General features: G+C 36.6%; 5 protein-coding genes across 8 annotated transcripts; all 5 read right to left on the reverse strand.

Moving 5' to 3' along the window:
• Positions 1-4,980: 4,980 nt before the first annotated feature.
• On the reverse strand, positions 4,981-6,351 carry LOC107505722 (hemoglobin subunit beta). The gene is made up of 3 exons (XM_016136008.2): positions 6,192-6,351; positions 5,839-6,061; positions 4,981-5,227 (listed from the first exon to the last, which is right to left on the reverse strand). The coding sequence occupies exons 1-3, from the start codon at positions 6,281-6,283 to the stop codon at positions 5,099-5,101; spliced, it is 444 nt and encodes a 147-aa protein (XP_015991494.1). The 5' UTR covers positions 6,284-6,351; the 3' UTR covers positions 4,981-5,098.
• A 5,621-nt stretch (positions 6,352-11,972) lies between these two features.
• On the reverse strand, positions 11,973-13,629 carry LOC107505723 (hemoglobin subunit beta). The gene is made up of 3 exons (XM_016136009.2): positions 13,467-13,629; positions 13,114-13,336; positions 11,973-12,228 (listed from the first exon to the last, which is right to left on the reverse strand). The coding sequence occupies exons 1-3, from the start codon at positions 13,556-13,558 to the stop codon at positions 12,100-12,102; spliced, it is 444 nt and encodes a 147-aa protein (XP_015991495.1). The 5' UTR covers positions 13,559-13,629; the 3' UTR covers positions 11,973-12,099.
• Positions 13,630-18,190: 4,561 nt separating this feature from the next.
• Positions 18,191-19,759, reverse strand: LOC107505717 (hemoglobin subunit epsilon-2). Its single transcript, XM_016136000.2, has 3 exons — positions 19,636-19,759; positions 19,292-19,514; positions 18,191-18,412 (listed from the first exon to the last, which is right to left on the reverse strand). Exons 1-3 carry the CDS (start codon positions 19,725-19,727, stop codon positions 18,284-18,286), a joined length of 444 nt encoding a protein of 147 aa, XP_015991486.1. The 5' UTR covers positions 19,728-19,759; the 3' UTR covers positions 18,191-18,283.
• A 4,989-nt stretch (positions 19,760-24,748) lies between these two features.
• On the reverse strand, positions 24,749-43,058 carry HBE1 (hemoglobin subunit epsilon 1). 4 transcript variants are annotated; one of them, XM_016136001.2, is made up of 5 exons: positions 43,014-43,058; positions 42,092-42,174; positions 26,151-26,259; positions 25,806-26,028; positions 24,749-24,979 (listed from the first exon to the last, which is right to left on the reverse strand). In XM_016136001.2, exons 3-5 carry the CDS (start codon positions 26,240-26,242, stop codon positions 24,851-24,853), a joined length of 444 nt encoding a protein of 147 aa, XP_015991487.1. In that variant the 5' UTR covers positions 26,243-26,259; positions 42,092-42,174; positions 43,014-43,058; the 3' UTR covers positions 24,749-24,850. The 4 variants fall into 4 exon arrangements, with proteins under 4 accessions (XP_015991487.1, XP_015991488.1, XP_015991489.1 ...); XM_016136002.2 differs by having other exon boundaries at positions 26,151-26,299; XM_016136003.2 differs by lacking the exons at positions 42,092-42,174; positions 43,014-43,058 and adding an exon at positions 33,674-33,812.
• Positions 43,059-52,542: 9,484 nt separating this feature from the next.
• LOC107505714 (olfactory receptor 51B4) lies at positions 52,543-53,478 on the reverse strand. The gene has a single exon (XM_016135997.2). The coding sequence runs from the start codon at positions 53,476-53,478 to the stop codon at positions 52,543-52,545; it is 936 nt and encodes a 311-aa protein (XP_015991483.2).
• Between the last annotated feature and the right edge of the window lie 17,951 nt (positions 53,479-71,429).

Genomic DNA, 71,429 nt, shown 5'->3' on the forward strand with positions numbered 1-71,429 from the left:
TTCCTTCTTATGGGTTGTAACTGCTTTTAAAGGAGTAGTGTACAATGACATGATAGTCTGCCTATAGCAAAAGCAAAAAGAAGAGAACCTATATATCCCTAAATTTACTGTGGGTACTTTAGTCTGTTTTCCACCCAAGCTGGAGAGTAGCCTTACAGGCCTTATAATGAAGTCTGGTGAACTCCTACAAGGCTATTGATTCTCACTGGCTCTCCAGCTCACTACACTGACAACAGCCCCAGGGCTTCATTCATGGAGAACAGATTTCTTAATCCATAAAGTTGGCTTTGTGGAATCTATGGTCAACTATCTCTACCTAGTTTCTCAAAAGGCTACAACATGCTAGATGTTACTTTTCACACCTGCAAGAGGTCTATATTCTCCATGCGAGGACCTGAGCTGATGACTCTGAATTGGCCTTTCCCTCCCAGGAAGAGTTTTAGTTACATTGTAAATTAGTTCCCCCAGATAGAGGCCTAAACTGTTATCTATGTCTATGATTTTTGTTTGTTCGTTTTATATATTCTTGCCTTCAGTTTTATATCTCACGTACAAGTGAAGTCCTAATGTTCTCATTATTTTCTGTCTGACATTTTGCTCAGCATGGTTATATCAAGATCCATCCATGTTGTTTACATGTCAGTATTTCATCTTTTCTTATGGCTGAATAATATTTAATGGTTACCAGAGTGAAAGGGGTGGAGAGAAGAGGTTGATAAGGGTAAAGGGGGTCAAGTATTTGGTGACGGAAGGAAATTTAATTTTGAGTGATGAACACACAATGCAACATACATATGATGTACTATTAAATTGTGTACTTGAAAACTATATAATTTTATTAACCAGTGTCATCACAATAAGTTAAATAAGTAAACAAACAAATAAACAAACAAATAAGATCTGGCGGAAAAAATCAACAAACAAATCAATGGAACATACTGACTAGACCCACGTATCTATGAGACCCTGAGTTGCAGCAAGGGTAACATCACAAAACAAAAAAAAATAGATTGGTGATATTTTGAAAAGTCATTCAGTACTTGAAATAAAGCAAAACCGTATTTCTATCACCCTCCATACGCGACACAGAATCTTAAATAGAATATATATTTAAAAATTAAAGTAAGTTAACAACAAAATGGGAAAAAAATGTTTGTTTAAATATTAGAGAAAGAAATCTTCAATCAGTTCTCCAGATACAAGGTATGAGAAGAAGATTAAACATTTTGGCTCAATGAAAGATACCACAGTCAGAGTTAACACAGAGATAATAATGTAGAAAAGCATTTTTAATATTTAAAGTCAGTTAAAAAGAAATCTGGAAATTTATCAAATGATAGGGCAATAATTAAAAATTGAACAAGGTATATGAATAGGTAATTCACACAAAGTGAAGACTGAATTGCCCAGAAGAGAATTAAATGATTCTTAAAAGAAGTAGTAATTAGATAAATTTTAATTTTAAAAAGAGATGATATCTCTTCATGCTCATAACGACAAAACATTTGACAGTTGAATAAAATCAATTGTTGAATAGGAAATTATAATAGGAACATAAACTGTATGTGAAGTTCATGAAAACTGCCAATTTTTACACATTAAATATTAATAAATATTATGAGCAAGTAATGCCACCTGTGTTTATATAACCCAGGCTATTTGGTTTCCTATAAAGGCATGCATTTAAAGATGTTAATTTTATTGAAATGAAATGTTCATGTTGGTGAAAATGGGAGACAACCACACTGTCCATCACAAGAGGAATGGCAAAGTAAAATGTAATAAATATTATTTTTGTAGTTGTGAGAAACAATCAACTGGTTTTTCATGTAACATTAAGAAAAGCAAACAAAAATGAGACTTTCTAGAAAAATACAATTTGTGTAAATAAAGTACATATAATCGTTGTGCATTTTATAAGAGTACATAAACATTGTTTAAGGATAACAATGTAAAGATGAAGGAGAAAGGAGAAAACTTTTTATGGAGTGGTGTTGAAAATTGTCTATAAAGTAAAAAGTATACTGAACCCAACTCTGTGCTTGAATTTCAAAATCATCATCATCATGATCATCACAGAAACAAAAACTAAAAGGAAGTAGTAATCCAAACAATCTTTCTGTTTGAATATGGGAGAACAAAAAAGATAACCCTCTTGTTTGCCAATATCTGAATAAGGTGGAAAATCTATCAAATTTATAAAAAGGAAAAACTGTTCACCAAAGCAATTATAAAGTCTGTCCTACTTTCTTTGTTGATTTCATACACCTCTAAATACTGCTTTATTATTTGCTAGTTCTAACTGAGGTTTTCTTACCTATTACCCTATGCACTCTATTGACAAGCACGTACTATATGCCAGGTTGTCAGTTATCAATGGATTGTCTCTCAGTTCCCAATCTACTCTTAATTGCCTATTCTGTAATAATGGAGGTAGACTCTTAACAATTTTCCTTTCTGGATTGCACAATGTTAAGTTTTGTCAGTAGAGTGTGCTGGAGAGGCATTAGAGGAGGAAGGGGATTTTCTTCCTAGTTCTGGTGTGATCCTCTAGTCAAGGTCCTGCAATAATCACTGTCTACTGCATTAGACTATGGCAAGGTGCTCAGCTTCTGCTGTGACATCTCTAGCAGCACACATGGCTTTTCAGCAGGGTGTTTCAGTGCAACACCTCCTGTAAATGGCTTTCTCCTATACTCCCTTGTGTGGTTTAGTAGTAGAGTGTGTCCTTCTTACATTTTCCCATGAATCGCTTCTCTTTGTGCACACTCAGTCCATTTCATAGGTAGAGCTGAGGTTCAGTTCCTTCGTATAGGTGGCTTCTGCTGGCACCCCAGGTAGCAGATTCTCAATAAATGCTGCCGATATGACACCTCCCATTCTATTGTTTCCCAAGTATCTCCTTTTAGAGAGCTTTGGAGCCTCAAGAGTTGTTTAATATTCTATTGAGTCTTGGGTATGTTCTCTCTTAAGAAGTTTGAATATCAACTCCAGGAGAAAAACCTCTCCCAGATTGTTCTTTAACTAATTGCTCTGTCTCAGAACTAGGAGCAGTAACTACTCCTTATGTCTTCTATTCTTAAATCTTTAGAGGCTTCTTCACTCCTTATTGACTTGTCTTCCATTTCTCCATTCTCTAGTTATTGTTAACAATTATTTATAATTAAATTTCTTTTTTTGAATTGCTATGTGGTTTCACACACATTCCTATCCAGGAAGTGATTGATACATTAATTGGATCCTGACTAATACACTTGGCTGAGGCTGTTTGATGATGAACAAATCACACTGATTCCTGAATATAAGTTGGGGTGGGGGGGTGCATGGATAGTACCAGCCAAGGAATATTATTTCTGGCTATAATTTCTCTCTTTAAGACATCTCTTTCAGAAATCATCACTAATATTATTAATAACAACACTCTGCCCTTATTTTTCATAATAATTATAACAAAAATACTATTTAAATTACATTTGCTATGCTATGTGTTAGGCATTGTGAAGGGTCAGATGTTGCAATAAAAGTTTTTGTTCACTTTATCTCATCTAATCCTTACAGTCACACCATAAGAATGATATATGTAATTTGGGGTATTTTGCAGGTAAGAAACATGAGGTTCAGGAAACAAAAGTGATTTCCATAAGGTCAGAGCTCATAAGCGGTAATGTTTTCAATTCAGCCTGTCTGACTTCAACCCTGATGTTCTAAACTGCCATAGTATCCCACCTTACTTATCAGTTCTCAGTATAACATCTCTTATGCATAATGGCTAAACTGTATTCTTTCGTTTATGGATTTTTAATTTTAGAAATATCCCCCAATGTGTTTACCAAAGTCCATAATTATATTCTATCCATCCTTTCCTATCTTATCCCCTTGCAAGCAATTTTGCTTCAATTGTCTTTCCTAGTTATTTGATATTCTCAGAGTACCAAACACATTACTGTATTTGTCAGTGATTTGGCATATGCGCATCTCCCTTTCCATTTTTTTTCTCTTTCTGACAAATATCTACTCATCCTTATCATCCATTTCACACTGAAGTCTACATCCTCTTATCTCAAAAAGCCTTGCACTCACTCATTTATAGTCTGTTAGATGCCTTTCTTTCAGAATCTTCTTAACTAGATTCAGAATTGGGGTACAGGAGAAAACAAGAATCACTCTAAGTTTATATTTTATCCAGAATCTAGCATCCACATCAGTGGCTATTGAATGAAGAAATAAAATTAGGATGTGAGGCTAATGGTGACCCTATGCTAATGAGTATGCTAATAACACAGGCAAAGAGTTCATCCGTTAGGATAAGGAAGAAAACAGAATATGAATGCAAAACAGTTTGAGAACAGGATTTTTTTGGCATAAACCTATAACAGTATTTTGAGATAGCAGTAAATATCAAGCCTCAAAAAGCCCCACAGTCTTATAATTACTGCAATATTAGCTTCCCCCTCCTAAACACAGACTGTAAAAGGCTCAAGAGAAGAGACAGAGAAACTGCCTTCTCCTGCTCTTCAAGTGGATTGCTGTAAGATGATGAAGGGAACTAGCATAAGAGTGATTTGAGAGGAAGGGTGATGGGGATAGCAAAACACATAAGTAAAATCTTACAGGAACAGAGGTGTCTTAAGGCTGAAGAACTTAAAGGATTTAGGGCAGTGAGTTTCTAGGCAACTGAAGAGGGAGAAGACATTTATAAAGGTAAATAAAATAATTGATTTAAAGAGAACAAAGCAAAAATCTAACCCCCAAATCAAGCTTCGACTGGACTCCTTTTTGTGAGGAAAATGAAGAATAGGCAGAAGGGTCTGTTTTCTATGTATATTAACTATTTACTACCTCTCTTTTCATGGAGTCTAAGATATAGAGATATTTGCCTAAAGTCTGACCTAGCTCCTCATTTTTTTTTGTCTTAACAGCCTTGTCTACTTATCTGCTCATATGAGTTAGAGACACAGAAATAAATTTAAAACACCAGTGCAATGAAAATAAACACTTTTTATTAGGCAGGAATCAGGTGCTCAAAGCCCTTCATGAAATTCTGATGTCTCGTTGTTGGGCTCTGAGGTAAAAGAGACCTTTTCCTGGAAAGCAGAGTTCAGTGGTACTTGTGAGCCAGGGCAGTGGCCACGCCAGCCACCACCTTCTGATAGGCAGCCTGCACCTGCGGGGTGAATTCCTTGCCAAAGTGGCGAGCCAGCACACACACCAGAACGTTGCCCAGGAGCTGTGGGGAAGAGACAAGAGACATGGTCATGGTGAGCAAATGGACCCAGCTTGGACTCAGTATTCCAGCTTCATCCCAAGCTGTGTCCCTAGAACTTAAGCTGAAAATGGATCCTAGATGTTAATGATGCAAATTCACCCATATCAGCCTGAATTTTTACTTAGTAATGTTGCTTACTTTCTACCTTAACTCAGAACTTACATTATCACTGTTATTCTTTAGGAACCATGCCAGGAAGGAGAAACACATTTTATCCTCCTTGCTTTGAAAGGAAGAGATAAGAAGAAAGAAAGTATTAGATAATTTTTAAGTGAATTAAAAGAAAAATTTTTTAAATTAAACACCCAAAAAGTTTGCTTAAAAATAAAGAGAAGAGATTGCAGAGAACAAAATAGAAAAACAGGAATGAGTAAGAGGAAACAATGGCTGTGAGCAGAGAGGGCAAAAAAAACCAAATGGTCCTGCAGAGTCCATAGTGATACAATCAGAATACCTCTTGGACATTATAAACTGCATCCTCTGCATCCTAGCATTTATACCCTCTCCCCATGATGTAAGCCTGACCATAAAATAGATGAAAAAGGAGACCTTCGACGGTCCCAGAGACTCACCCTGAAGTTCTCAGGATCCACGTGCAGCTTGTCGCAGTGCAGCTCACTCAGCTTAGCAAAGGTGCCCTTGAGGCTATCAAGATGCTGCAGACCCTCGCTGAAGGAGTCTAGCACTTTCTTGCCATGGGCCTTCACCTTAGGATTGGACATAACAGCAGAAGCAGAAGACAGGTCCCCAAAGGAGTCAAAGAACCTCTGAGTCCAGGGGTAGACCACCAGCAGCCTAAGGGGTGAACACAGGACAGAGGACACACGATGTCAGTGCCTGTCAGAAACCCAGAACACTGCGCTATCTCCACACTCCCAGCTTCCATTTGCTCTCCTTACATTTGCCTTATAACCTGGATACCAACCTGCCCAGGGCCTCACCGCCAACTTCCTCCACCTTCACCTTCCCCCACAGGGCGGTGACGGCGGCCTTCTCTTCACCACTCAGATGCACCATGGTGTTGGTTTGTGTGGTTGCTAGTGAACAGGGTTGTGTCAGAAGCAAACGTAAGCAGCAGCTTGTCCTGCTCTTCCTTTTATGCCAGCCCTGGCCCCTGATGTCCCTGCTCCTGTGAGCAGATTGGCCCAGGCTGGGGTGTGGTTCTGCAGGGTGAGGCCTAAATGATGACAGTCATACCTGTCCCCGGCAGTACTGGCACTAGCTTATGAGTCTGACTTCAGACCCTCAGCCCTCTCTCTAGGTGTCTGCAGGTCCTATCGCAGTAATACAAATTGCTACTTAAAATCATTCTTAAAAAATTAACTTATATGTTTTTTTAGAATCACAACCTGGTAGTCTGTTAGAGATTGCCTCTTCAATTTTCTTATTCCACAGATGAAGACTGCAAGGTCCAGATGGTGGAAGGAATGTGCCCCACTGTGATTCTACTTAAGAGTGTAGGGTAGATCTCCTCCTGTGTCTCCAGATTACACAAACTATTTACCAGGACAGAGTGGATGAAACTTCTACCCAAGGCTCAAAGTTTATCTTCCTTTTCTTGGTTTGGATTAAATTCTTCTGGTAAGAAAATAGGTACTCATTCATTTGTTTTTCTTAATTTAGTCCCATAACCAAATAAATAATAATTGAAAAAATAGAATAGATATAAATCAATAATGTGCTGTAAAATAGTTACACTGTTAGGTTTTGGGATTCCACAGATGGAAACATAGAGATTTTTCAATGTTGTGAGATTTACAAATAAGTGAAAAACCAATTACAACCCAAAATCATTAGTAACACTGAGGGAAGTAATATTTTCAAAGACTCACCAGGATCATACAATTTATTTTTTTCCTGGACCGGGAAAGTGTCAGGAAAAATGAGAAATTTCTCTGCGACTTAAAAGAAGGGGTAGGAAAGTAGAAAGGCATTCCAGCCTTGGTTCATATTATATTTTTTCCCATAGGCCACTAAGAATGCTGTGTGCATAATCATTTCTTTGATTCAAATTCATCACCCATAATCCTACTTTCTCTGTATATTTTGTTTGTTTAAAGCTTATTTTACAATAATGTACTCTTTTCTCCCTATTGATTTCCAATATCCACTCACCCCACCTCCTGTTGAGCTCCTTTTCCCTATATAAAAGCCTGTTGACTTCCCAGGCCAGGAAAATTATCTGAAGTGTGGAATTCTGCCCCTTACTATTAAGTGATATAATGAAGATCAAAACAACAAGTATGTCTGAGCTCAGCATAAAACCTCCAAGTCCCCTGAGAGCCTGCTAGTTATTTTCCCTAATTTTCATCATCTCTATTTTCTGCATCTTTTCCCTTCCTGAATTTCCATTTTCTTTCAGTAAGGAAAGGACCATACATTTTTTACTTTTATGTTTTTTCTACCTTAGAATCTTCTCCTAATTCTGGTGCCTTGATGTCTAGAATCATCCTTCTCTCTCTTTTGCCATCACTGGTAACAAATATGTAACAGAAATCTCTCATTCTTTCAGCTCTGATACTATAGCTCCAACTTAAATATATATATGTATATAATATATTTATATTATATATTTTAGGTGAACCAGAAGAAAAGGGCTTGTCAATTTCTAGTTGTTCCAATTAATTTAATAAAAATCCCACTTCCATTCCTTCATTCTCCAAAATACTTTCTCCAGCATTGTTAGATAAATAAAGATTCCTCAGCCCTTTTACCTGTCTCAAGCCCCAGCAAATACTTGTGAACAAATTCACTCTGATTATTCTCAAATGCATAGGAAAGGCTTGGTTCGTGTCTGGCTCTCTGGAGGCTAGGTCAGAATTACATGCCCATGAAAGACTATAGGTATAAAAGGGAGATAATTTAAACATTTTCTATTAATATGCATCTTCTCTAAAACCCCAGAGCAAAGAAGGTCCCACTATTGCTCTAATCCTGGGAAAAGATTCCATATGTTGACTTTTGGGAAAAGAGATCTTTCGAGTGTTTTAAATGTTAAAAACAATAATAACAACAGCAGAACACCATTTGCTTTTACCTTTTGATTTTGAGTTTTGTTTTATTACATTTAAATCCCCTTTAGCTTTATCATTGTTTTACATTCAGATTGTTTTCAATATCCTATTTCACACCCTGATATCAGAGGTCAGGCATATCTATGTGAAAGGAGGTCTTCTAAGGAAAGTTTGGACACACCTTTTGCAGGAACTCTGTGTCATGGAAAATTTACAGGACTTACTAAATAACAGTATAGAATATGTTTGTATTTTCCTGTAAAGAGCCACATTGGTAAGGCTATAGCTTTGCCACCTTGATCAATAGAAATTAGTCCCTCCTTAAAGACTTCCTCTACCATTTCCTGTTCTCATAAAAGGTTCCCCTAAGTTCTTCTATTGTGTCTTCTTCCTTAAATCTTCTTTGGCCATGAATGATCTATGGCCACTCTTTTATACTGTCTGCAGTCACAGGTACCTTCATTCTGGTTTCAGGACAGAAGTCGCTGCGCTCTCTCATAGCTGCTGCTTAGTATGACTGAAGAGTGAAACAGACTTTTCCTTCTGTTATTCATAACCCTGCAGGGATAAGGTTGCAAGTTGTAATAAGACATCAAAAGCTCAGATATACCAGACAAAAATAAGAAAAAATGAATAGTGATGAAAGTAGTTATGTTCAGAGCCTCGGGTTCAAATCCAGGTCAGCATTGAAAGGTTCTGGAAAGCTGCTTAGGCCCATCTTCACCATTGTGAGCTTGCTTCTACCACAGGATGTCTGTTTTACTTTGATTCCAGCCCTACTGAGCACTAAACACACACACACACACACACAGTCCCAATGAGAGAGACAGTCTTCTTTCTTTACTCCTAATTCCTAATGTTCTATAGCAGAAATAGCTTAGTCTGAGTATAAATAAGAAGATAAGTATTACCTTCCTTTAAAGAGAATCATAGCATTCACCCAGAGATGTGTGGTTTTGTCATTTGTTTAAAAAAATTACACTCAACTAGAACACTTTCAAACATGCCCTAGTGTTCAGTTTTAAATTCCCCAAGAAAATCATTTCAGCAATATAAGCTGTATTTTTCTTGGTGGAACAATTATCTTTAATTCTTCTCTCCCAAATGTATAACTCTTAGTCTCCTCAGATTAGTATCTTTTCAAAAATTAAATTAGGTTAATAAAATTAAATAAAATAAAAATGTTCTAAAAAGAACAGAACTCATAGAAACAAAGAGCATAAACACAGGATGGCTTAGGAATCGATAGTCTGGCTCATTTTTTTTAAGCCATATATCTCTCTATAAAGCAATAAAATCAACATAGTTATAACGTAGATAAAGTCTATTCTAAGTGTTACAGAACAATTAATGTTTCTGTTTATAACTTCCATATTACCCCAATACTTCCATTGTTGGGCTCAGATTTCACTAGAAATTAGTTTTTGTGCACCTCACTAAGTGGGCCATAATGTTGATTTGTGAAGAGCAAATGAGAAGTCTTTCCCAACTTAAAATTGAAACTGTACATGTTTAGAGGCAGAATCTTGGCTTCAGTCTGAGCACTCTTTACAAATATGTAAAGCATTAATTCATAAGTCCAAACCTCCAGGGAACTGCTCTGAGGCTCAAGAGATGGATAATTTGGACTATTATGCTAAATTCTCTTGACTTTAAATTGAGTTGTTTTATTTTGAAATATTTATAGAACCTAACTCACAGTATTATTTTGTTCCTTTCTCTTTCTCTCTCCTTCTCTCCTCCTCTCCTGTCCTCTCCTCTCCCCTTTTCTCTCTTCCTCTCTCTCTCTCTCTTTCTCTCACTCTCTCTCCCTCCCTCTGCCTTCTCTTTCTTTACATTTTTCTTCTTCTCATATACTTACCCCATTTTTATTCAAATATATTGAACATAGTCTATACAGCAACATGATAGGAAGGAAATAGAAATAATCATTGAGTAAATTATCAAATAAAATAAAATCTTAAAGAATTTATTCTACTCCTAGACTTTTACAGAAGCTCTGCTCTAACAAAGAATGAAAATATAATAACAACATGCCAAGTCTCTTTCCATCTCTCTATATCCTCACTCTCAATGTGCAGACAGCAATGCCTGATATACAGTGATTGTTTGTGCTTACTAGAAGACCATCTGGGGATATTCTCCTGAAGTCTTCAGTATTGGAGTTAGACAAGAATCTTGACAAGAATCTAACTTCTTGTCTAGATTCATTGACCAGTTCCAAAGTTGAAGGAACAAAGGAGAATACAGAAAGCCTCACATATTTTTATTTTTATTTATTATCATTTGGAAGAAAGGAGGATACTTTGTTTCTCCTTTTCCAAACTATGAAACCCAGTTTCTCTTACCCTCTTTCAAATTTTCTGAAAGTCTCTTTTTCTTTATCAATTCTTATGAGACTATTTCTGTAGTCATAAGTGTAAAAGTAATCTCCCTAACATTTCCCTGAGGGCTCTCTGCTTCTGGGATATGAGCTTGTGGTTCTTACACATCCTATTTAAAATAATAAGTTTTCAGTGCCTGCTATGTATAATGACCTGAGAAGAAAACAAATGAATGTAAAAAGCCTCTGCCCTCAGGCAATTCAAAATATAGCAGAGAAACCATAAATTATAATATTGTCTATACACTGGCATAACAGGCAAAGTTATTATAAAAGCACTTTTATACCGAAAAAAGCAACGAGTTCTATTTCAGGTGGTTAAGTCTAAAATTAATTAACAGTCACATGATACAAATTTAAAGAAATGCATTTAAGTTAGAAGCTTCTAGAAATTCTTCAAAGATATTTTACTACCAGTGATCAGAAAATAAATATCTGATTGATGCTTTACTTTTGTATGTGCTTCCTCATTATATATTGTAGCATTAACACTCAAGGAATTCTATGCAATGATCTAGTGTTCAGATTGTCTTCTGCTCCCAGAATTTCTAAACAAGGAATGATTGATTATCCATTTATTCACTTATTTCATTTAATAAGCATCTGTTTACTTCCTATATAAGAACTTAAGGCATAATAGTCATGCACGATATTACAAAATAGGCAGAAATTTTATACTTTATGGATTATGAATGCAATGGATAAGAAGAAATGTGAAGGGGGGTCATTTTCATAGGCAATATTGGAAAATTCGTTGAAGCCAGGATGGAAAAAGTCACAAGTGATATTCAAGCATTAAACTTTGCTTAAAGGAGAAGTGGGGGCAGGAACTAGTTTTGGATCTGTTTTGGGACAAGTGAAAAAAGGAGGTTATTCATTCGAGCAGAAACACATTATGGAGTATACAGCATTGTGGGCTACAATGTGCAGGCAAAGGGAGTAGAAAAATAGTAAACATAATAGTTTCTTGAACAATAGTTATGTCTCTAAATGAGCACATTGCATTTTAACTAATCATAGAAAATGGATCAAAACACTTGCCTGAAGGCTATATCTTAGATTTGAGGTCCCCCATAGAACCCCTGTAATGGCAGTATTGCCTCCATACTTCAAACCTTCTTGAAAATTCCTACGCTTTGGTGGTAGAATTGTCATCCATTAGTGACTGTGTATGATCTCCCCTTTTTTTCTCATTTCTCTTGATCTCTTTGTATAAGACACAAGAACTCCCTATGCGCAGATCCTCAGGGAGTGTCCCATACCCCCAGAAAAATAAAATAAAGTAAAATAAGTGAAATGAATCAAAAAGTTGAGCTGAAAGTTCTTTATTAGGCAGAAGCCATACTCTTGAGGATAGCCATTATTTCTCCAAGTTCGGAAGATGAAATCTAGAGGAAAAGAGCCTTCCGATGGTAGCCAGGAAACAGATCAGGATCTCAATGGTACTTGTGAGCCAGGGCAGTGGCCACGCCAGCCACCACCTTCTGATAGGCAGCCTGCACCTGAGGGGTGAATTCCTTGCCAAAGTGGCGAGCCAGCACACACACCAGAACGTTGCCCAGGAGCTGTGGGGAAGAGACAAGAGACATGGTCATGGTGAGCAGCAGACCTAGCTTAGATTCGGAATATTCTGGCCTCATCCCAAGCTATGCCCTTGAAACTTGAGCAGTTGCCAGGAGCTGCAGGGAAGAGGTAGATAAACATATTACATGATTAACAGAGAAATCAAGCTTTTCTTCTAAGAAAGTGGGTTAATGATCTCTTTTTTTTCTGCTCATACTTGAGCTCAAATTAATTCTCAAGTTATTCCCACCAGCATAAATGAGTATATGTATATATGTCCATATAATACAAATGCATATAGATAAATATATACTATATATTTTGTCATATACATTATATATACTAATTATTGGTTAATTAATGATAACCAATTATTTTAACAATTATTGCTGCCCTACTTCCTACTTCTGGTCTTTTTATGCTCAGATATTCACTTTCCTTTTCTTTAAGTCTGGACTCTATGCAGTTCTGATTTTTTTTTCAGTTTTGAAATTATTTATAGCCTCTAGAATAATATATTGTGCCTCTCCTCTTTGAGGTGCATTTTCAATTCCTATACGGAGAAATTTTCCAAGTGCAGAAGTAGCAGGTGAGAGCTGATATGTGTAATTTGGGTACAGAGTAGGGAAAAGGAAATTGTGGGGTAAAAGAGAGAGAAAAGATGAGACATTAAATAAACAGCTAGTTTTAAAAAGTAAGGTTATGAGAAAGAAAACAATATGGAATATTGAAAGAAAAAATAGAAAGCTATACATTTGAAAAGAATGTATGTATGATGTATATAGTAAAGTAAAAGGAACATGGAGGAAGAACATGCAGGTAAAAAAAAAAACAGAGTGAAAGACTAGAAAGTAAAGAGAAAAAGCAGAACCATCTCCTAGACTCACCCTGAAGTTCTCAGGATCCACGTGCAGCTTGTCACAGTGCAGCTCACTCAGCTTAGCAAAGGTGCCCTTGAGGCTATCAAGATGCTGCAGACCCTCGCTGAAGGAGTCTAGCACTTTCTTGCCATGGGCCTTCACCTTAGGATTGGACATAACAGCAGAAGCAGAAGACAGGTCCCCAAAGGAGTCAAAGAACCTCTGAGTCCAGGGGTAGACCACCAGCAGCCTAAGGGGTGAACACAGGACAGAGGACACACGATGTCAGTGCCTGTCAGAAACCCGGAACACTGCGCTATCTCCACACTCCCAGCTTCCATTTGCTCTCCTTACATTTGCCTTATAACCTGGATACCAACCTGCCCAGGGCCTCACCGCCAACTTCCTCCACCTTCACCTTCCCCCACAGGGCGGTGACGGCGGCCTTCTCTTCACCACTCAGATGCACCATGGTGTTGGGTTGTGTGGTTGCTAGTGAACAGGGTTGTGTCAGAAGCAAACGTAAGCAGCAGCTTGTCCTGCTCTTCCTTTTATGCCCAGTCCTGGCCTTTGCCCTTCTTGTTTCTATGAGCAGATTGGCTCAGAGCATTTCAGAAGTTCATTGGTTTGTGAGAAAGTAAGACACGCCCTCATTTTTAGTTCCCTTCAACTGGCCTTCAGATTGGCTATTCTAGGTCTTGTGTACCTTGACTCAGAAACCACTGTCCCTCTATTTATCTCCTTACATCATCTCCTTCAGCACTTACTTCTATAAATGTAGTACTAATCTCATTTATGCATAAATGCTTTAATCTGATATGATGACAGGTATCTTAGAATTTAACTCATCCAATTTTGTAGATAAAAAAACTAAATTCTAGAATGCAGAATTTTTATCAAGTAGACTCCATATGGAGCTTCTCTTTGTCTCTAGAGATATTTGTAAGTGGTTGGAATAGACAAATATTTTGCCATCATTTTAACTTACCTTTTTCCTGCCTCTTGAGTAAATATTTCCTGTTACAAAACTCTTTTTCCATTTTTTTGTTGAAATAAATTTTTGTTAAAATACTGAAAAATATTATCTCTCTATGAGCTACTGAAGTAGGTTCAAGAACATGAATTAGAATGGGAACAATTTAATGAAAGATAAAAATACCTGATACTGATATCAGAATTGTTTAAAACGATGAACTGACTAAAGAAAATGTAGAGAAATTGAAAAGAAAGATTTACCTAATTCAGCTAGATTGTCTGAGTTTCAGGGAAAATTCAAGTGTAGACATTTTTTCAACTGTGTTCTTGGAAAAAAGTAAAGTTAAGAACCAGAAATGAAGATTCAAAGGAAATTTTACTCTTTTCTCAATTTAAATAATACTACAATTATATAAAAATACATAGCCATTAGCTTCGCTAGAAGGAAAGAAGGAAAGGAGGGAGAGAGGGAAAAGGGAGGGAGACAGGCAATTAAAGAGGGAGAAAAGGAGAGAAGTAGTGAGGGAGGGAAAAATGAATGGGAGAAACTCTCAGAAAGACAGAATGGAATGAAAGAAATGGAGGAGGAAAAAGAATATAAAGAAAATGAGAGGAGAAATTGAGAATTCCAAAATTTGCTAAGGATATAGATTAACAAAAACTTTTATACTCTGTCAGTGAGTGTAAAATTGCTTTGGGAAATATTTGATACTATCTACTAAAGCAGAATATATGTAAAACCTATGATCTAGTGATTATACATCTAGATATACAAAAATGCATGCTTGTGTGTGTCCAAAGTTGTTACTAGGAATGCTTGTAACATCAATACGCATAAGAACCTCAAGCTAGTAGCAACCTAAATGCTCCTCATTTAATGGAATAAATACATAATGGTTAGTAAAATAATAAAATATTACACAGAAAAGAACTCACTATTGCTTCACATCCAGCAATATGGATGAATGGTATGACATAATGGTACCAGAGAGTGGAGTCCTCTCCTGGTGCATTGTCCAGGTTCTTGATGTCTCCAACGAAGAACTGAGCAAGACACTGAAATATAATAAAAAAGAAAAGTTTTATTAGAAAGGAAAGTACACTTCCAGATGTGGAAGCAAGCCTCAGCAAGAGAGTATGGCTCAAAAGGCCTGGTAACAAAGACTTCAGGGTTTTATCCCTTTTTTGCTGTGGGTGGTTACTTTTCTTAGAAGAGTGGGCTTCCTTGATTAACAACTAGGATTGACAGGACTCAGTGATTCATCATTTTGCTTTCTGCGCATGTTTGTTCCCAGAATTCAGTCCGTTATAATGATATTAATGAACTTCTGGGCACATGCATCATATTATAATGATGTTATAATGAGACTCAGGTGAGTTGAAGGTCGTTGAAGTTTTCATTGTGCAGGTGCAAATGACTGGCTTAAACTGGTACCTAAATCTCTGCCTACTGGTTTCTTTGTGTGAGTTAAAAAAAATGCCTTCTTGGTTTGCTTAATTGTGGGAGGATTAGGGCAGACCCCTTCTAAGATAGAATGACATTAATGTCTTTGCAGGCAGACCCAGAAACCCTCTAACTAACTTTTCTAGTATGGATGTTAAAGGACGGAAGGTCTCTTTTTCCATATCTGCTTCCTGCTGAGAATGGCCATAGTCCCTGGCTACATGGAGCTCTTTCCCTTTCTGCCTCAGTCAGGGTGAGGTCTTGGGTTTCCTGCTAAAGTGCCACCTCAGTCCCTAGACAAGGAAAAGAAAATACAGACTTGTTATTTAAATCATACATCTATCAATCGCTATTATTGATTTGCCTATTAAGTGAGTAAAGGGAAAGAGGCTTGGTTAATACGTTTCTAAAAGAGTAAAAAGAAAGACCTTTGGCTTAAAATTTTCTCCCCACTCAGACTCTAAGGGCCCTGCCTGGCTAAACACCATTTCTGCTTAACAATAGGCTGATGACCCTTATCAATAGCCAGAGGATGAGTCTCCAGGGCAATTATCAAGATTTTAGAGAGAGGGCATTTTTCCAGATAAAAGAGGGAAGAAAACTTAACTAGGTTTACTAAAAAGATTAACTCTTCAAGAGATATCTCATTTCATTTCCTGCTAAAAGATTAAGAATTTTACAAGTGATGTCTAGTCTTAAAAATATTGATTAAAAGTATCTACAGACAATAATTCTAAGTACATGGTTTATATATGAAAAGATGGGCAGTATGACTAATTCAGATCACAAGGGGGTGAATAATATACAATAGAAAGGTACAAAAGAGGCATGAATGATCTTTAAACTCTGGTACAGATTAATTTTTTTAAACCTGAAAGCCAACAAAAACTATTGAAAATTTCAAGGAAGTGGGTAACATGATTTGATTTGTGTTTTTCAAGAAGTATTCTGGCTTCAGGGTAGGGGTGGATTTAGGGATAGAGAAAATGAGAGACAAATAGGATGATATTATAGTAGTGTTGAACTAAAAATCTCACCTTTATTTTCAGGCTTAAGCAATGAATGGTGTGTTAAATCACTGTCATGGAGAACAGAAGAGGGGTAAATTAGCAGGACTATGTTAGGAGAAGATAAGGAGTTCAATCTTGGACACATTGTATTTGATGCACTCTTGAGCAATCCAAATACGATATTAAGCAAATAGATTTATGGGTCTGAGGTTCAGAAAGAATACAATCAGGTCAAAAATACACAATGAAACAGGGCACAGAGAAACAGGTCATAGGGCATTGCATTAACCATTACCACTACCTTTTTAAAAATGACAGACAATAGACTTTACAAATATCTCATCGAAACTTTGGAACTTGTGAAGTACAAATCATTATCTCATTTTACAAACGAGAAAATTAATTCTGAAAAAAAAAAGGGAAACTAAACTTTGCAAGGTGTTGGAGATGTAATTTGATAGTTGTTCATTAATCCCAAAGCCCTGGCTTTTCACCTCTATGCTAGGAACCTGGTGCAGGAATTTAAAGTAATTGCTACAAAAGCGGCTGTGGTCATTGCCAGCTCTAAACAAGAGACTTATAGGTATTTTCTGTTTTCTCAATAGATTTCCTTGTTTTCATTCACCAGACCTGAAAATTAGCTATCTGTGATCTCCATTCTCTATTTTACCATGTACCAAGTCCTTCAGAATATTTGCCACAATGGCCTCTTAATTGTTTTTTTTTAGTTTCATTGTTCCTGTCAAGTTTAGTTCCTTCCTTACCAGTTCACTATATTCTCACCAAACTCCTCTAGCTATACCCAAGTTAGACCCTGCCTTTTTAGTGCTATACCAACACATGAATCAATTTTCCTAAAATTTCCTATTTATTATGTCCCCCTCACATCTAAGAAACTTCTCTGGTTCTTTTTGCTTCTAACGATAGCATGATAGCATCTTTTCCTGCTTTTTTTAGTCTCTCTAGCAGCTTCTCTAATTTTATACCACTCACTGCTTTTAAAGGGCCAATTTCTCTTCTGTTTCTGCTTCCAAGATTTGTCATTTTTCCATATAAATGAACTTTCCTTTCTATCAAAGGCTTAATGGAATTAGAAATATGTTTTATTTCACAGAGCTAGCAGATGAAACAGTTTTAAAGCAAGGCAGCCACTTCATATGCTTTAGTGATGGTTCCTACAAAAATACTATTGAAGACACTAGGAAAAATTTTAGCCCCAATTTCACTGTATTATAGCTGATAGAAATATGTTTCGTATTTTTAACAGACGTAAACTATAAGCCCCCAAGATCTCTATCCCGAGTTTATACAAATAAGAGTGTGTACAGGATGCATACTGTGAATCCTAATATGCCCTCCACTCATGATCAACAATCTTATTACATGTCTGAAGAGTATCTCTATTGCCTCCTTTTTCTAAAGACATTGCCCAACTCAGGAATCTACTTCCTCTTTCTAGGAGTAACTACCCCATTGAAAACACTCTTATTTGTAGAATCTCAGTAGAGTCTCTTTTCTATCCTCCCCAAACTCCCAATCTCTCCAAAACTTCCCTTCCTGTAGGAGTGCTTTTATTTTTTTTTTAAGCTGAATCAACATAAAAGGTAAAGAGAGATAGAAAAGACAAAGACATTTCTTATATTTTTTATTTCATTTTTATCATATAGCAGTTAATTCTAGAGTCAAGGCATTGCCCGTTAGTTCCCAGGAGATGAACTCTCCGAACACAGGGCCCCCTCTGGTAGGTACCAACAGTCAGACAGGCAACTCAGTGGTACTTGTAGGCCAGAGCATTAGCCACAGCAGCTGTCAGCTTCTGCCATGCAGCCTGCATCTGTGGGGTAAACTCTCTGCTGAACTGGGTTGCCAAGACAATCAATATCATGTTGCCAAGGAGCTGGGGAGAGAGTGGGGACAAAAAGAAAATAGTACATAGTAAGGAGAAATCCTCAAGCTGGCCTTGCAACAACAGATACAACTCAAGTTTCCTCCCTGATAAGTCTAAGCACCTTTCAGGGTTATGGTTTCAAAAAAGTATATCATTATGGGCTTGACATTGGCTTCAATGTGACTCCCAGCCATGTGCTTCTCATTGGGTTGTATTCTTCTCCCATTTGTCCTGACAACTCATGCTCCCAGAACATGGCTATAAATTGCTTCTCTCCTTTAGAACTCTTTGTCTTTTTTAAAAGTAGGATTATAATACTGCAAGGGACCACAATATGTACAGTCTAAGTCTCCATATATTTCATATATTCAAATTGTTTGGACACTCATATCACAAACAATCCCGTGCCTTATAAACAAGAACATTTCCTCACTACTAATGATGGGAATGGGCCTCAAGCATCATTTAAAAAGAGTACTCACTTTTTGCCCTGCTTAGTCCTGGTTCTAACCTCAAGAACCATGTAAATATATATATTCATTTTTATAGAAATTTTCAGTTAACAAAGGCAAGATGTTTTCTCTATGGCTAAATTTTTATTGTCTAGCCAAAAACATTTCACTCAATTTTGGCCAGTGCTCTTCATAACATGTATTGTTTCAGTAATATCAGATGGCCAGTTGTCTCCACTGGTCATAGCTATTACTCTACTTGGTTTTACCTATGATGTTTGAAACAACCTAACTGCCAAAATCTAGCTCTGTCCTGAAGTATTACTTCCCAAAAATATTTATATAGAATAAGGCTTCAGTGCCAGTGTTTCTTAACATATAGATGACACAAATATCTAGATTAAATGCAGAAAACTCAAGCATGCCCAGAACTCACTTTGAAGTTCTCAGGATCCACATGCAGCCTGTCACAGTGCAGCTCACTTAGGTGAGAAAAAGTAGCCTTGAGGTCATCCATATGCTTAATAGCATTTCCAAAGGAGGTCAGCACCTTCTTGCCATGAACCTTGACCTTGGGGTTACCCATTATTGCAGTTTCAGAAGATAAGTTGCCAAAATTGTCAAAGAACCTCTGGGTCCATGGGTAGACAACCAGGAGCCTATGGGATAAACATAGTCACAGACCAGATGAGAAGACAGAGTATGTAAAAAAACAGACCAATCACTCTTTCAGGAATACGTTCTGCCTTTCTGACCCCTGCCCTAGCCACCAATGCCTACCTTCCCAGGATCTCGCCTCCAGCTACCTCCACATTCACCTTGGCCCACAGGCTAGCAATAGCAGCCTTCTCCTCAGCAGTAAAATTCACCATGGCGTCTGGGAGCTTTCTGATGATCACGGATGAGCCAGAAGCTAGTCTGTGCTACCGCTTCTCTATGTGGCCTTTTATTCCTCATTTTTGGCTTCTAGGCCCCTGCTTCTTCCAATGAAATAAGACTATTGGTCAATGGTGTTTTGTCACCACCAGGGGTGGGGTTTGGACAAGGAAACGGTCAGCAAGATGGACATTTGTGTTACTGATAGTGTTAGGCAGTTCTATCAGGGAGGTTCTGCTGTTCTCTCTCCTCCTGTGTACTTTGCAATTCATATGTCAAGCTCCCCACCACCACTATCCCTGGTGACCTATGGGCTGACCATGAGGCACATACACACGCTCACAGCTCAACATATAATCCCTGGGGTTTTCATACACTTAATAGCATGTGGATCAAATATAACTAAAGACAATTACAGAAGAATTCTTAGCAGAACGTCATCATCATCACCATCATCACCATCAATCATCATCAGTACTACTACTACTATTGCTTTTACTATTATTTAAAAAAATAGACTTGTTCCTTGTTGGGTCCACTTTTCAACTAGTTTTAGTCCAAGAATTAACACCAGGAAGCACCTCCTTTACTTTCTCTTGTTTATTTGTGAAACAACTTTAAAGGGGCAGAGATTCTTTTTTCCTTAACTAGTAGTCCAGACTCATACCTAGGACAGCGTTGCACTTTAGGTAACTTTATTTCTAATTCACTTCAGTTTTTGACAGGACACACTTTTAATGTAACAGAGGTAGGATTCTTATTAATTTTTTTCCTTGTTGAGAGTGATGTATAATCTCAGATATTATCTGATCAGAAGTCCTAAACCTTTAGAAAGCTGGTTTGATTATTTGTCCATAAGACCTGTTGATCAAATAAAAATGCAGATTATGAAGTTACCTGTGGGTCCATCCATGTCATTGAAAATAATAGAATTTCAGTTTTTAATGGCTGAGTAAATATTCCATTGTATACATGAACCATAATTTCTTTATCTAATTGTCTGTAGATGGGCATTTTGGTTGCTTCCATATCTAGGCTATTGTGCTGCCATGAATATTGGGGTGCATAAATCTTTATGAATTTTTGTTTTGATTTTCTTTGGATAAATACCCAGAAGTAAAATTACTGGGTCAAAAGGTATACCCACTTTTAATTTTTTGAGAAAAAAGATTAAAGAAGTACAAAGTAGTTGATAGATGGTCACTGGGATGGGTAGTATGGCATAGGGAATGCAGTTAGTATTAATATGTTGGCTAGGTGGAGGGCCAGGGGAGGGAGAGAGCAATTGGGGGGATCGTTTTATGAACTATTTAGATGTCAAACCAATGTACTGTATATTTGAAAATAATTTAAATAGATAGATGATAGATAGATAGATAGATAGATAGATAGATAGATAGATTATAAGTTACCTGTGAATTTGATTAGAGGGAATCTCTATCTTTAAATTATTTTTCTCCTACCACATTAGATCACCTAAATTCATAATATTCAGGCAAAATTCTTTCAATTCTTATGATCTCATGCAAAGCTTTGGCTGTTCATTGACAGAGACTTGGGAAAAGCTTAAAGGTCAGGAGGATAAAATTTATCAACATCTCAACAACCATTTTATAGTTATAAGCAGAAATTTTGAGATTTCTCACACCCTAAGGATGGAGTGGGGACAATTATATTAGAATAAAGGTGTAGAGCACAGAACTCAGAATAGAGTCTCTTTAAAAGTAAAGCTTTGTCAGATGAATGTAGACAGATATATGATGATGTGTGATGGAATCAGTGTGGCATGACTCCTAGTCGGATGACTCAGAGGTTGGTGGCCAATTCTCTGAAAGTATTAAGAAGTGAATGTGATTCTTAATCACCCTCCTTCAAGCCAAAGGACTTCTGAAGTTTCCCTGTCTGTAAACAACCTCCTCACGTTCCCAGAAATCAGACAATGATTCCAACAACTAGGTAAACTGGATGTTACCCCAGTGTCTTTTAGTACATTTAATAATCAGTGTACTTATCTGAGCAAAAGATACTCTCTGTGGAATATCTTTTGGACAAGAGATGTATGGCAGATTCCATACATCTACCAACTCATTTGAGAAAATAGAGGTGTTTACATGCTGGGGGAGAAGAGTGCTCATGTGTTCAATGCAGAGAGAAGTAGAAAGTTCTATGGTATGGGCTACTGATTAAGAGAGTTGCCTCTGGTGGGTGGTAGGTATACACTGTTCTGCTGTGTTTAACTTTTTCTCATTTCCAATCAGGTATTCTTCATTACAATATTCCACATGCAACTAACTGTTCCTGTGACCTAAGGCTCTTTGGTCTCATGCATCTTAAACAAACATTTATAGGACTAGACAGGGCACACTTCTAGTGAAAAAGAGAATGGTTCCTTTTCCATTTTTCTCTCAGAGTCTATTATTTCTGCATTTAGAGCTCCAAGAAGCGAGTCTGCTTTTTGCCCCCCTGGAATAAAACCTTTAAAAAATAACCCTTAATAATCCACCTTTAAGTGTATTTAGAAGACATTCTCAAATCTAAAGAGCTCAACTCAATACATTAGAGCTGAATTCCTGCTTCTAGAGAAGTCATCCTTTCAGTCTACTTAATATAGTTCAGAGGCTGTTATCTGTTCTTAAGGAAATGAGAAAGACTTAATGTGAAAGATAGATAAAAATTTGAGGCAAAACCAAAGGGATTCTTTTTGAAGATCAGAAATCAGTGAAATGAAGGGGAAAAAAAGAGGCAACTTAGCAAACCCAAGAAATGCAGTGCCCGAAGCTTTGGAAATCTGGCTTGATTATTTGCCCCTGTGTCCAGAACTGAAGGTCATATTTTAAAAAGCATATTAAGAAGTTACATATTTATTAGAGGATATCTCTATCTTCAAATTAGTTTATCCTCTAACTTATCCACTTGTCTTAAATTATAATGATATAGGTGAAATCCTTTTAGTCTTCCTGATGTCATGTGCTGCCTATATCTCTTCATTGATGGGGATAACAAAGTCTAGGAGGATGAGATTCATCAAGATATCAGTAGTAATTTTCCAATTATATCCATAATTATTTGTGACCTCTCACAACCGAAGGGTATGTAGGGTATATTTTTATCGGTACAGAGTTATAGGGTACAGAGCCTGCAGAGACCCCAGATTAGTGTCTTTTTAAAAACAGGAGGTCTGTGTGATGAGTGTATATAGATCTTTTTTTACTGTATTTGATAATCCTACTGGGTTCAGTTTGTAGAACCTGGCCTTGGAGGATGGCTCAGAGGTTGGCTTCTGAGCCTCTGAAGGTCCTTTACAAGTGAATGAATCTTAATTAGTTCTCCTCAGGCTAATGGATTTCTATGACCCCTCAAGTCTGCAAACGATCTCTCCAATTTTCAGGAACTCCTGCTTTACTTTATGCTTCTGAGGCAATACATCCAAAGGTTCATTGATTTCTTGTCCATATCTGTTTTATACTCTCATTTTCCCAATGTCATTTCTTCTGACTTTGCCTAAATCCTCACTTATGAAGTTATTTCTTTACAAAAGCCATCCCTTGGTTTTTTAAACTTCATTCCCATGTGTTCTCAAACATTCACTCAATAAATATTTGTTGAATAACTGTGTGGTGTAATTGTCCTAATTGTACAAGGGACTTACGATAAATGAAGAAGAGAAAAAACACTTTTTCTTTAAGATTTATAATTTGGAGATGGAAGATATAGAAAATAAATAAGTAAATCAACAGGATAATTTCAGATATTATTGTTTGCTATAAAGAAAATTAATATCTGAACTTAAAGAGAGAGGGGCAGGAATATCAGGAATATTCTCTCTTAAGGAGGTAGTATTTGAGTGGAGGCCAGAAAGAAGTAACATATCATGGAAACATATGATAGAAAGTCTGAAAGTTGGAATAGTAAAACCAAACTCTGAGGAAGGTAAACAAACCTTTGATATGCTAGAGATAGGAATAATAGGCAAGTGTGGTTGTTATGTACATAGTAAAGTTGAGAATGGCAGAAAATAGTGTTTCAGAGGAAGCATAATTCTAATAACTTAGAACTTGTCTTCAGTGTGAAGGAGTGATAAACCATTATTGGATTTAATCCTGATAATGACATAATTGCTAAACCCTCTGTACTCTTAGCTAGATTAATATTCCAAGAATATTTTGTTCATAACCACATTATTTTGCTCAGGTGGCTTTTATAGTCATGAGAAGTCATTCTTTCCTATATTAAAGAACTGAGACATCCAGACCTGTGTGTATGCATGTGTGTGTGTGTAAATTATAAAGTTATGTTCAATTAAATTATCTTAAACTGACAAAATATATATCTAAATCTAGATCCCAGAGGGACAAAGAATATATCTTCTGCCCACCACTTCATCATCACCAACCTTGTCTCCTTGACATTCCCCAAAATTCACAGTGTTCTAACCCCAACTTTATTTTAGTGTGTGTTACATTCAACCAGTGTGTCTCATTCTTGGCTTCCCAGTGAGACAGTGGAACCCTTCAGGAAAGTACAGGCTGTTGTTGATTTATAGAGACTTTTTCTGGACAGCTCCCAGCCATCAACTCATTCTCCTATCTCCAATTCAATCTCACAAGACATATTACAAGCTACCTGATTGAAATGGACATTAGAGCAAATTAAAATAGTAATCCAAGCCTAGACTTAGATCCTTACGAAGAATTTTTTTTTTTTAACTGAGCTCTCCTTTGTCTTTTCTTAAGTTCTGCTTGCCATCTCCTTCCTTATGCTCTACAGTTTTTGTCCATGTGCCCTGTAAGTTTCTACTGATTTAACTAACACTTTCTTCACCCCAGAAAACTTCTTTCCCATCTTGCCATCCTCCCAGACCCTGTAAAATCCTCTTAAATACACACTTCTCGGAAGAGCTCTCGTTTCTTCCTATGTCTCTCCCCACCCCTCAGCCAATTAAGTTTTTCTCCTTTAATGCAAGAGTAAAAGATGGAGAAGATACAATATTAATTTCTGATTACTGAATAGACTTCACTTTATTAAACAGAAGCTGTAATGTCAAGACCAGAACTCAGTCTCATTATGCAGAAGGAAGGCATGGGGACACAAATGGGCGCTGATGAACTGGAAAGAGAACTCAGTGGTACTTGTGGGCCAGAGCATTGGCCACACCCAACACCAGCTTCTGCCAAGCAGCCTGCACATCAGGGGTGAATTCCTTGCCAAAATGAGAAGCCAGAATAATCACCAGCACGTTGCCCAGGAGCTGTTAGATGAAAGACAAAATGACAAATAGGCATGTTGAGTTGAAGTTTCCAAAAAGAAATGTAGAAGAAAATGGGTTAAAGACTATACTTCCTGCCAACTCTGCACCTTACACTTCTCCAAAAGTTGTGCCTATACAGTAAACTAGTCCCTGGTCCCTACATTCAATTATTTTTTATGAGCCCTCCACTCAATATTCTGCCTACCTATATCCCCACCCTCACTTCCATTTCACCATTTTTATTTGCCTCCCTCAAATGTCTAAATCCTTTACTCAGAGGATTTCAGAGCTTCGTGGGCTCCCAGAGTGAGTTAGTTAAAGTCTCCAACCAATGCCAGAAAAAGCCTCCACTTGTTCACAATACCACCAAGTAATTGAACATATTTTTAAAAAGTTGTATTTTTTGAGATATTCTGTCTAAAATGTTTTTCTCCAAAATCTCTTCCTAAACTTTAGTCATCAGGAACCACATAAAATAAGGCATCTTCTCTTTCTTGAGAAAGGCCTTTATCTACCAAAAGCCAAATTCCATTCCTCCTTAAACAAGCTTGCCATTCTTTGATGTTATTCTCTAGGATAAACACTTCCATTTCTGACAAAAGTTTCTGAAAAGTTTTAAGCAAACTCAGGCTACTTGCCACTCTTTACTGTTACTATTCCTGAATCAAGGTGGCTTTGGTTATGCCCACTGGAGATCTGCCCTCCTAACACTATAACCCATAATTTCTGAGATCTTTGTTAGTTTTCCCAATCAAAGACTCTACTTTTATTATTTCCTCCAAGTGAAAAACAACAAAAAGAGAACATGAATATTTCCTGAACTCACTCTGAAGTTCTCAGGATCCACATGCAGCTTGTCACAGTGCAGCTCACTCAATTTAGCAAAGGCACTTTTGAGGTTGTCCAAGTTCTTAATAGCATCTCCAAAGGAGGTCAGCACCTTCTTGCCATGGGCCTTGACCTTGGGGTTTCCCATTATGGCAGAGGCAGAGGACAGGTTGCCAAAGTTGTCAAAGAATCTCTGGGTCCAGGGGTAGACAACCAAGAGCCTATGAGATGTAACCATGACAAATGGAAAATCAGACTCACAAAAATCTTAAAAGATTTTCCTAGTTAGTTTTTCAGGCTTATATTCACTATCCACTCCCATGCATAGAAACCCAGTTCCTACCTGCCCAGGGCCTCGCCTCCAGCCTCTTCGACATTCACTTTGCCCCACACATTAGTGATAGCAGCCTTCTCTTCACCAGTAAAATGCACCATGATGTCAGGTCTGAGAGCTTATGGCGATCACAGAAGTGTTAGGAGCAGGTATGTCTGCTGCTGGAGGGGTGGCCTTTTATTCTTTACTGCTGATATTCTGGCGCCTTCCCCCCACCCCCACCCCCAGTATTTGGAAATCATTGGTCAAGGCTGAACTGTGTCCCTCAGGGGTGGAGACAGGTCAAGAAAGGGTCAGCAATGAAGAATGCACTCTGGTTTGTGATAATATGTTTGGTTCCTGAGACATCTTTCTCTTGTTGACTCCTCCTTCATCCTCAACACAATTTTTCATTCAGTCCTCCCTTGTTTTCCCATGTCATCCTCTAGGTTGACTTCAATCTCTCCCATTTTCCTTCTCCAAGGGAGACCCATAGAGTGGAGATAATAAGTCCAAGACAGGGAGAGAGTTCCAGTCAAAACAGTTAATTTTTGGGTTAAGGGTGGTGACAAGGACAAGAATAGGTCAAGAAAAATGCATTTGTGCCAGGATCTCAGCCAGTTCTAGCTCTCTTAAAGAGTGACTTATAACCAAGCCTCTGGTTCTTAGTTTTCCAAGGGAGACAAAACACATACACCGTTACTTCAGGAAGGTCAACAGAGTAGCAAGGGATCCAAAATAGGACTAAGACCTAAAGTATAATACCTGAGGGTGATTTCACAGAGAGCACAGACAAAATAAACTTAAATCCCATGCTTCTTGGGTTCCCTCTCTTTGTCCATTTCTCTGTGACTACAAGGCTATTTGGAGAAGATTTCTCTGAGCTCTCTTCTTGATTTTCTGTCCTACTTATACATCTTTACATTGGTGAGACAGCTGAGGAGTCTGAAATTATTATTATTTTTTGTCTGAAATTATTTAAACCTAAGGTAATGATCAAACTGAGAAATAAATAAATCAATGTTAATCAGGCTAGGAATTGGAGTATGTTTAATGTTTGTTATAGCCATTGATGTCAGAGGCTTCAAATTTCTCTAGAGTCTTTGTTTTTTAAGTCTTTGGACTTCCCTAAGAACTCATCATAAAATAGAGTCTGCACTGATAACTTTTTTAGTTTCAATCCATTGTTACTATACCTGTGTCTGGTTAATATGATAGTAAGGAATGGTGAAGGAAAAGTATATAATTAAATCTGTCTTTAGTGGACCAGTTTTCCTGGATTGTGACCCTCACAAGTGTTCCCTAGCTGTTTTCTCTTACAAAAGACAGAAAAGACTTCCTGAGCTAGACCACATAGCCTATGATGACAAGTCTAGGGCAAAAAAGAAAATATTCAATCACTGAAGTAGGAGTACAATAAATAAATAGGAAACAATTGGCTACTCAATGAAGAATAGCCCTTGGGTAAATAGTTGTTGTTGTTGTTGTTGTTGTTGTTTTAATCCATAGAGATAGAGCTCTAAGTTTCCAAGGTAAATTTTCTATAGATCCACAGTCTGAAGTCTGAGAACCATGACCTTTTCTTAGACCTTGGGTATGAGAATCAAACATTGCTAAAACCCAGGGAACAAGAACCAGGTTTGTCAAGACCAAAGGTTTGGGAAACAAGCCTCTCTTTGAAGTAGACCCTATGAGCATGTCTCATTTTCCTTCCAGTTCAGAGTGTGGACACCAGTTTTATCTTAAATTCAGAGTGTGAAGCTAATCCTCCTCCTTAGCCTTCACACCAATTGCAGGGCCCATAACTCTTTTTCTAGTGGTGGCCTTTGAGACCAGAGCTGGCTCGCCTCCAGAAACCTGGCCTATCCTTTGCTTTCTTCTTGCTAAAGATTTGTAAAAGAACTTTAAAGAAATGTTACAAAGTTGAAAAGCATCATATCTATAGCTTAATACAAGGCTTATGAATTCTGTTTTTGAAATCAGTAAGACAGAGTGTAGTCTCATTATTACTTAAATCCTTGTTCATTCAAGCTAATGCTATTCATTCAAGCTCAATTATCTCAACTGCTCATTTTGAAGTACTTTATTTATTTTCCTATGGAATACCATGATATTGCTTTCCTTTCCTGGATAAAACCCCAGTTTAGAGAGATAAGTGACATTGTTATTCAGGATTGGTTAGAAAGATTAAATTTTCAGAAAAAAATAAATAGTAATGAAGTCATTTTTTACTTATAAATTTAAAAATCAATAAAATAAAAAAATATAACTTAAAGTTTTAAATAAAAGTACTTTAAAAAAGAAATTCTGAAATATATAAAGATTATTTCCTATAGCATTTGTACTTTTGTAAGTGTTGTACATGATTTTAAGAATTGTAAGATGCCTCTTTTCAGCAGGGAAAAATTAAGTATTTTCTAAAATCTTGTTAATTAATCTGTTACATGTATAATAACACCATGAGTCAAATATCGTATTATGTTTAGGTGGTGCTACTAGTGTCAATAATTATATAAATTATATTGTTAGTAAATGAAATAGGTCTTTGACCTCACTGCATGTTTCTCAAAGTATTATCTGTGAAAAATCAATTCAAAAATTATTCTTCACCATCAATATGTTCTTTTATTTTTAAGTTTAAAATTGGGAAATTATAAGCAGGGTTGATCAACCATTGAAGGTACAAAAAACTGCTTAGGAATTCTTGATTAGACAGATATCAGTCTGCTTTCAGTATGTATCTGAATTTATATTCTTACAATAGAAATAGATGTGATCAAAGGTTGTGTTAGGTGTTACATTGGCCTAGAATAAATTGGGTATCATGAGTAGCAGAAAATTCTTGTAGCTGCCATGCAAGAAGCAAATGAACATTATCTGGTATGATTGCAAAGAATGAGAAAATAGACCATAATTTGTGGTCAGACAACACTACAGCTTTATAAACATCGTCTCTGCATCCTCTGTCACAAAGGTTGTAGGTAACTGAACCAGAGTTCGGTCTTATTCTCAGAGTGACTTCTTTCGATTGACAGCTTATAGCATGGGCATTGGTGGTTTGATTGACCTCTATGTCTAAGGCATAGCCAGAGATATGCATGAATGTTAATCAAGCAAGAAGAATCTTCACTGGGAAGAGAAAATGGAAACCCAGAGCATCTAGTTATTGCACTTTTTTACATGATGTATCTTGAAGATTAAAACTTAAATCTGGAAATTTAGAAAAGTCATACATTTTCCATTTCTCCCTGAAATGTAGCTTTATATTCTTGGTTTCTTTGATGCTTTTGACATTAAGTAAAATTGCCTTCATTATTTTTATGATTAAAATTCTGGGAAATTTTTAGTGTTTCTGTTTATTTTAAATAGTATTGCTGATGTATCCTATGAACTAAAAACACATAGAAAAATTGTCTGGAATAGTTAGAAGGAATGACAGTGCTTTCTTATTTCCCTCTTCTCAGTTTCCTGTACATCCATAAGTCATTGGTTCATATCTCATGGCTCTCACCCAAGACCTAAGTCAAGTAGAAATTTATCAAATTTGTTCGAATGTAGTACTTCTGAATTATACATAAACTCAATAGTTAAATTTCTATCTAAGGTCATTTCAAATAGGACTCTTCTAGGTACAGGGCTTATAATTCTTCATTCAGAAAAGAAAGAAAAAAAAAGATCCAATTCTATGCTAAGATTCCACTTCACTGCTAGAAGATTGGAAGGTCTTGACTTGGTGACTTTTGAATTCTAAAAAGATGTTAATGACTTTTTAAAAAAATTTAAATGTATTATATTAGTACTTTGGGTATTCAGTATTGCTATAGCATAGCATGTTCCCTGAATAAAAAATCTGCATCTCTCTGGAAAAGGATAAATTTGAGGTTTAGTAAGCAAACATGGCTTAAATGAAAGCAGTCATGATAATGGTTAGATGCTCACCCCTCCCTCGCCCCCCCCCCCCATGAACAAGATCATTTGCCATGAGGAATTATGGAAAACCAAGACTGATTTTTGTATAACCTAGTTGGGACAATTAATGATTACTTCATCCACAAACGCTTTTAGCTTTTGCTAATTAAATCTAGCCCCAGAAGCATTCTTTCTGGAACTAAATTTTCACAACCTCTATTGTATTAAGTCTGAAGCATCCTAGGGAAAAGAATGCCTCTTAGGTTCCTACACCAATAAGGTAGTATATATAGCTCTTCTCTGTTCAGGAGCTTCGTTCAGTCCCTAATGTCACCAAGCTTTCCTTATACCTTTGTTTTTGGTTTGTTTGTTTTGTTTCTACTTTTTTATTCTTCTGTTTGTTATTTATTCATTTTTTTTCTGAAGTTTTTGGGGTGTTTGCTTTGTTCTATTTTGTTTTTAATTATCAGAAGCAGGCATATCCAGTGGTTTTCTTTTTCCCTTCTGGGGACTTAAACTGGTGATAGCTGGGTGGGGTTAGAAACTGTGAGTATAGATAAGGGCTCAGGACTACACAGAGCTGTGGCAAGGAAGGGGACCAACCAAAGACAGTGAGAGTCAGAGTGCTTGTCTTACTGCCTTCAAAGACTTGGTTCCTACACAAGCAGATAAATTTAAAAGATTGTGGGTTTGTGTATGAGGGTCTTAAATGATTAACTGCCTAATAATTATGCTGGTGTGTGTGTGTGTGTGTGTGTATTTATAAATAAGTGAATATTGCCAAAATATAAATGTGCAAGGCCTAGGAAACCAGGGGAATAAATTGTATTCTCTAAATTGTATTGAGATTAAAAAATTAATTTAGTGACAAAAAAGAGACTCAAAGTCACCTGAAAGAGATAAAATGACTTTCAGGCCAAAGCCTCTTAACTATAATTTTATGGAATGTTCTGATGTATAAGCAAAAGTGTGTCGATCATAGAGAATTGGCCAAGAAGGAAAGGATAGGAAAAAGGAAGGTTGCTTTGTAGTCTAGAGATGTTTTGAACCTCACATAACACTTGTGTTCAGGCCAAGGTTATTCTTCCTTTGAAGATGGATGAATAAGCCATAACCGACCCCCTTGCCAAGTTGATTACTTGGCACGATTGCATTCAGCTACCTGCCTTCACACAGATTTTTCCCTTGAGTTTTTCTTGATTGATGTAAAGAAATAATTTATTGTTCACATAGAAATGAGTATTCAGGTTATAAATCTCAATGGAAATTAATAAATAAGTAGCCTGGTTTCTATTTTAGTCTTGTGTGCCTACAGTTTTGGCCAGAATAAGTCTGCAAGAGCCAATTTCCACCTATAAAGCAAAAGGGCCACATCTTGCAACTCAATAATGTGATCAAATAATTAAAATTATTAGCTCTAGTTGGCTCTACCTCTATCAGTATTACTCCATGGATTTCTTTGTATATGTGTAGCAGTGGATGTGTGTATATATGTCTTTGTACTTATAGTTATATGCGAGTTTAGCTATTCATTCATTCATTCATTCAACACTGCAAAAGTGCTAAGAATATAAATGTAAAAAAACAAAACAAAACAAAAAGCCCCTGTTTTCACAAAGTTGATAGTGGGAGGAGTTAGGCAAAAAGTAAATAAGCAAGTAAAATATATGGTATATACCAAATGATGTTAAGTGCTATGGAGGAAAAGTTGATTAGAATGAGGGATAGCATGTAATAGGGACAAGGGAAGAAAGGCATTGTTACTTTTAACAGAATGAGAGGGATTTCTTTACTATTTCATGAGAGGATACCAATAAATGATGAAGAACCAATTCATATAGAACTGAGGTTAAATGTTTGAGGCATATGAAATTACAAGCATAAATATCATAAAGTGGGAGGGTGCTTAGAATTTTCAGGGAATGCAAATGAGGCTCACGTAAAAGCAGATTAAGTAAAGAAGAGAATAAAAGATGTCATCATAGAAGTGCTAATCTATAAAATGTGGAATAATAATAACACCTGTGTCACAGAATTGTAAGAAAAACACACATATACAATATATATGTTTAGACACACACATAGATGTACAGACAAAGAGGTTATCATATACAATTTACATTTTTAAAAGATTACTTTGGATGCTGTTTAAAAAGAAACAACAGAAGGCAGAGGTAGAAGCAGAAAGACAACTTAAAAGTCTACAGTAATAGTTTAAGTGGATATTATACTGGCTTAGACCTGGGTGGTAGCAATGGAGATGGTAGCAAGGGGTCAGCCACTAGACAAAATTTTAAGGTAAAGCCAAAAGGATGTTCTAACAGATAAGATGTGGGATTTGTGGAATATGTGTGTGTGTGTGTGCATGCTAATTTCTGAATGTGAATATATGTCAGTGTGGGGATTTTGAAGCTGGACAATGAGAATATTTATGTTAAGTTTTGTCAAGGTCTGTGTTTATCCCCGTCAATACTTCAGAACTCTTGCTTTAAAGTAGGGAGGGTGGATGGATAGATCAAAAAACCAGAAATCATCTTTAGAGTTTGTTCACACATCAGAACTTTAGCAAAGTGACATCAAGTAATAGCTCTTGGATGCTGATCAGAGGCTTATAAGCTATGACTAACAAAAGCAACTCACATTTTCTTTGAAGAGGGAAAATTGTGGGATCAGTCAGAGAATGATCAGACAGGAAAGAAGTCTGTGGGGTGAAGACTTGGGGTGCTTAGGCTGAGGCCTCTGCACTAGATAGAGAAGCCTAGCTCCCACCCTTTTCCTCTAAACACCCAGTCACACTCCAGAAGACCACCTTCATTCTACAGGGAAGTGTTCTGACATCTCTGATGAGTTATTACTCTGTGTGTAAAATGTAAAAAGAAAGATAAAATTCATTTCAGCAAACATTTGAATAATCACTGTACCCTAACCATTGTTTTGAGAACTGTTAAATAGAGAAATAAACAAGACACGATCATTTTCCTCAAGACCATCTACATAATTTGCAGACCTCGTGTGAAAAAGTTTTAAGAATGTCAAGTCAGCCACAGTAGCTCATTCAACCGAACAGGATCCCTTTCTCAGACATGGCCCTGCATGACTGCACAGGTCAAACACCCATGAAGCTGGACCTTCTTCTTTTCCTTTAAAAAGTTATGATCTGATTGGAGAAAGAAACAAGAATTGACTTAACTGCATGCAAATCATATTTATTAAGTTCAATATAGATGAAAACTCTTAAGAAGGTGGCACCATGGGAAAAAATTAGCTCCTGACAGAATCGAGAATTGGAGCAAGGAGTGAAGAAACTAAGATGAAGAAAGATTATGAAAAATCATGTCTTAAATGACACAGAGACAGAAAGAAGGTTGGTGGGACCTATATCTAAAGGGCTAGAAGGAGAGAAGGGAGAGAGAACTTGGGCAAAATGGGGAGTGACTGCTAAAGGGTATGAAGTTTCCTTTGGGGATGAGTAAAATGTTTCAAAATTAATTGTAGTGGTGGCTAAATATGCTAACATCATAAAATCATACATTTTAAGTATTTAAATTATATTCCAATAAATCTGATATACATAAAAAATCTCAGATCCATAAACTTAGACATTTTCCCAAAAGTAGTAGAAAGATTTTGACTCCCCTACCTACCTGAAAAGCATACTGAAGGACCAGCCTTATATTTGAGGATGAAAATTCTGGTGGGTGTTGTCAGTGACAGACAAGGTAGGCAGAAATACTGGTCAGGAGAGAATAGCTGTAGTTTAGTAAAGAAATTAGAGTGTGAGCCTGCAGTTGGAGAGGTGGCCTATAGGAGGATGAATAAATTTCAGAGGCACAATGAAAGTGCCATATTGGAATTTCAGGCAAATGCTCAAATGGTGAGCCAGCTCCAGAACACCAAGAAACATTCCCTAAAACGGAAAAGAATCAGGAACCACTACATACGTTTTCCCAGCACTTCTTTGGAATCTCCCTTTATTCAGGCCCCTAAAAAGAGTCTTTTTCTTCTGTTTTACTATAGTTTCATGTGTATATCCTGAATAAAATTTACCTCTGTGGACACCTCTATAAGCCACATTCCTCTGATAATTTTGGTGTTCTATAATAAGATATCTTAGTAAATAGTATAGAATGTCTGATTTGAGCCCTCGATTACTTAATTGTCTGGGCTGCACTGAGAAAGGTAAAATGCTTAAGATGACAGAAGGGTTAGATGTAAACAGAACCTTGACCAAATGGTTCAGCTACTTTGACCAAAAGAGGTATCCAAATGAAAAACTGGGCACTGGGCAAAGACAGGGAGTGAAACTTTTTTCTTTTCTTTTCTTTTCTTTTCTTTTCTTTTTTTCTTTTCTTTTCTTTTTTTTCTTTTTCCTTTCCTTTCCTTTCCTTTCCTTTCCTTTCCTTTCCTTTCCTTTCCTTTCCTTTCCTTTCCTTTCCTTTCCTTTCCTTTCCTTTCCTTTCCTTTCTTTCCTAAAGTTCTTTCACCTCTATCTTTTGCTAAGAGAATAAACTGGAAATGTATTTCCTCACCCTGTAGATGTAGCTTCTGTCGCTATTGGCCAAGGCTTATCTTTCAGATTGTGGCCTTCAGAGTCCCTCCATAATAGTATATCTTCTGTACCAGTCATTCATTTAACAAATATTTGTCATTCACCTGCTCTGAACCACTGTTCAAGGGTGCAGGGATACACCAGCAAGTAAACAGACAAGATATATACAACACAAAAATGCTGCCAGTGCCTTAGGGAATACAAAACAAATTTTAAATGGATAAATCTTAGAGTCTCAGTTATATGCAGGTTGAGTAATTTCTTTATAAAATTTAAAACTAGAATTCTATGATGGTTGAATAATTTCTGTAAGAAACACTCATCACACGTGGCTGAGAATCCTCAGTCCACAGAATATTCTCGTTTCTGAGTCTTGAATTTCCAACCTTCTGCTGAAGACTGAATTCCAGCTGGGACCCCAAGTGCCTATATTCTCATTCAATTTTTCCCTAAACTACAGAAGACCACCTCAGACCTTGATTAACTGATGCTTCCTTCCTTTTCATGGTTCTGGTTCAGAACAGTGATCGTTTCTAAGACCTATGACTGCAATGACCTAACTTCATTTCTCAACTTCAGATCTTCACTCATTTATTTCTTTGGTATAAATATGGTGGTAAAATGACTGACTTCCATGTCCACTTAACCATCTAAACATTTATTGTTTTTCAGCAAAAATTATTTGTTTATCTGACTATCGCCACCAGAATATACAAATTTCCCAAGTCCAGTCACAGTGTCTCCTTCACATTTATTCACATTAGTAAACTAGAGTCTAACACAAAGCCTATTATAGAGCAATATTCTGTATATATATGCTGAATGAATGAATGAATGACTCTTGTTCAAATCTCATTTTGTTACCCAAATTACCTTTCTTTTCCATAGATAAGATTTCATCCTTCAGCTTCAAATCTTTAAGTCTCATCTCCTCATTCTTTGCCGGTAGGGTAATATTAAAATATCTGATCATGGAATGGAAATATCTTCTCGAGGCTTCTGAATCCATCTGCAGCCTCTTTTTACTAATTTTATTCACATAATTCACCTGATCACCATAGGTAGATACACAGAATTCTGGTCCTGTGCTATTTCTCTATGACCTCTTATACTTAGTGTATTTCCTGGCACAGACCAACAATAATAATAGTAGCAATAATTATAGTAGGCATTTCCTGAGTATGTGATATGTTTCAGACACTTTTAAGTAATTTTTATGTGATATACCATAGTTACCACCACACATAGATACTAGTATAACTACTACTCTCATTTTATGCATAATAAAATATAAGTGATTCTTGAATTTTGCCAAGAAAAACACAAACCAAGAGTACCTGACTCCTAAACTCTTTGCCCTCAGCCACCCAATTATATCTCCTTACTTGTACTATGAAGAAATAAACAATTTCTGGTTCTTTAGTCAAGATTTTCAAGTTTGGTACAATATTACTCTTTTAAGCACCTCTCCCAACCTACACTATACTAATAACTCTAGTCTTCTGCCCAATTTTTCCATCCTTTTCTCCCCATTAATTTGTGATTTAAATGGCTCCTATTCCAATCTCTCTTGTAGTTATTTCACACTTAACCCACTCTCTGTGTTCCCTTGTCTTTATAAACATTCTTCAGGTAGATTTTCTTTCTTAATGTCTACACTTATTTATAGTAGACATGTTTTATGCAGCCTGTCTCCATTCCTATACTTGAATCAAGAAGAAAGTTTTAATATAGCATCACTAAATCTTTCTGTGTTCCTATCAGAGCCAACTAGATTGACAAGAGGTCACTCATTCACCAACAGATACTAAAATCTATGCTAAGTATGTATCAGGACCTATAATAGGCCTGGAGCATCCAGAACCAATACAGCTCCTGACCTTAGGAAGTGCAATATAATAAATAAATCAAATTTTCACCTAAAAAGTCCTCATGGGTCAATTGAACTAATCTATCTGCCTCTCTGTTAAAAGTTTTTCTCAATTGTATAATTCCTCGAGTTATTTCACATTTCTAAAACATCTTTTTGCCATAATTAACTCCTCGAGAAGCCTACTGCAACACCATTCTTTTGGAAGCCTTGATCGGTACCTTAACCCTTGGTTTTTGTCTCCCTAGGCACTCACAGGTTTTTATCCCTTTTATACCTTGACAGTTACCAAGACATGGAAACTCTGTTGGTCCTCTTCAGGGAATATTTCTTCCCTATCATGCTTAGAGTTGTCCAAATTTTCCCATTAAGACTGGTAGCAACAAGAAGCTCCTTAAATTGAGGGCTCCTAAGTGGCTTCCCAGGGCAGATCTGGCCCATCATGTAAGCATGTGCCCTCTAAACACAAGCCCTTTGTCACTTGGATGTCTGAGGATAGCCTAAAATGGCAAATAATGATTTTCTTTTTTTTCTCTTCATGCCTTCCTTTTTCATGCCTATATCTTAGTCCACATCTACAGGACTCTGTGCAATGTGAGTGTTTAGTATGTGGACTCTTAAAAAGGTGAGAGGTAGAACAATTTTTTAGCCATCCAATCTTGCCACAAGAGAAAACTAAGATTCTGGCCTGGGTTATACAGTACATGAGAAAGGGTCAGGGACCTCACTATTGAAGGTCCTATACTTCAAATTACTCTAATAGCATTAGATTAATGACTATATATTTTATGAAATAAAGATCCATACACATGTACTGATGAGAGTTTTTTGGTTTTTTTTTTGTTTTGTTTTTGTTTTTTTGGTTTTTTGCTTCTAGGTATGTGAGACAACCTGCAAAATGAATATCTTATTAACAATGATTGATAATTTTTGTCACCTATTGAGACAACCAGAAATAACCTTCTAAATCAAAAGGAAATGTATGCTAGAACAGGTCACATTATGCCTCAAGGATCCCTTTCTCTTCATGATACTGGTTAGGGTGAAGTTATAGCCTTCCAGTCAACTTCTCCTTTTCTTGCCATCTGTCCTATAAGCCTCCTGCTGGAAACTCAGATAGCAGTCATCTCTCAAGGCTGAAAACATCTGGCCACACACCTTAAGCCTCAGCATGACTCAGCATGATTCAACATGACTATCCTGGAGCCAGATACTGGCTTAGAAGTTTCTGCAGATCAAGAAGATAGGAAACCTGAACTTGACTCATGAAAAGGCTTGTGTTATGAAAAGGCTGGCGGTGGAGGCTTAGATAAAAATGTAATATGAATTAATGGAAAATTGAAGCTTATTTAATCAGAGATGAGGAGGCTGGAGGGAATAAAGAGAGTTGGGCTTGTAGAAAGTATGGTCATCCAGTAAATGTTTTCAGAGTATCTGCTATATGCTCAACACTAATTTCAGTGCTTGAATTATAAATAAGAATAAGACATGTATTTTGTTTTCTGGGAGTCCTAGTCAAAAACAATAGTTAATTCATACAATATTACATAATTAATACAATAATGCAATCTTCCATGCTTAACGGATACATATGGGAGGGGAAAATATGACTCTCTAGGTGTAGGTTCTTTTAAGGGAGTAAAGAATGGACCAAAAGATTTTATAGAATTAAGGAAACATAAACTGGGCCTGGAGAGATGAAAATGGATTTTTTTTTTTATTTATGATGGAGAATACCTTTTCTCTATTTCCCTTCAGGCAAGGTATATGGAACTAGCTAAAATACAATGAGATAGTGATTTAGTCTTAGAAACCCCACTGGTATATATGGTCAGCAGAGACGACTTCACTCATCACAATCGTCCCTTCTTCTTCTCTTCTACAGCAGACCCCATAAGCCATTTGGGGTCAGGCTAATCATATAAAGGAATGAAGTGTCAGGTAGGGCCTGCAATGAAGCAAATCCAATCCTAATAAAATAAGGCAATCAATGCTTTAGCCAGATGTTGCCCTAAGGGATTTGGTGGTGTTCTGGACAACTTGCTTAATGTGTCCATGTCTCTGAAATAGGGGATTGTAATATGACTTAGTTCATAAGGTCGTTATTAGAATTAATTTAGTTTATTGCATGAAGAAATAGGGACACCACATATGCTCACTAAGTGTTATGTATTGTTATATGTATGAATATATAACTATTAGGGTCACATCTTAATGTTCAAAGAATTATTAGAAATACAGATATTTTGAGGTATTTTTCTTTTTCTCCTATTTTCTTTTATTTTTAAATAAAAATTATATATATATTTAAAGTGTACGACATGATGATTTAATACACACACGCACACACACACACATTCACACACACATAGTGAAATGATTACTATGGTCAAGACAATTAACATATCTTTTCCTCGGAGCTGTTATTTTTTTGTATGTGATGAGAGCACCTGAGATCTACTCTCTTAGCAAAAAACTGTATTATTAACTACAGTCATCATGCTGTACTTTAGATCTCCAGAAGTGCTCATCCTACATAACTGCCACCTTGTGTCCTTTGACCAACATCTCCCTATTTCTGCTACCTCTCTACTCTCTGTTTCTATATATTCTACTTGTTTAGATTACACATACAACGAGATCATGAAATTTTTTCCTTTTCATGCCTGGCATTTCTTAATTTTCAATGTTGGCAGCAGATTCAGTTTATTTTAAAACACTATTCAGGCCTCCCAAAACAATTTTATGGGAGATACGTAGACAACAGGCCATCATGTTGCAATTTTTGGTCTACCTTCTCTGTCTCCGACCCTCCCACTTGTCTTTTCCCTTTCCTCTCTGTCCCTGTCATAGTGCCCTTTTCTTGGTCTTCCTTTGACCACTGAATTTCTCCTGAGGCAATATAAGACCTTAAGTTCTGGCTTAGAAAGAAAAACACCAGTGGCTGGATTTTTAGAAAGAAGAAGCAGGACAGCTCTGCCCAATACAGATGATATAGGAACCTTTATAGGATTAATGCTGATCTCTTTCATTCCACTTGCAGATGAACAAGACAGTGTGAAGCCCAAAATAATTTTAGAGAAGTTAACATATAGAGAAGAGTCTTGTGCTGGTAATGTTTGTGAAGACTCTTATTGTTAGTCTGTGCAAGGGTAGATGCAGTGAACTTATAGACTTGTTTCTCAATTTTTGCATTCCACCATAGCACTGCTGCCACCATGGTTTAGTGTCCTCAGTGCTTGGTACTAGTTAGAATGGCACACAGACTTAAAATGACAGATATGTATGTTTTTGGAGAAGTGAGATTTCAACTTACTGCAGAGTAAAGAGAGAAGCAGTGAGTTAGGCCTGAGCGGTAACTGAAGAATACAATACATGAACATTCTTTTTCTTAACCAAATTTGCAGTTTGGCCAAGGGATTTAAGGTCATTTGGGCCAGTATGGGCCTCCACTGTTTTCAGATACCTACCTATAATTTAACAATCTCTATAATCTGAACTAGAGCCCTTTTTTTATTCTGAACTTGTTTCCAAATTTTTATGTACTTATCTCCCTTTCATATTTTCCTAAGAAGATGTAACCATGTTCAGGAAGTATGTCTGCATTTGTGGCTTAAAGTCTGATCTCCAGTCTCCAGGGTGTGACAGTGGGGAGTAGAGAGCAGGTGTATCTCCTTTTATTTGTTGGGTCCACATTGGATATCTGTATTGGTGTTTTGTTATAGAAAGTACAGTCTTCGGCAGCAGCAGAAATGGTCCTCCACTCTAGCCTCACTACTTACCAGCTCTCTCAGCTTGGACAAATTATTTCATCTCTTTTGACCATCAAGTTTCCCATACTTAAAGAGAGGCAGTATCATGTAGACAGTAGGACAGCCCAGACCACCTGGGTTCCGATTGGAAACTGGATACTTATTAGCTATGTGCCTTCAAGAAATTTTCTTACATTTTCTGTGTCTTGGTTTCCTCATAAGTAAGAAATATTATTCTACTTCTGAGGGTTGGTATGAGGATAAACTAAAATAATTCATATAATGAACTTAAATTATCTCCTAAATTCTCAAGAATTATTACCTATCATTAGCGTGGAGTTCCAATATATTCAATAATATGTACTTCACAAACCACTATATTACAGGAGATTATTTAAATACCTTAAAATGGCACCTGTTATGTAGAAAGATTTCAGTAAGTATTAATTCTGATCCACTTTTTATTTCCCTCTAGCATAAATTCCCTCCATTTTTTTCAAGTGTCTTTTCTGTAATCTTTTGTCTCTCAATCGTCCTGTTTCTTGATCAGCTCTTAGTCAGATCATCAGTGGACCTCTTGGGTTGTACATCCTCCAGGTAAACTGAGATTTTATTAAACTGTAAAGTTTCTGTCAGCTTCCTTCAGCTGTGCCCTGTGTCTTCAGGTGCTCCAGCCCTTAAAGCTAAACTCTGACCTTGGATCACAGTAACTAGGAAGATGGCTTACTACGGGAAAAAGTGGCTTCTGTTGCACATGTCAAGCCATTCCTAAATTAAATATTGGACTTTGAGACTATCTCTGCATTTTTAAGAGAAATTGGTGTTATCTTCTAGAACCTATCTGCTTTGAGACCTCTTATCCCTAGGAAGACCAAGTTCTGGCCTGAATTGTTGTCACTGGTCCAGACATTGTGCATTTCTTTGGATCCTTGTAGTAACCCCATTAGATAGATGAAATTATTATCCTTATTTTATAAAGACATGACTGAGAACTAAGAGAAGTCATAGCATTTACCCCTAGTTGATGGGGAGTTTCACATGATAGTAGAATGTAAAATGCTGCTGTGTTGTGTCTCCTCTTTCTCATGTTTACCCCTGAATTCACAATCTATCTCCCCTGAAACTCATGGGCTCCACCCCAGAGCTGCCAACCTGACCAGACCACCTATCTGAGTTCACAGACCTTTAGCCCTTCTGGGACTTGATAGCTAGCAGCTAAACTCTTGCCCTGCCCTGTCTGCAACCTCTGATAGACACATCTTACACACCAGCTCCCAAAGCCCCTATGAGGGCCTCAGGTTTGCTGAGTCAAAGTTTCCTGAAGTCCAAACCTTAAGAGACTTCTGTTCCAAAGTACTGGTCATGAACTTCTCGAGTCCTGCTTCCTTTACCCACAGCTGAGTTCTCTTGCTTTCTCAGAGCTATCCACTGAATGTTTCTCAGCAGTGCAGCAAAGAATGATGAGCAGTAAATTCAGTGTTTGACCTGGATCCAAACACTAGCATTGTCTCTTATATGTCTGACCTTAAGCAAATGACTGACCCTCTGAGCTTAGCCTTGTCATCTAAAAACAGAGATAATAATTGTATCTAATAGAGTTTGCATGAGGGCAGAAAAAACATGGCACACTGTCTATAAAGCAGTAGTTTAATTAACTAGACTTCAGAATATAAAATGTCTCAACAAAGAGGGGTAGATTTTTATCATCCGTTAACCCTGCCCCGCTTCTTCCACAACTCTCTTACTCACTCTCCATCTCTGTATTCCCTTTAATCCCCTTTTTCTCTCTTATAGTGATCCCCCTTAAAATTTACAGTGATTCTGGATATGAAACGGGATTTGGAAATAATCCATTAACAAGTGGGATATTTCTTGCAAAAGCCACACTCACCAAATGCATCATCTCATCAAGGTCTAGGAAGGAGAGGGAGGATCGGGGTCAATGGCAGGAGCCAAGGAAGGCACACTGGGCAACTGGAAAGTGCAGAATAAAATACTTTTTTGGCTGTAGCAAAAATGATTACAGTTAAACATAATAAAAATAGCAAACATTTCCAGAGTACTTTGCATACATAAGGCATTATTTTAAACTCTTCGCATGTATCAACTCATTTGATGTCACAACAATTTTATGAGGATGCTAAACCTTATTTTACAGTTGAGTTATACAGCTAGTAAGAGGTGCGAACTAAATTGCCAGTCACTCAGTCAGTATGGTGCCAGAGTCTGTGGACTTAACCACTGCTCTTTACTGCCTAAGATTTCCCTGCAGCAAAGGGTTTGAATCTCTGCAATGAAATAATGAGGGTGGCTATGCGGGGAGGGTGTCAAGTTTTTACTATAGGAGGATGAGAACAGAGGGGAGAGGGACATCCTCTCTTCTCCACACACGGGCCAACACACACACACACACACCACATGCACACACATGCATACATGGATACATTTATCTAGTATTCAGTAGGCCTTCCTAAAGAAGAAAATTTTATTGCTGAATGAGAGGACCTGGAGGCATCTTGCTAGTTGAAAAGTATTGGGTTCAATGACATTCCTGGTTTGAACTGAGGGAGGTAATGAATTTAATCAAAGAAATTCTCTTTTGGGAGAAGGGCTGTATACTTTAGCCTGCTATTTGAAGAAGAAGCTGAAGCTCAGAGAAAGGTGGAGGCTTTCTCAATATGATTTAATTTGTCAAGGAAATGCCCAGACTAAGACTCAAAACTCCTGACTTCCTGTTCAGGACATTTGTCCTGTGCCCCTTTGCCTCTCACTGCACTTATTCTGAGAGAAGAAGCAGATGGCATCTAGAATACCTTAGGTCATTTCCAAGTTACAGACAGTGCTGGGCAGGCTCCAGGTTATTTCTTTAAAAATAAATATATCATTTAAATACATAATAAATAGCAAGCCTACTCAGGGGCTGGAAGGGAGAGGTTGCCCCTCCTGGGTCCTGGTCCCAGCAGATAGTGCTATCGAAGTCCTGACAGGTCCCCCTCCCAGTGCTGGGCCTAGGAGTGAGTCAGCCTCATACAGGAGCAGGACGAGCCACATCATTCTGACCTGCATACTGAGTGTAAGAGAGGAAAAAGGGCTTGTAGTCATACCTCAAGCAATGGCTATTCTCCCCATGAAAAAAGGGAATAGCACTCGGAGGTCTATGTATACCCTGCATTCCCTTTTGTGCTTGAGCCTCAAAGAACTCTCTGCTCTAAAAATGATGAGAAGGTCACTGCACTACATGCCATTCTATCCAAACCTTCATCTGTCCCCACTCGCATCGTGAACAATATCCCTCTGCCCAAGTCAACATGCTTTGCATAATAGTCAAGGGATCAGTGAGAAATTTATTCTTTCAACTTTTTCTGTTTTTATTGCTTCAATGGCTCAGTGGAAAAAATGTATGGTTTTGTTTTTTTTTCATAAATCGACAGGAGATTTAATTCACAACAATTTTGTTATGTTTGTGTAAATTCACAGTAGATCTTAATTGTTAGTGTCTGAGAAAGTTGTATTATGGTGAGTAAAAGAGAAAGGCATTATAAGTTCAGAAAATAAGTTATCATCTCCAGGCCTCAGTTTTTTATCAATAATATAAATATTATAAAACTGACCAAATTATTATGATGATGTAAATATAGCACCTAGTCCTATGCCTGACACAGGATAGAAAATCAAGGAAAGGCATTAAAGAGTATTTAATGACTAATTTCTGACCCTGCCTAAAGGATATTAAACAGTAGACAATACCTAGTTAATATTCTAAAAAACTGGATAGGGTATACTTAGGATGAATTCAATTTTTATAATCAAAAAGATCTTAATCAAAAAAAGGAGCTTAGGTCTTTCCAACAGTAGGTACTGGGTTGTGTAGTCTAGGGTCCCATACATCCTGTTTAACTGTATTCAGGTAGAAATTTCTTTAAAGACCTAGTAGTTCCAAAAGGGCACTGTCTGTAGGTAAATATTGCCTCCAGAGTGGAATGTCCTCAAGTAAAAAAAAATGCAGATTTTGTTCCCTGAAGCAATCAGAGAAATGACCCCTGCCTACCTCCAGGGTAAGAGAAAACTTGAAAAGTTTGGGGCTATGTCTTCCGAGGTACACATAATTTTCTCCTTTGTCTATCAAGTTCAGCTCTCCTGCCTGCGTCCAAGGCCTGCTGCAATAAGTGCGGGACTGAAAATGTTAAGAAGCTGGCATCTCAGATTCAGGGAAAATAAGAGATAGTCATATTTATTCCCAATTAAGAGGTTCCTGAATCTTTTTAGTCCAATTATCTACAAAGCATATGTTGTGGGTCAGAACGTTTTTTTCCAAATCTTTTGGCTGCCTTTGACATCAGAATCTAACCTAGGCACTGATGAATTAAACAAGGCCAAGTATCTCACATCTATGACCAGTACATTTTAAACAGGATATGGAGACGATCCTGAAGGGAAATATTTACTTCATCTATCTATTCATCTATTTATTCATTAATGCATTCACTCACTCATAAATATAAACAAGAAGCCTGAAGGGTAGTATGTATGTACGTTCTTGGGATTGTGCGTGAGGTGGAGGAGGGGGCTGTTGGGGGAGAAACTGAAGTGGAAGCACAACTCTGCTGCCCCACCGTGGTCCCCAGACTACCCTGCAAGTCTCTGCCAGCTCCTTAGCTTCATTTTGAGACTGTTTTCAGGAAGTAGACCCTGTGATTCTGTGTTTCATATCTTCATAATCATCAGAGAATAATTTTTTAAATAGCAGAATATTGTCATGTGTAGAAGGGAGTTATCTAAAATTAGACAAACTGCAGTTTAAATTTAGTCTATATATATGACTAAGTATATTAGGCAATTTAATGAACTTTTATGTGTCTGGAAGTTTCAATGTGAAATTGGAATAATAACATCTGCCTGGAATAATAACATACTAATAACAAGGTCTAATGTTTAAATTAGACCTTGATGATCTAGTGCATCAATGAGCTTATTATAGTGCCTAGCATAAAATAAAAACCCTATAAATGCTGCCTTTTTGTGTATTTTTAAGTACCTTCTGCACTGTTACTCAACGGAATTTTATATGCAGTATCTCACAATCATTAATATACTATTCAGCAAGTATTTACCTCCCTTTTCCAAGTGAGTAAAGCATAATTCAAAATATGTAAGAAAAAATCTAAATGTTATATAGCTAGTATATGACCAAAATACAATTGTATTTATATTATATAATACTCTAACAATACAAATGCATAAAATCTAAAATTTGAAGGTCTCATAGAACTCTACCTTCTAATTTCATTCCATTCGCTAGAGGAAATCAATATTGGCTGTCTGATGTGAATCCTTCCAGAATGTATTTCCAGTATATGGTGGAAGGGGAAGGTGGAAGACAGGGAAAGAGGGAGGAAGGGAAGGAAGGAGAGAAAAATGGTGGGGTAGGAAAAGAGTTAATATATTTTTTAATCTCTTGAAAAAGCTCTTTCATTGCATTAAATTGAAGGTAATATCTTTTCTTTAATCTTGGTATAAATAAAGACAGACTAACATCTAAAATCATTTTGAAAGTCTGTGACATTTTGAAAATCATAGATGATTCTTTGCTTTACTGTCAGAAGTAGGGGAGAAACTGTAGCGATGTTCTAGGGAAACACACCTGGGAGAAAAGGAAACTAGGCGGGGCACCCAGATGCCTTGTCTCTGGAAGGTGGGAACATTCACCTTCAATCAAGAGAGCCCTTCAAGACTTACCTCAGGTGAGGATCCACCCTTCTTGGTATCTTGTTCCCTCTAGTGGTTACAGCAGCAGCTGCAGCCTACTTTTCTAAAGAATTCTTATAGATGCATTAAAGAACACAGTAGACTAAAAAAATAAAAAAAATAGTATTTTAATTGAAATAATTTATTTTTATCATTGTGATTACCACTGACATCATCAGTCTTTCACAGCGATCGCTCGGATTATACTGAATGCGGACCAACAGGCTGTAGGATATTACATTAGAGAAGAAGGTATCCTCATACTTACTGGACTAAGAGGAAACTACTATAGCAGAGTGAGCCAGAAATCTTACAGATAGTTCGTACAAAGTGTAAATGATTGCATACTTCACTAGATCAGTACATAGAAAAGAATAATGGGCAATGGGACCCCACATTTTAATGAGCAACACTAGCATAAACCCAAACTGATTATTAGTCCAGACGGAAGCAGAGACTAAGCGGTTGCCATCAAGATGGAGGCAAGAAGAGTGAAAGAGATGGTGGTAGCAGGAAACAAAAAGCCATTTTACCTAAAATAGCATAAAATGGCAGGCAGGATCTAACAATAAATGATTGTGATGTCAACAATGCAAATGACTCTGTTAATAAAAATAGAGGCATAATGCAGGTAATAGCAGCTATCCACATAGTAGTCAAAGGACTTGGCCATCCATACAGAATAATCTAAGGAGGAAGTATTATTAGACACTAGCTTAAAAGCTAAACTCTAAAATATTGAAGCACAGGGTCCCATGATTGAGAGAAAAAATTGCGAAGGTAAAGCATGGTCAAAGTAACATCTTTTAAAGAGAAGAAACTCATTACGTATCCATGTGGTGACCAGCAGTACGTCAAGGAGAACCCTGACCTAGAGCTTGTGGGAACCATGTGCCAATAGACAGACGTGCTGCTCTATTGGTTGACTCATCTACGAATATGAGATAAACCTCTGTAACCTAATATATTAAAACGAGGTTAGTCTAGAAGTATTTAGAAGACTAGTTTCTAGTTTTCTTGGATAAGTGCTCTGTGTAATGATCATTTGGAGTACATATGTTAGAAATATTCTTCTATAGAAACAAAGTTTAATGGAAGTTTATAAGTAGAGAACACTTTGTGTTTATTTATTCAAGGTGGACTTTGAAAAGGAATGTGATTTTATCAGGTAGATCAAAAACAGGGGCTATCCTAAGATAAGCAGCAAGAACAAATTTACAAATTTAAATCCCTAGTTATGTACACAGATTTTTTTCTTGGTTATGACACATACATTTGTATTAAAATATTACAGGTAAGTTAGATAATAAATAATTTGACAGTCTTAGCATTCACAGAAAATTCAGAGTCTCTGTACAATCTTCTGTATTGTGCATGGACATTTCACATATTAGTAAATGATTTTGCTGCTTTTCTGTGACATTGACAATGGTCAGGGATATATGAGATAGCTTATAAAAATGACTTTTCTATAGTGATCTAAAAATGTATTTCCCTATAATTTACCACAATAGATTTAGTTATTTTATAAAAACAAATTCAGAACATGGAGTATTTCTCCCTCAAAATACCACTTTATAGAGATATGTTATCAAGCCGACTAATTTTCTTTCCACAAATTTTGGTTCTTCTAATCCCTTTTCTATTTCTATCTCTGATAATAAGGTCTTTGTCATCTTTATTCTGTTTCCCTCTCTCTCATTCCTTTGTATGTATAGATTACTACCTCGAATCATATTTTAACAATAGGCTAGTGGCATTTTTAGCACTTAAAGACAGATTTAGGTTAAAATATCAACCAGTATAAATATTGCTTTTAAAAATGTATTTGTTATATTTATTGATTCCATATGACAACATAATGAGGAGATATAAAAAGAGAATTCCTGGTACATTTTCTCCCTTAAAGTCACATCACATTAGTTAACTCTTCCTTGTCTGCCCCTGGCAGTGTGAGGTGAACATCTTTTCTATGATCCCAAAGACTTCTGATTAATATGCTCAATTTCTTGTAGCTCATTTCTACATATATCAATTCTATGTTTGTATGTCTTTCTAACTAGATTGCACAGCCCTTTAAAATAGGGGTTGTATTTAATCAACTTTGTTTCTCCAGTACTTATTATGGGACATGCTATAAATTAGAAAATTAATACCTTTTGGTCGATGCGCAAATATTAAATAATATCTTAAATATTTATCAGATACTTACTATGATACATACTCATTGATATTAAGAGAAGTAAATAGAGATATCCAAGCACATTGTAGAGTAATAGACACCTACAAACTCAAAGGAGTTGACCCCTGTAGGCACATCAAAGCACCTATGAGCAAAGCTCTCCCCTCGCTTGCACCATAAACTCTGTTTGTGTAGACATATATAATTATTTTCCACATTGTGTCATTTTGCATAAATTATTTAGCCTACCTAGGTAATCTAAGTTCATCTTTCCATCTGAATATTAAGAGTATAATGAAAAATAACTTGAAATATTTGTGAATATCAATAGGTAGAAATGTGAGGCTCCCAGGACATTGACTAGCAACAGTAAGATCTGAATAAGTAACTGATTTTATTCTGTCACTGGTATACTCCGGACTCACAGGAGGATGTAAGCTTCACATCTAAGTTTTTCAAGCCACCATAGAAAATTACCCACATCTCCCACTTATAATTATGGGGTTGAATCTTAATCTTACATGTTCTAATTCATATTACAATTTATTTTGCTGGTTTTGTTTCCTGCCCCATCTGTTAACAATACTTTTTGCATCCAGCTGTTCAACAGTGAGAACATTTGATAATGATGCCAAGAGGTTTTGGTGGGCTATCAGATAAGTTAAGGCTAATAAATTTAACAAGAGGAAATAGGAAGAAGTCAGATAAAGGCAGTGACTGGGCAGGCTGTCTCATGAGGAAACAACCACAAGCTGAAAAGAGAATAAAGAAAGGAAGAGAATAATAAATATGATATAGAGCCAGCAAGCACCAAGTGATTTCTGTAAGGTTCATGAATTAGAGAAACTGAAAGACCGGAAGATCTGGAATTTAAAATTTGGAGAATTCTATCTGAGGGAAATGTCTTAGAAATAGACACTGAAAGGATGATCAAAGTGGAATATAAATGAGGCTAACATTAACTGGTTGAAAATTATTGGCAAATGGCAAGAAAACAGTTAACATCCATGTAATGAAACATACATATGAGAACTATTACTCAACAATTAAAGAGGAATGAACTATTGAGAAACACAACTTGAATGAATCTCAAAGACATTGTTCTGAGTGAAAGAGGCTAATCTCAAAAAGTTATATACTATATGATTTTTGTTATATGACATTCTTAAAAAGATAAAACTATAGTGATAGAAAGTAGATCAGTGACTGCCAGGAGATAAGAGTGGGATGGATAAAAGACCGTAAAGGTAGTGTGAAGGAATTATTTTTGAGTGTTGGAAGTGTTCTGCATCCTGAACAAGTCAATTTGAAAGTACACTAATTAAGAGAGAGAAAGAGAAAAAGAAGGAGAACTAGGTCCAATACCCTTATTTTACAGATGGGGAATCTGAAGACTGAGTTGAGGCCTGGAGGAGATCGCATGCCTAGAGAGTGTTTCTGGAGACCCACACACACCCAAATATATATACACACATGCACACAGAGCCATGCCCATGTCCACAAACAACCCATGAAGGAAGCAGAAGGAACAAGACCCAGAGAAAAGAGTTTTTAGAGCTTTAATGAAATGTTTGGAAATGTAGAAGTAAAATATTTTTTCCAGATTTCAGGCAAAAAGAAAAGAAAAGAAAAACTATGACATCTTTATTAACATACTTAAATTATTAAATACTTAAAATTATCACCTCTCATTCATAAATCTGAATGGTGATATAATTACCAAATTCTGTGTCTGTAAACAGGATGTTTGAAAGCTGAGTGTTGCTTTGATTTTTAATCCCGTCTCAAGAACTGCTGAGTAGGTATGAACATGCCTCAAATTAATCCAGGTAAAAAGCTCTCAGAATAACACTTGTAACAGGATGTTTCTATGTTTCTATGACTGTGAAAAATTGAAGTCTGTTGTGAATCAAATAAATTAGACCACATCACACACAAAAAAAATGTTGTTTTTTTTTAAAGGACCACATTAACAGCTTTGGAGAGTTACAGAATAGCAGGCAGTCCTGGAAAGCTCAGAAGCTGATGAAAGAACATAATAACTGCCTTGGCTGAACTTGTGATATGACAGAATAAATTGTTTTGATTTGATAATCCCTCAGGAGGAGAGCATAGACATGATTGCTGCTTTTGTGTCAGTACTAAGTGAAGGCATTCTGTATAGGAGGGTCTTAAGTTTGGCAAACTGGGTAATAGAGCTTGGAGTGAGCATGGACTCAGAGACTTGTCTGGAAGCTGCCTTATATGGAAGAATAGTATGTTTACTTAAATTTACTTAAATTTATATAACTATATCAGTAGGTAAATACTGATTTATTAATTTCACAGCCAGGAATTATATTTAAAAAGTATATGGTATGAGTTTTATTTAAATTCAAATCCATACATGTACATTTATTTTCAAAAATCGGTATTTTCAATATTGATCCTGTTGGCTTTTATCATTAATTTTTGATAATTTTGCAGGCTATTATGACATCCCTTTCTAACTCATGAGTAAATTTTGTTTCCCAACTTGATATCATGTTCTCTTATTTATATCTTGATACTTCTGTTTCTTTTTCTGAATGTAAGAGTTCTGTATCATACCTAATTTTATCTTTTGGCTCACTGCCTCTAAATTTGCAGCAATCCTGTAACAATCAAGGTAATAGTGTTGAAAGCCCTTCCTAATGATTTCTTAGAAAATAAAATTATATATTGTATTTGCCACTTTTACAATAATGCTTTACTTGACTAAGTTGTAATACCACCGAACTTCTTTATCTTTTTTACTTACTAACATCCTGCAAGTCAATAGGGATGCAGGTTCCCTATAAGTAGTTCATATTCTAGAATGTTTATTTCAGACCAAATAGCAAAGACAACTAGAAATATATGTCCCTAGATGAAATACACTCAATATGCTAACTTTACAAAAACAAGTGGTATATGAAAAAGATCAACTAAACGATGATGAATGAAAACCTCAGTCCAACTTTCCAAAAACCATCACTATTCACACAATGACTGAAGTATTCAGTCATTGTGTGAATAGATATTTATTTGTTTAGTTTTAAACTGTCCTGTATCCACATATCCCTATTAATTGGAATGAATCCATCATTATAAAGCATTTAGTTTTTTATTAGTTCTCCCAAGACAGAAGGTAAAAGGATGTGACTTTTGTTCTCCCCAAGCCCCCAAATCCAGGAAACAGTCTTATTCAGGCTTCAACATTTAGATTCTATAACTTGGATCAAGAATGATTTTTAAAAATGTAAATTAAATTCCATAACTTGGTTCAAAGTGATATACAAAAGGAAAGAATAAAATGTGAAAAATGGAAGTCGTGACAGTGATGTCCTTAGCAGTAGGGTTTATAGCTGCAGCAGTAGATTTACATGTTCTGTTTCTGCTAAACAAGATTTGATGGACATCTACTAGTTCTGTGGGAAATGCTTTATTTCCGGATCCTTTGCAAATAATTTCAAATGACACCTCATTATTCTTCTAATAAATACACTTTATTAGTTTAAGAGATCCAGAGTCAATTTCTCTAACTTGCAACTTCTGTAGCTTACAAAATTTTCTAAATAATACTAAATCTTATAAATGAACAAATAATTTTTTTAAATTATTTTATCTTTTATTTTTTTCAACAGTAAGTCAAATATATTTTGCATTGTATGTTCACTGCCCATAGTTAGACTTCTTTCTGTCACCACATATTTGACTCCTTTTACTCCATCTACCACCCTCCTCCTCCCCACTCTCTGATAACCACTAGTCTATAGTCCATGTCCATGAGTCTTTGTTTGTCCTGTTCATCTGTTGCTTTTAGGTTTATACCCCACATATAAGGGATATCATGTGATTGTCAACTTTTTCTGTCTGGCTTATTTCACTTACCAGGATTATCTCAAGGTCCATCCACATTGTCGCAAATGGTAGTATTTCATCTCTCCTTATGGCTGAGTAACATTCCATTGTATATATGTACCACATCTTTATCCAATCATCTATCATAGGACACTTTGGTTGCTTCCATGTCCTGGCCACCATGAATAATGTTGCTATGAACATCGGTGTGCAAATATCTATAAACAGTATTTTTTACATTGAATATTATCTGGCTTTTCACTGATATTGAAAATATATATTAGGATACATACATACTACATATTGTAATATATATTCTAATAAAACATTCTATAAATTTATATTCTATTTTAATATATTCTATTACAGGTTTAATATTAGAAGAGATATATTTCTAATATATATATACATACAAGCTCAAAGTAACTTCTAGCTTTATGTACTAATTAAAATCTCATCCAACTCTAAATAAAGAGCCTGAGTATGAAACCAAAGTTCTCTTCCAATAATGAGAAAAAAAAATCTTAGATCTCTAAGGATTTTGAAATAAAGGCTCAGGCCCTACTGTGCACAGAAAACAGGTGAACAATGCTTCTCTGAATCTGCTTGGTCTTGATGCTGTAGATAATGGGGTTCATGAATGGAGGGAAGAGGAAGTACACATAGCTCATAGAAATGTGAACCACATGTGGTGCATGGTTCCCAAACCTGTGGATGAAAGCCAGGCCAATTATGGTGATGTAAAAGACTAGGACACAGCTGATATGGGAAACACAAGTGTTAAGGGCCTTAGACTGCTCCTCAGTAGAGGCAATGCCCATAACTGTCTTAAGAATTAGGATATAAGAGAAGAGGATAATGAGAGCATCTAGGAAAATAGTCACAGCGACCAGAAAAACTGGGTAAATATGATTAAATGTAATATCAGCACAGGCGAGTTTCATGACATCTTGGTGGAGGCAAAAGGCATGGGAAAGAACATGGGAACGACAATATGGGAACCAAAAGAGTGGCAAAATTGGGGGTATAATGGACACAAAGCCCCTCAGCAGTATCCCAAGTCCTACCTTCATCACTTGGGAGTCGGTAAGAATGGATTTGTACCTCAAAGGGGTGCGGATTGCAATAAAACGATCATACGCCATAGCAAGCAAGACACCCGATTCTACAATGGCCAGTGTGTGAATGAAGTAGGATTGGATGAAACAAGCTCCCTGGGCAATTTCCCTCTTGTCCAGCAACAGGACGCCCATGACTGTGGGCATTGTAGTTAGTGTAATCCCAAGGTCTGTACCTGCCAGCATAGCCAGGAAGTAGTACATAGGCTCATGAAGACTGTGGGCATTCCAAATAAGAAAGAGAAGTGTGCCGTTGCCAAAAAGAATGGAAAGGTAAATGATGAAGAAGGGGATGGAGATCAAGTGGTGACTTGTCTCTGACCCCAGGAAGCCAGTCAGCAAAAAGGGAGCAGCACTGTCATTATACCACATGGTAGGCTTTGCAGGTGGAGAAGAGCTTTTTCAGGGGTATGACCTCTAAATAGGCAATATTCTTTCTCTCCAATATCTCATGGTGCATTGTCAGGCCATTTTCCTCTTCCAAACGTACAAGATTTTGGGGATTGTCTCACTTTAATTAATTATGTCCGTATTCAAAGAGACTTTGCCTGGAATAACAGATAACAATGATAAGATCACATTAATAATATTAACAATTTATTCTTCAGCATCCAACTTTTATGCCGTCAATCACACACCTTACATCTATATTTCTAGTTTTTATTCCTAATTCCCCAAATCATTTCTTTGGCTCTATTTCATTTTCCTGACTTTTATTCCTCCTCTTATTATCCTTCCTACGTTCCCTTTATATATTTATTTCCAATCTGTTCTAGATTTTCCTTCTTGAAAATTATCAGATATTTGTCGCAATGATCAATCACTAAGAAGAATGATTAACCAATGGAAATGAGTCCATCACCATGAAATGTTTGAGCAATATTGTTATCAACATTGCCATCTCAAGTGACCTGCAAATAAGGAAGTGACCCCTGTGAGATGCCAGAGAAGTCAGAACAAATGGGCAGAGCTAATAAACTCATTTTAGAAAGGTTCATGTAATTACTCAGTGAACTCGGGGTTCAGGACATTTTCAGTGCTGCAAAATATCTGAGGCCTGCAAAATGAGACACAAATTTAAAACAGGAAAAGACACACGAGTTGAGTACTTCTAAAAGAAACATTTTAAAGAAGACAGACTCCTAGAACAAAGTTCTCCTCACAAGCCTAATAATTATACTAAGTCTCAGATTCAAAAATGACCTCTCTGGATGAGCTGTTTCTCAGGAGGTGAATCAGAGGGAGGAAGCAGAAGAAAAATCCAGATGTGCTTAAACTATATGGTGGTGAAAAAGTCTGAACTATGTGCTTTAGATTTTTAATGGGTTTTGAAATTTGAGCTGAGCAAGGTTTAGGTACCAAAACTCTGTGGTAATTCCTTTGGAAATAGCTATTAGAATTTATTAATATTTTTTATTGACTGAAGTTAGAAAAGTACCCTATTCATTATCTGCAGTCCCTAGCAGCAGCCATAGTGGCATTTAATTATGGCAAATTTAGCAGTACCAGGAGCTTTAGACATATCCCAACTATGCCAAGGGGAAGAGCTGCCCAGTTTAAAGAGTCTCTTAAAATGTGGCATATGACATGGGTGACAGCGGTAACGTCAGTGGACTGTCTCATAACCATCAGGCACGCTTAAAGGCTCCACCAGGGATGCAAAGATGATGTGACTCATTATTCTCTCACCCACTCTGAGAGTTTTCTTTGGGTTAATTCTTGGAAAGCAACTAGCCCTGAGTCTTCAATAGTTTCTGAGAGTCACACGGATACATCAGTCAGAGTTTCTTAAACTTGCCATGCTGACTAGAGGCTGCATAATGGTTCCAGAAACCAGTAATAGAGGCTAAGAAGTAGAAACAAGAGGAAAAGAGAAGAGGGCACATTAGAATTATGTTGAAGAAATGGGAAAATCTTTTCTTTACTTCTGGATAACCTGAAAGCACTCCATACCTCAGTCTTCTGACTCCAATACCCTCACACACTTACCTACTGTCTGAGAATGTGTGCTTCTTTAGAAGAAATTGTATATATAATGGGAAGCCATGGAGCTAAAAGTAGAAATGTGAACGATCTCAGCTTTTTAGTGATTAAATCTTACCTTGAGTATAAATTAAGATGGGAAAGTAGATGTGGAGAAAAAAAGTTGTGAACCTAATAAATTTTCCATTTTAGGAGAAAGGCTATCTCAAAGGAAATGGAGAAAGAAGTAGGCAGAAATATAAAAAGATAGTAAAGATGATCTTTAATTATAAAACCAGTGGAAAGGAAATTCTAAAACATTAGGTAGTGCTGTGGTTTAATAGTGAAAAATGTCAGAATTGACAAGTAAAATAAAAATAAAATATATCCATTGTTTTTGGCGAATGGTCTTGGTGTTTTTGATAATTTCAATAGCATGGTAGGAATAGATGCCTAATAATTGTGAAATGGAAGTGAATAAAAATAAAGTGAAATCAATATTTGTGTTCTTCAGATGAGAAAATTGAGTCTTCAAGAAATTAAATAATTTGACCAAGGTCACACAATTCCTATGTGGCATACAGGAATTCAAACTCAGGTTTATCTAACTCTCAAACCCATTTTCTCAACCAACATTCATTAAATACAAATGGTAGTTCTCCTGTCCAAGACTGCCTTCCTTACAGTATCTCCTTTATTGAATTCTTTATCTCATAAATAAAGACTTAAATACTTTTTTATCCTTCGCAGAAGAACTACATAGCCATGTAGAGAGCTGTTCTGTTTTTAGTTTTTTAATTATAGTTGATATTAAATATTATATTAGTTTCAAGTGTACAGCATAGTGGTCAGACATTTATATAACTTAAAAGTGATCCCTCCAAGTCTTACACCAAGACACCATACATAATTATTATAATATTATTGACTATATTCCCTAAGCCACACTTTACATCCCCTAGAAGAGCTACCCCTCAAAGCATTTTTGCTGCATTCGAGTTTCTGGACTTCATTACCTGAGCCACAACTTGCTTATTATGGCTCCTAAGCATGATCTGAGGATTAGTATGTAGCTGTATTCTCAGTTATTTCAGAGTCCCAATGAGAGATATATTTGTTAAAAAAAAAAAAAAAAAAAAAAACTCCCAAGGGAGTATTTCTAGCTCATTTCCACACAGGGTACTTGGGAATACCAAAAAAATCTCCTTTTCCTCTCCTATATGAGAAAGATCTGGAGCACTGAAGTTGGTCCTATGCCCTCCATTCTTCTACAGGTGGAGAATTTCTAAGAGAAACAGTGACTCTAACATGTATATAAGTCACTCTCAAGTGTTCTGTGGGTTATGGAATGGAAAGATCAGTCACTTTTCCTTCTTAAATGTTGATATTTGGAGAATGATATTTCATTCCTCTTTTTAAAAACTGTTTATGAATTATGTTCTCACACACCACAGTATTTTTAGGAATTATAATTTGAAAAGGCCACCCAATCCAACTGTTTACCGCATCCCTGATCCACCACTTAACAATTTCGTCAGACATCTATTTGTTGTTTCCATTGATTGGAAACTCCCTACCCTATGAAGTAATCCATTCCATTTTTGATTATACATAATGTTGATAGTGTATATGATATAAATATATATTAAAACATGAATCTATTTCTCTGAAACATCTGCCCCTTATTCTTAGTCCTGGTCTGTGGAGTCAAATTGATCAGATCTGAACAATCACATTCACGTGTTCTCTATAAATGTTATAGAAACATCTACATTGATATTTCTCAGACTTCTTTTTCGGTGGTTAGGTATCCACTAATATGCTAACTGTTTATCGCATAATGATTTCTAGTCCTGATTCATTTGCTATCATCCTGTTCCTAACTGGACAGAATAATCCAGGTGTTGTCAGGTCCATCTTTTTGAAAACCTCCTCTAGTGGGTCATATGCTTAGATTCTATTAAAGCAGTCTATTGTTGTGCAGATCTACAACTATATATCCAAAACCTTTGTCTCGAGACACATTTCAGAACTTAGTCTTTCAAATTTGAAAAAGAAATAAAATGTATATTTTACATAATATAAATAGTGCTCCCAGCAGGTTGCACCCTATAAGACTCTATAAACTGTCATCTGTTTATATAAAGGGGATGAAAAAGACTAGCCTTTTATACATCCAGGTCAGATTTTGTCACAGTTTGATTTTAGATCATATCATACTTTTGCAAACAAATATATTTCATAATTAATTTTGGAGAAACTTTTGGTTTCAAAAATATAGTTAAGAAACTGTAGTTTTTAATAAATGTATTATCAATTCAATTCACATTGCACTCATAATAAACTAAAGCTTCTGAAAGATTTTTAAAAGACTTAAATTTTCAGTGCATAGCACAGAGCTTAACACATGTTTGGTGCTCACTAACTATTAGTTGAGTGGCGAATGAATGAAGAACTATCAAGCAATTGACTTTACAGTCAAATCGTACATTTTTTACTTTTATTTGTAATAAGATTAATAGTTTTAGATTAAATACCTTTCTAAAGTATGTCAAATCATGATATCTTCTTTTTTTTTATTTATCACTTATATATCTCCAACTTTCATATCAACCATATAACAGAAGGAAATGCATAACATGAAAGGGTCAAAAAGAGAGATGTATATGTCTTTTTCCTTCTGAGTATTTTAGTTGATTAGTGAGACTTAAGGTAAGATTATTCTACCACCTACTGTAAATTTAGATTTCGCCATCTTGACTTAAAAACTGCTTTGAAAAATGCTCTGTAGATGCTTATAAACACTAAGAGTACTTAATCCTATAACCTACCCAAACTATTAACTGGCTTGAATAATTAACTCAGGAAGAGAGTTTTAGTTTCAATAAAGAACGCTACTCAATTTTATTTTTTTAATTTTTTTATTAAGTTTATTGGGGTAACATTAGTTAATACAATTATATAATTTTCAGTTGTACATTATAATTGGACATCTATATATTCTATTGTGTGATTACCACCCAAAGTCCAGTTTCTTTCAGCTACCATATATTTGATCCCTTTTACCCACTTCATCCTCCCCTTACCTCCCTATATTTGCCCCTTTACCCTGTCTACTTCTTCCCTCCTCCCCTACCCCCTACTTCCTGGCAACCACTAGTCCATTGCCATGTCCATGAGTCTCTGTTTGTTTGTCTTGTTCATCTGTTGCTTTTAGGTTTATATCTCACATATAAGTGATATCATGTGATTTTCAACTTTTTCTGTCTGGCTTATTTCGCTTTGCATGATTATCTCAAGGTCCATTCATTTCGTCGCAAATGGCAGCATTTCATCTCTTCTTACGGCTGAGTAATATTCCATTGTATATATGTACCACAGCTTCTTTCGCCAATCAACTATCATAGGACACTTTGGTTGCTTCCATGTCCTGGCCACTGTGAATAATGCTGCTATGAACACTGATGTGCAAATATCTTTTTAGAAATGAATTTTCAAGTCTTTGGGGTTAAATACCCAGTAGAGGGATTTCTGGATCTTATGATAGATCAATTCTTAGATTTTGAGGAACCTCCATACTGTTTCCCACAGTACCAATTTGCAATGCCACCAAGAGTGTATGAGGGTTCCTTTTTCTCTGCACAATCCTCAATATTTGTTATTACTTGTCCTGTTGATAATAGCTATTCTAACAGGTGTAAGATGGTATCTCATTATGGTTTTGATTTGCTTTTCCCTAATAGCTAGTGATGTTGAGCATCTTTTCATATATTTGTTGGCTGTTTGTATGTCCTATAGGGAGAAGTGTCTGTTCAGGTCTTCTGCTCATTTTTTGATTGGACTTTTATTTTTTGTTATTGAGCGGTATGAGTTCTTTGTATATTTTGGATATTACACTCTAATCAGAGGCGTTGCTTGCAAATGTATTTTCCCATTCAAATGGTTGTCTCTTTACCTTGTCGATGATTCCTTTTGCTGAGCAGAAGCTTTTTAGTTTAATGTAGTCCCCATTCATTTATTTGAGCTTTTATATACCTTGCCTTTGAGGTCAAATTCATAAAATCCTCTTTAAGTCCACGGTCCTTTGGTTTAGTTCCTACGTTTTCTTCTATGCATTTTACTATTTCAGGTCCTTAATCCATATTGAGTTAACTTTGGTGTGTGGTGATAGACAACAGTCTAATTTTATTCTTTTACAGGTGGCTTTCCAGTTTTCTCAGCACCATTTATTGAAGAGGTTTTCCTTTCTCCACTGTATGTTTTTGGCTTTTTGGTAAAAAATTATTTGCCCAAATAAATATGGGTTTACTTCTGGACTCTCAATTCTGTTCCACTGGTCCATACATCTGATTTGCTGCCAATACCATGCCATTTTGATTACTGTTGCTTTGAAATATAATTTGAAGTTAGGCAGAGTGATGCCTCCAGCCTCGTTCTTTTTTCTCAGGATGACTTTGGCAATTCAGAGTCATTCGTGCTACCATATAAATTGAATGATTTTTTTGTTTTATTTCTTAAAAAATGCCAATGAGATTTTGATGGGGATTGTATTAAATCTGTATAATGCCTTAGGTAATATGGTTATTTTAACTATGTTGATTCTCCCAATCCAAGAACACAAAATATCTTTCCATTTCTTTGTATCTTCTTTGATTTTTTTTAATAGAGTCTTGTTTTCATTATATAAATCTTTCACATGTTTCTTTAGATTTATTCCTAGGTATTTTATTATTTTTGTTGCAATTGCAAAAGGAATTACTTTTCCACTTCTTCTTCTGACACTTTGTTATTAGAGTATAGGAATGCTCTGGATTTTTGAACATTGATTTTGTATCCAGAGACTTTACTGCATTGGCTTATTAATTCTAGTAGTGTTCTTGTGGAGTCTTTAGGGTTTTCTATATACAACAGAATCATGTCATCTGCAAATAGTGATGGTTCAATTTCTTTGTTTCCTTTTCTGATGCCTTTTATATCTTTCTCTTGTCTGATTGCACTCTCTAGAACCTCCAATGTTATATTGAATAAGAGTGGTGATAGTGGACAGCCTTGCCTTGTTCCTGATCTTAGAGGGAAGGTTTTGAGTTTTTCACCATTAAGTATAATGTTGGCTGAGGGTTTGTCATAGATGGCCTTTATTAGGTTAAGGTACTTTCCTTCTATATTGGTTTTGTTAAGTGTTGTGATCATAAATGGATGCTGAATGTTGTTGAAGGCTTTTTCTGCATCTATTGATAATGAAAGTATGATTCTTATTTTTTAATTTGTTTATGTGATGTATCACATTAATCAGTTTGTGTATGCTGAATTATCCCTGTGCCTCTGGAATGAAGCCCACTCAATCATGGTGTATAATCTTTTTAATATGTTGCTATAATTGATTTGCTAGTATCTTATTTAGGATTTTTGTATCTGTGTCCATGAAAGATATTGGTCTATAGTTTTTTTTATGTGTGTGTTATCTTTACCAGGTTTTGGAATAAGAGTAATATTTGTCTCATAAAATGAGTTGGAAAGTATTGCCTCCTCTTCTATTATTGGGAAGAGTTTGAGGAGAATAGTTGTTAAATCTCTTTGAATGTTAGGTAAAATTCACTGGTGAAGCCATTTGGTCCTGGACTTTTACTTTTTGGTAGATTTTTGATGATTAATTTAATTTTCATATTGCTGATTGGTCTATTTAGATTTTCCAGATCTTGTTGATTCAGTCTAGGAAGATTGTATTTTTCTAAGTACTGGTCCATTTCTTCTAGGTTATTAAATTTAGTGTTATATATTTTTTCATAGTATTCTGGTATGATCTTTTGTATTTCTGCAATGTCAGTCATAATTTTCCCTTTTTCATCCCTGATTTTGTTAATTTGTGTCCTTTCTCTATTTTTTTTTTTTTGGGGGGGGTCACACCGGGGCTTTGTCAATTTCATGAACCTTCTCAAAGAACCAGCTCTTTGTTGCATTTATTTTTTCTATTGTTTTTTTGTTTTCAATTTCATTTGTTTCTGCTCTAATTTTGATTATTTCTTTCCTTCTGCTGACTTCAGGCCTCATTTGTTCTTCCTTTTCTAGTTTGTTAAGATGAAGTGTTAGGTTGTTTATTTGGGCTTGTTCTTATTTTTGGAGATAGGCTTGTAATGATACGAACTTTCCTCTTATGAATACTTTTGCCATGTCTCAAATGTTTTTATATGCTATCATTATCATTGGTTTTTATGTATCTCTTAATCTCTCTTTTTATTTCTTCCCAGACCCAGTTATTCTTAATAGCATGTTTTTTAATCTCTATGTATTTATGGTTCTTCCTGATTTCTTTTTGCAGTTGATCTCTAGTTTCAAAGCATTATGATCAGAGAATATGATTGGTCTGACTTCAACTGTCTTATATTTGTTGAGGTTATCTCTGTGTCTCAGTATGTGGTCAATTCTTAAGAATGTTCCATGTGCACTAGAGGATGTATAAGCAGTTTTTTTGGGATGGAAGACTCTGTAAATGTCAATTATGTACAGTTGGTCTAATGTGTCATTTAAGGATGGTATTTCCTTCTTGATTTTCTGTTTGGATGATCTGTCCATATCTGACAGTGGGATATTTAAGTCCCCTACTTCAATAGTGTTTTAGTCTGTTTCTCTCTTTAGTTCTGTTAGTAATCGCTTTAAATATTTCTGAGTTCTCTATTGGGAGCATAGATATTAATAAGTGGCGCATGATTCCCTTTATATTATGAAGTGTCCATCAATATCTTTCTTTACCTTTTTTATTTTGAAGTCTGTTTTGTCCAATATTAGTACCGCTACTCCCGCTTTTCTCTGAATGCCTTTTGCTTGAAATATCATTTTCCACCCTTTCACTTTAAATCTATATTTGTCTTTGGAGCTGAGATGTGTCTCCTGGAGGCAGTATATGGCCAGGTTTTGTTTTTTTATCGATTCTGCAACTCTATGCCTTTTTTGAAATATGAGGTTTTCTTATAGACATTATATCTTTTGCATTCTGGTAACTCAGTGTTTCCATTGCTTCCTTGTCCTTGTGTTTCTGTTTTCTTTATTTTGGTTAGCTTTTGTGCGTTTTCCCTCTGGTTCTCCTTCTTTTTTTTTTTTTAAATTGTTTTATTATTACTTATGCCTATAGCACCTGGTCTTTCTAGGTGGCCTCTCATCAAGTACTAACCATGTCCATCCCTGCTTAGCTTCAGATATCAGACATCAGGCTTGTTCAGGGTGGCATGGCTGTATACCATGAACTGTGACTCCACTGGGGCACAAACCTAGGACCTTCAGCATGTAAGGCAGATATGCTAACAACTACTCTATGGAACCACGTCCTGGTTCTTCTTGTTTTATGTTATATACTTCAGTTCTAAATCTTCGGTGTGTGGTTATCATTATAAATGTGAAAAAGATGGTTATATATATATCCATCTTCTCCATTCTTTTTTGGAAATTTGGATCTTTGAATCTTCCCCTTTTCAGTCATTGTTATTTCAGTTTGTCCCTATATCTGCTGAACGTTCATACTATCTTGCTATAGCAATTCTCTTATTATTATTTAAGCTTATAATGCCCTGTTCTTAGTAAGGGTTACACTCCTCTGCTTCTATTTGCCTAATAGCCACTTTACTCCTAATTATATATTTTGTTGTTTTTATTTTGTTTTAGGTGAGCTGACACCTTTCAGTATTTCTTGTGATGCAGGCCTCATAGTGGGGAATTCTCTCAATTTTTGTACATCTGGAAAGTTCTTAATTTCTCATACCTAAAGGTCTTAATTTCTTATATATAAAGGAGAGCTTAGCTGGATACATTATTCTAGGCTGCTCGTTCCTTTCACTTAATAGTTTAAATATTGATACCATTCCTTTCTGACTTGTAAGGTCTGCACTGAGAAGTCCGATGAGAATCTAACGTGTTTTCCTTTATAAGTTACCATCTTCTTTCCCTGGCTGCCCTGAGAAATTTATCTTTGTCATCAATTTTTGATAAATTTAATACACTACGTTGGTTAAGGCCTTTCGGGTTGAAATAATTGGGTGTTCTTTTGACTTCTTGAATTGCAAGCTCCAGCTCATTCCTTAGATTTGGGAAATTTTTGTCCACTATTTGTCTAAAAATGCTCCTTTTCCTCACCTTCGGTGATGCCCATTATTCTTGTTTCCTCTCCTGATGGTATCAGCTGGTTCTTAAATTTCTCTGTCATTATTTTTCATTCTTCAGTTTCTCTCTTATTCCTTCAGATTTCTAGATTTCAGTCTTTGATATCTCTGATCCTTTACTCCATTTTGTCGTCTCTATTTCCATAGCTTGCTATTTCATTTTTCAACTCTTGCAGTGTGTTTTTCTTTTTTTATCTCCAAAAGATCTATTATGTTCTTCTTGAGGGTTTCAATCTCCTAACTCTGCTCATCTAGTTGTTTTTTCAATTCCTGGAATCGTTGATATAAATTATTTTTGATCTTATTGAGTTTTTTTTGGAAGTATCATCCTGAATTCCCTGTCATTTAAGTCACATATTTCTATGTCTGTAAGCTTATTTTCTGGAGATTTTTCTCTTTCTTTCTCAGATGTCTTGTCATCTTTGTTGTTCATGGTGTTTAATGGACTATTTCTCCTCCTGGGCATTAATAAAAGTGTATTCTTCTGTTTTTCCAGAAAGAAGTTTTGTTACATTAAGGTCTCTCTTTAGCCTGCTACAAAGAAGGTGCTTTCTTTTTGGTTTCCAGTAGGTGGTATCTAAGCCTCTTGGATCTCTGCTTTATATAAAGCCTAAATAATGTTTTTTAAATTTTTCTTATAGAAATTTAATCACACTTGCTACTCTCAGTTTCAGTCCCTGTCAGTTTTAACAAACAATCTTGGCAGCATTTGCTCAGATTCCCCTGGGGCCTGGCGGGGATCCGTCTCAGAGAATGTAGAGAGAGGGGCACTCTGGGTTGGGAGTTGGGAGTTGGGGGCTGTGGCTCAGCCTCAGTTTTGCAGCTGCAGCCAGCAAAAATCAACTGCTGTTTCTCTGCGGCCTTGTCTCACTTCTCTGCTCTTTACCCTGATGACTGGACCTGCTGCTGGCTGTGTAGAATTCCCGGCACTTCCAGGCAAGGTTCTTCTGGGAAGTTATCACACCTTCACCCCTCACCCTCTGAACTGCTGCCACTGCAAGAGGCAGCTTCTTTATTTCTCCCAATCCACCGCCCTACACCGGAGTTCTGCCCTGTGGTAGTTCTTACGCATAGTTCCCATGCTCACAGATGCCGATGTGCAGTTTGGGTGTTTTTTGTTGAGTTTTAGATGTTCGGCTTATTGTTTTTCAAGGGAGAGATCTGAGGACGTCTCTCACTAAGCCATGTTTTCAAGAATCTCATGTGTTGAGATTTTTAAAGGAAGCTGTCCCCTGGAGAATATAATGAAAGAAGGAGTTATAGTAAGTCTGATCTAATTAGGTTATTAAAGGTAAAATGACTGTTCCTGTTCTTGGTTTGACATCTGGAAAGTTTACATATTATCTATCTATCTATATCTATCTATCTACCTATCTATCATTGATGGACGAGTTGATAAGATAGAGTACTTACACTTTGATCCCCTCTAAATAAGAATTTGTGTCAACTGAACACAATACTAGGGAATTATATTCTCCAAGAGTCATTTTGAGAAAGCTCTTCAGTACTCAATCTCTAATCTAAAGTTTGGGGAGAAATTTACCAATAAATCCAGCTCCCTACAGTCAGTTTCCTCCATCTTGAAAACAATCCTGCTTACTTAACAGTAAGCAGCCCTCTTGTACCTCTTCAGATACACTCGAATATTGTCAAGTTCCCAACTCACAGTGTGCCCAACAAGCATGCCAGTGAGGCTAGTCCACTATAGCTTGAATCTCCCATTCCTCTCACACAGAAGTTACGAGTGATTGAATAAAGTTTAACATGAAAGTCCATACCAGGTAGCTGGGATCTTTCTCACTTAGCATGAGGAAACTAATAGTGTTTAACTTGAAGGGTTTTGACCAGTTTAACTGGTATTTCTTCTATCAAATTTGGCACTGTGAAAAAGACAGACCATTCCTAAAATTAAGTTACAAGAGTGAGGTACAATATCACAGTAACTGGTGACCACAACATGAGTCATAGATTCCCCACAGCTCTTGTTCTTCAAACATGACCTGCAAAGCCAGTCTTCAGCCATTAGAACCTCTGCACCAAAGTCAACATATCTAGATGACAACAATCTGGAGTAGGATTTTCTAGTAAGACATTTACAAACATTAAACCAAATTTTAGGGTTTCAGTTTGTATTTGACATCAGTGGCTTGAGAATAGCACTCTGTGGCACATTTTTCCCCTTATGAAATTTGTGGAGAGATAATTCAGTTTTACAACTAAATAAATCTTAAAATTTTAATATACAACCATACAGGAAACTTCTCCCAAAAACTGTTTCTTAAGCATTACAAGGATTTGATTCTATTCTACTCCATATTTTTCTATATTCTCAATCTAGAGGTTTATACAGAAGTGGCCAGAGCAAATATTTGTTGCAAAGAAATTATAGGTTCTAATATTTCTCCCTCAAGAGGTACCTATAAAATACAGAGGTCTTATATTTCTAGTTCTGGAATGATTATATTTTCTGTTTTCTGTGTTGCCCTGCCAAATCTGTCTCCAGTCCAGTGAAAAGTTTATCTTAGAAACCTGAAATGTAAACTATTTCCCTCTAAGAAGCTTATAGTTTTCTCCTTCAAAGGGCCAGTTTGGGCGGTATAATATTTAAAGTGGGAGGAGATGGAGATATATATACTTAGGAAAGTTCTGTATATGTTGATGGAAAGGCATTAATAGTTTACTAATCATTTTCTGAAACTGTAGGATCTAGGATCTTATTAGGAAACAACGAATTGCTAATTAGAAGCTCAAGGAATCTCCAAACTCAGACTGGAGGAGTATTTAAAAGAACATCTAGAATCATTGATTTAAAAATAATTCAGTACACCTTTGTAAAAAGATGTACCAATGGCCAATAACCCCATGAAAAGATTGTCAAAATCATTAGTCATTGGGAAAAAAAAACAAATCAAAACCACAATGAGATACCACTTCACATCTACTATGATAGCTATAATTAAAATAATAGAAAACAAGTATTGGTGAGGATGTGGAGAAATTCAAACTCTGTGTATTGCTAGTGGGAATGTGAAGTGCTACAGGCTCTATGGAAAAGTCTGACAGCTCCTCAAAAAGTTAAACATAAAGTTACCATATAACTTAGCAGTTGTACAAGTATAAAATGAGAATAATTGTCATAAGTACTCAAACTGATACTTTTATGACAATGTTCATTGTAGCATTATTCACAATAGCTAAAAGAGGAATAGTCTGCCCCTTCCTGTCCCAGTGGCATTCCCAGCTGTGGCATCAATCCTCCCTGGCTCAAGCAGCACACTGGAGTCCCGCTCTTGTGCCCACTTGCCGCAGGCCCAGCTCCATTTTTCCTGTAGCACAGCTAAGTTCCCCCGATCAGGTGGCTAACAGCTCCCTCTACCCTTTTCATCACTCTTCCTTCTCTGTTACTTTGCCCTGGACTTCTCTGAAGCCTGCCATTGGGGAAATAGCAGGGCTTCACATATATTCCTGTGCTATAGGTGGGGTGGAGTGGTGAAGGGTAAGGAAGGGGTGAGGTGATGAAGAAGCTTGTGAGCCTCCAAGGTGGAAACAACGCTGTGGGTGGAGGGTGTTTGGGGTGGAGGCTCTTTAGGGTTTGATAGCCAGTCAGCAGACTGGCCAGTAAAATAAATGAATGAATGAATGAATAGATAGATAGATAGATAGATAACAATATAAAAAAAGATAAGAATAATCCAATGTCCATCAACAGTTGACTAAATGAACAAAATGTAATATATACTGTGTACCCTGGGAAAGAAGATACCATAAAGTGTTCCTGGTGGCTAACTGGGTTCAAATTTCCCAACAGAGACTAGCAGGCATTGCTAAACAGGAGCTTCTACACAAGCTGTGCTTCAAGGAGAAGACTATTCTGAATTGCCTACCCACACTGGGTTCCAGCTGACTGAGCCAACCTTTATAAAGCTGTTTCTAGAATCCTATTTCAAGCAATAAGACTGAGACTATTTCAGTTCAGTCAGAATTTTGTGGCTATATTATCTTTAGCATCTTTACCAACCAATCAGAGGGGCTTCACTTTGACAAATCAGGACAGTACTTTTTGGACCAATAAACTGTGAGGAGTTCTCATTTGTATTAGGATAGACCAATCAGGGACCAGGGATGGGAATTCTCTATATAAGTCAGTTCTGCTCTGTCTCAGAATGCATATTTTCCCCTTCCAGCAAAGACTGAAACCTATTTCCATGGCTAAAACTAAAACACCCAAGATATTTCAATGGACCAGAGTGGAGTAGAGCAGGACAGACAGGACAGAGTGGACCTGACTGGAGCAGGGCAGAACAGAGTGAATTGGATCAGAACAGAGCAGAGCTGTCTAGCCAGAGAGGGATCTCAACCAATGGCTGCTTCACAGTCACACTGTTTCATAGCTTGCTGTTTCATAATTGAGCTCTAACACCATTGAGCTGTTCCACAGCTGTGTTATATCACAATGGACCTGTTTGCATTGAAAATAGTTTGCTTCTTCATTGCATCTCAAATTAGGGATTCTTGTTGGAACTGAATTGGCACCAACCAATGACCATCAGTTGACATTACATGGTGCCCAATATGAAGCTCTGAAATGACAACTTGATCTCCTGATGCCATCCTAAAACCAACACATCTGGAACCTGCACAAGCCCCTTATGCTTGAGTTGTCTTCCTGGTGGCCCCCGAAGATCTCTGGTAAGTCCTCTCAGATCCAAGTTCTCCCACACTTGCAGCTGTGGTCTCGGAGACTTTATTTAGTTTAGGTAAGGGACCCTCATCTGGTGACCTCGGTTCCTGCATTTGGGCCTGCAGGATTCCTTCATACAATTCAGGTTTAGTGCTTAGGAAGTCTGTCAGTTATACTTGGAACCAAAGAGGGTGGCTTCCAGGGAGGGCTTTCTTCTTTTGTGCCTGGTACCAAGGAAGAATATCCTCCAGGTTGCGACTAAGCCTTTTCTGCAAGGTTTACGAGCACACTCACACTAACAGGCGTCCAAAAGGATATTTTCATGAGGGGTGCATGTGAAGACACTGATGTTAAGGGGCATTTGGAGGGGACACCACCCATAAGGTGGGGTGCAAAATGGGTGACACATTTTCTGAGCTTCCTAATCGTTGTGCACACTTGCTCTCCATATTCTGTTTGTGTTTGTCGATAAGCTCACCTTACGGATAAACTTTAAGAGAGAGGATCTCAAACCACTCAGAGACAAAAGAATGTATTCTTTGAATTTAAAAACAGCTTTAAAGGAATTCTTACAGCATGCAAAAAAACTTAGGCCTTCTGAGCAAAATCTTAACTTAGTCCATCTTCCAGAAAACATATTCGGATCCATACTTTTTCTTTTAAGTTTTGAATTATAGTGCTGACTGTGTGTTAATGTATGTTTATATGTGAAAATAGAGTATATTTCTACCATTGGATAGTATTGCCAAAATTTGATTTGTGATTTCAAATGAGATTGTAAAAGGGCCCTATTCACTTGGCTTAAAACAATTGAGTGCTCATGCAATCTAGAGAAATAACAAAAACTGATGTAATTGCTTTTTAAGTGCATGTGATCTAGGATTAATCTTTAGCAAATAAAAACTAGCTTAAGGAAGTTGTTTAATTAAGAAAGACCTGCAGTTGCCCACTGCTCTGCTAGCTTTGGGGCTGAAAGACCAGATGTGAAGCCAGGGTAACATGTATGTTACCTTTGGAGACCTTAGTGTGTCATTTTGCAAGGCTAGAAGGACACAAAGTCCTGAGATTAAGATCCAGACACTCATGGCAAAGCCTGATTGAGATGTCATGGTGATGGAAAATGATTGCACATGGAGAATAAGATGTGTGTTTACTAAAAGAAGATATGAGGACTAGAAATACATTTTTATTGAAAGAAAAGAAAGTAGTTTTGTCCTAAAATGATCTAGAATATGTAAAGAAAGAGATAAGACAAAATCTGGAAGGGTTATGAAAGTTGCAGAAAGTTTGTGAAAGTTGCAGAAGGTTATAGAGGAGGAACCTTGAAAAAATAAATCTTATGTATGGTCAAACTAAGATTGAAACTAATTTAAGCTAATTTTCTTTAGATGTAAAAAGTACACTAACACAGAATTGGTATTTGTGTTTCTTTCTTTGTTTAAAAGAACAGAAGTTTTTTTATACTATTGGTATATAAAATATCAATATATACATATTGGTATGCTCTTATTAGGAAATTATAAAGAGAAAGTAAAGATTTTACATTTTATCAAATGATTTTCTATGGTCTGCATCATCAGTTCTTTGATTGCTTAGGTAAACTGAACCTTCCTAATACTAAAAGAGCTAAATTTTACTTCTAAATAAAATAAGGAATTTTTCTTTACAAAAGGGAGATATAAAACTAATTCGGTTTATTTGATGTTTGGAAAGTGGCTTTCAATACAATTGCCCCACCTTGAGGTTAAAAATGTATTAATGATGATTTGTATGTATTCTCATTGGGTAAACATATTCCCCTGTTGAAGGGCTACAGCCACCACAGTTTCTAAAATACTTTGAGAAAGGGTATTTCCTGCTTGGAAAATCCTCAGAGTCCCATTGCAATCAGGGAGCTCCATCTTACTGATATTGCAGCATTTCCATTGTGATCATCATTCCCAGTCCTCTGGTTTTGTAGAAGGAACTGACAAGAGAGTTAACATTTAATTGGTAAAACTTGTGTAACCTTTCTATTTGCCTTGGCCCAGGGGTCCCAACTGGTTCATGGCCTGTAAGAAACCAGGCCACATAGCTGGAAATGAGGGGCTGGCAAGCGAGTAAATGAAGCTTCATTTGCTAGAATCACCACCTCAGCTCCATCTCTGATCATCGGGAATTAGATTCTCATAGGAGTACCAGTCCCTGGTGCCAAAAAGATTGGGGACCGCTGCCTTGGCCTAAAGCCCTTCCATTGGTATTGCTTAACATTAGATCTATTCCCTTGGATAAATATTGATTGTACCCTTCTAAAAACATTACCAGAAGACCCATGAGACTAGACCAGAGAATATAAAACCTGCCTCATTAAGGTGGCATTCCAATTTATTGCAAAGAACTTATAAAGGCTCTTGAAATTAATGCAAGTTCATAGAGCAATCTTTTTCACAGTGAGCTCCCAGGAGACGTAACACTGAACATCATGGCCTACAATCTGTAAATATGGTCAATGAAAAAGAATATCTCCCTCCACAAGGACTTTCTCTAGCCTTGCTGGAAGGGACCATACTGGGTATTGCTAACTAATCCCTGAGTTATAAAGTTAAACGGTATCAATTCATTAATTCATGTTTTTTATTTAAGAAGTCTCCCACATTTGTACCTCATTCATTTGATTGAATACCCCATCCTATAGGAGACCTAGAATTAAAGTTATCTAGAGCAGCCAGTCACTCATGCAAAAAGAAGTTACTTGAAGCAGATGGCTTTTCCTGGGTTCAAGAACTGAGCCAGTAAAGTCAGTTCCTGTTATGCATAATTGTTATGTTTATTTCATAATGTCTACAACATTTATTTCTTGGGTACTTAACAACCTTAACCCTCTTACAAAAGGCCAGTCACCTTTCCTATGTGCTTTCTAATTTTTGTCATTTTAACCATTATAAATGGGAAAACTTGGCATAGAAGTATTATGACACAGTGCTTTCCAACCTTACCCTCTGCAGGGAACCTGTCTGAATGCTGAATTGCCATCCAATGTCTGTCTCTACCTCTGGTAAAACTGATGATCTCATAGTTATTTCTGTTAGCAATTTGTCAACCATTTAACTTTATAATTGATTTCATCAAAACTTCCCCTTCTGTAACTTATTGGGTTAAGTTTCAGAAGGGAGTTCACCTTCCCCCCAGTGCCTACCTAAACCCATCCTAAACATCGGTCACATTCTTCCCAGGTGGGACCCAACTGTCTCCCACAGGTAAGTTAGTCACTAGCCACCCCTTTTCACATTGCTACCTATATCTTAAATGCCTTAAATCTGGTTGTAACTATTTCAACCCTGACTGCTGTGGAACTCCCCTTTGTAAGGCCCCTGTGAGTGGAAACAGCACACACTGTCACGAACCTAAATGTTCATCACAAAATGGCCAAACATATGGAAAAAACATACCTCTAGAGGAATGTTCAAACCAGATGGAAACATGGTTGGAAAATGTTCTCACTTCTCTTCCTTTTAATGAATTCATAAGTCAACAAACTCTTATAGCCACTCTTT

The sequence above is a fragment of the Rousettus aegyptiacus genome, unplaced genomic scaffold (assembly GCF_014176215.1).
Source record: "Rousettus aegyptiacus isolate mRouAeg1 unplaced genomic scaffold, mRouAeg1.p scaffold_m13_p_5, whole genome shotgun sequence".
In the NCBI taxonomy this organism is placed as follows: domain Eukaryota; kingdom Metazoa; phylum Chordata; class Mammalia; order Chiroptera; family Pteropodidae; genus Rousettus; species Rousettus aegyptiacus.

Coding starts and splice junctions, on each gene's coding strand:
- LOC107505722 (XM_016136008.2), bottom strand. CDS start 6,283: ATGGTGCATCTGAGTGGTGAAGAGAAGGCCGCCGTCACCGCCCTGTGG. Junction 6,062..6,191: donor GGCGGTGAGGCCCTGGGCAG/GTTGGTATCCAG, acceptor TTCACCCCTTAG/GCTGCTGGTGGTCTACCCCT. Junction 5,228..5,838: donor TGGATCCTGAGAACTTCAGG/GTGAGTCTCTGG, acceptor TCTTCCCCACAG/CTCCTGGGCAACGTTCTGGT.
- LOC107505723 (XM_016136009.2), bottom strand. CDS start 13,558: ATGGTGCATCTGAGTGGTGAAGAGAAGGCCGCCGTCACCGCCCTGTGG. Junction 13,337..13,466: donor GGCGGTGAGGCCCTGGGCAG/GTTGGTATCCAG, acceptor TTCACCCCTTAG/GCTGCTGGTGGTCTACCCCT. Junction 12,229..13,113: donor TGGATCCTGAGAACTTCAGG/GTGAGTCTAGGA, acceptor TCTTCCCCACAG/CTCCTGGGCAACGTTCTGGT.
- LOC107505717 (XM_016136000.2), bottom strand. CDS start 19,727: ATGGTGAATTTTACTGCTGAGGAGAAGGCTGCTATTGCTAGCCTGTGG. Junction 19,515..19,635: donor GGAGGCGAGATCCTGGGAAG/GTAGGCATTGGT, acceptor TTTATCCCATAG/GCTCCTGGTTGTCTACCCAT. Junction 18,413..19,291: donor TGGATCCTGAGAACTTCAAA/GTGAGTTCTGGG, acceptor CTCTCTCCCCAG/CTCCTTGGCAACATGATATT.
- HBE1 (XM_016136001.2), bottom strand. CDS start 26,242: ATGGTGCATTTTACTGGTGAAGAGAAGGCTGCTATCACTAATGTGTGG. Junction 26,029..26,150: donor GGAGGCGAGGCCCTGGGCAG/GTAGGAACTGGG, acceptor TACATCTCATAG/GCTCTTGGTTGTCTACCCCT. Junction 24,980..25,805: donor TGGATCCTGAGAACTTCAGA/GTGAGTTCAGGA, acceptor TTCATCTAACAG/CTCCTGGGCAACGTGCTGGT.
- LOC107505714 (XM_016135997.2), bottom strand. CDS start 53,478: ATGTGGTATAATGACAGTGCTGCTCCCTTTTTGCTGACTGGCTTCCTG.